The sequence below is a fragment of the Ostrea edulis genome, chromosome 9 (genome assembly GCF_947568905.1).
Source record: "Ostrea edulis chromosome 9, xbOstEdul1.1, whole genome shotgun sequence".
Taxonomy (NCBI): Eukaryota; Metazoa; Mollusca; class Bivalvia; order Ostreida; family Ostreidae; genus Ostrea; species Ostrea edulis.
The window spans coordinates 52,621,851-52,693,939 of NC_079172.1; the positions used below are offsets into that span (position 1 = coordinate 52,621,851).

The window sequence follows — 72,089 nt, forward strand, 5'->3', positions numbered from 1 at the left end:
AATGGCAAGACATTTCTTATTCAAATACAACAATCTCACAACTGTGAGATCCATCACGAGCAAAGAGAGAGGTTGCTGCAACAGCGCCTCCTTTAATACCCAAGTTAGATGACTTGTACTTAAGCTGCTTGTATCAATCACCAAGGGAGATAACTCTATGAAAATTGCGTTTCCTCGATAAGAGCATCTTATTCTCAAGGTGCGAAATAGATGCCCTATTATTTTTCACAAACATTTTGTATATTTAAGAAACAGTTTCATGAATACTATTATATCGTTACAACCAGTTTTTGTGAAATTTTGTTAACGTTGTTTAAAGAAAATTGCAATTTTCTGATGTTGATAACAGGTGTGTTGTGCTAATTGATGACAATCTTATTGTTACCGCATCATACTTATTTTATCATTCTTATTTGTTACTAAAATATATACATGTATTATTTGAAAAATCAACAATCAAATATAAGATTGAACCTATAATTCTAGAGGGGTGGAATTACCTTAAATTACACCCCCTGCAAGTGGTATCATATCGATATGATACTACTTGCAGGGGGTGTAATTTAAACGATACATTAATTGCTGAAACGTGTCGGCATCTTTATAAAAACGACTTCAGAGGGGATTTTCAAGAGGATTCATATCATCATTTTCCCCCCCACAACCTGGAAGACAAGCCGGTGGTTCGAACGACTTGCACTGTAATATTTAGTCATGGAATTGTATAAGATTTCAATGGTTTTGAATAGTTCAGAGAAAACACCCCCTCAGACACACTCAAGGGTAGAAGTACACATGTTACATTGCTTAAAGCGAGAGCCATGGAACGTCGTAAACATGTAAATATTCAAGAGGAAATCCCATTTAGGGAATTATCGCTATTTTGTGCAGCATCCTTTTTAATTCATCAAGGCATTGAAAATTGTCTTATTGCATTTATTATGTTACAGAACCAAGGCTGGAATATGAAATCGTTGGTTATTCTGGCAGTGTGCGCTGTGACACTATGTGAGTATCTCATTAAGGTGGCCAGTCGTCATTCGATCAGCTTTTAAATGCTATTTTTGATGACTGAAATATAGAAGGTATTTCCAAGATGAGAATTGAACACCGTCTTACTGGGGCAATATGACACCATCGTCGTGAAGCGTACGCTCCCTTGAAAGGGAAGAGGAACGTACGTTTCAGCGGTGGCGTGCGACGATATACGACACAGACTAGATTGTATTGCGTTATAACACACCAGCATAATCTTCTCCAGTTACGTGTGTATTATAACCCAATAACATAATCTGCAATCAAATCCATTCCTTATTAGGATGTAATTTGATTATTATTAGGATGTAATTTGATTATTATTAGGATATAATTTGATTATTATTAGGATGTAATTTGATTTATCACTTGACGAATACGCCTTTGAATGAGATGGATTCAAACAAAAATGCCAAGCGTTGATGACGTCGCAAGGCTTTACGAAGAAAGTTATGTTTGTGAAAATTCAAGTATATGTATGTTGCTTTGCCAACCAAACAGCATGTCAAACAGGAAATAAAATCAAAAATAGTACAGAAAATTTTTTACCAACTTACAGTTTCTATTTCTGAGTGTGTTTCTGTACATTTCTAACACTGCATGCAGATTTATATTTTCCTCTGCAATTTTTAAATGAATCTAATATAAGGAATGAACACTTAGTGGAAATACAAGGGATAAAACTTGGAATGCCCATAAGATTTGAGTTATCGAATATTTTGAAATACTGACCTGCAAGTCATTTTCCGATGCCCATCATAATAGATTTCAATGTAATTTTTCTTCCTTCTCAGGTCTTCATAGCGTCCAGGCTTTGTCTTACGGGGGTGGAACCTGCAACTTTGGCACTAGCGGTGTTGCTGCATGTACGTCAACGTCCGCAGGTTTCTGCTCGCTCGATACCGTAACAGTCACTGGTAGTCCGGCTACTGCTGTAGTCTTTGCTGGAAAATGTATCTGTTACCCTAACTACAGTGGCACTGTCTGTGGAAGTAAGTTTGGCGTCTGCTTTCTAAGGTCACGTGAGTCACTTAAAGCGATTAGTATTGTCCGTCATCGCCCGTCGTGCGTTACCATTTGAACATAATCACCATTTTCTCTGAATTTAAATGACCATTTTTTCATTGAATATGGAATATCTTTGGGGTATGGGGAACAAAACTTGTCTATCCCTCCATCAGGGGGTTCAGACTCTAGGGCATACATGTAGTTAAAAAGGAAAACGAATTTTGGTCCATTTTGCATGTACTTGTATATAGTACAATAATCCTTTGCAGCTTTAAATCTCAACAGTATTACTAAATATTAATCCTTTGTTTTCAGCCCAGACCGTGACATCCACCACTACCTCCACCACCAACAACGCTCTCGGAGTTCTGGCCATCGGAGCTCTGGCTGCTTATTTTCTCTCCGGAGCTGGAAACGTAGGAACCGGAATTGGAGCCGGCGCAGCAGCTGGTAACCCCTTCCTCATGGGTTAAGGTCACATGTCTCACAGCTGTAATACAATGTGAATTAATTTTAAAGGATTCTGAAGTTTTTATTTAAAATCAGCCGCAGTGCATTTTAGGGACTTTCTCTTTGTCATATTATCCATTTTAATTTTTGCTAAAAAAAGAAGTATGCAAAAATCGACCCCCATTCCCACCCTTTATTTCACTGGCCAGAGTCAGTTTGCATATAATGTTGTCACATTCATTTCTAATTTAAGGTTTTGAATTTGAACTTTTGTCACCAAAGGTATATTAAGATGATCTTAATTTTTCTTCCCACTTTTGGTAAAGTGGAAGCAGTATATCCGATGTCAGGAATACAACCTCCAACTCCTCCATACTAAATGTCTCATTGTTTAAAATTCTTAATATCAATTATAACACGCAAGTGACCTTTGGCTTATATTTAAAGGGGAAATTAGAAGTTAAATAACACGATATAAATCCAGAAGTCTAGATTGTAATATGGGGACATGAGAAAAAGTCGAAGCATTTGGGTAATTTCTGCAAAGATTTGAATTTGACCTGTTTAAATCAATTGAGCTACAGCGGTTCATTTCATTGTTTCAGTGTTGTCTGTTTTCAATAGATCATGTATCAATGAATGCTGTTATTCTCATATTTCATAATGTTGAGGAGTAATGCTATTTTTAAAACATTAACGTAGATCGACGAATGATAGAAAATGGTTTCATGTTTTTGAAGAGAGGACCATAGGCCATAACGCAAGCAACTATGCGACGTTCTGAAAGACAAACTGCCCGAAGAGTCGTCGAAAGTACTCGCAGGAACTGGTCGTTGGTTATTATGTGATATATATATATATGTGTGTGTGTGTGTATGTATGTGTGTGTGTGTTTGTGGCCAATATCAACAGAGAATAATAACAAAAACTACATATAAATACATCTAGCACTACAACTGCACTAATCTACAAACGTATTTACAACGCAGACTACACGTTTTTTTGGTCTTTACTTAGGCTTGCCAATCAATGTTAAAAGTGGAGCGAATTAGGACAGTACATGCCTTATTCGTCCAAAGAGCTGATCCAAAATGTACGAAGTGATAAAAATAGACTTAATTAATCTCAAGTGGAACGAGTTAACCCAATTACGTTGACAAATTAGAAAAAGTAAAGCTAACTCGTACCCAGAGAGATTCTATTTTAACTATGCATTAAGAATAAATAATTTATAAAAGATAATAATAAGGAAAAAATATCGACAAAAAATAAATAAATAAAAAATAGATAAAAATAAACTATGTAAATGAATGAACACTATAAAAATGAAATAAAAAATGAACAAAATCTGAGAAAAAATTAATGTAAATAACAAGTTTGAATAAGTAAACAAAGTGTACCAACTCCAAACAAAGAATAAGCAGCCTAGGAAATTGAATCAACATCAGACATTCCCGTACTGATCATTTCAAGGGTAGACGTGCAAAAAACAGAGAATCACAGAATCGGATAAATGGGTTTTACAATCGGTTATGAAAGTCAAAGTAATTAGGGGGGGTGGGGGGTGATTGTAAACAGAATTGAAAAGAAAAAAATGTGTTAAAAAATGGTCATACAAAAAAATGTAGTACCACTGTTAGGGACGTGATCAGACGAGTAGGTCTAGATGAAGCTTAAAATCTTGTAAGGGTTTAGCCCGAATTCATCCTGGTGAAGTCGGTAGGTTTGTTGATACCATGCGGTTCAAATGACTTCAACCTGTGCATCCAGAATTTTTCCTTCTGCTTTTTTTCGGTATCTGACCAACTTGGGTCATGATCAATAACCACTACTGCCATGTCCTCCCATCGGTGGTTATTGCCATTGAAATGTGTTGCTACTGGCAAATCTTTTTTGGTTCTGATGGAGGACTGGTGGTTGTTGACCCGTCTGCGAAGGTCTGTTGTTTCTCCTATGTACTGCTTTTGGCAGACATCGCAACTGATGAGATAGATGCAGTTATTGGTTTTGCAGGAAAAGTTTCCCAATATTTTATAATTGCGACCTGTGACAGGACTGCTAAAACCCTCAGTGTCCGAGATATATTTGCATAATTGACATCTGAGGTCTAAGCATGTTTTGAAACCTCCATTGGGTAAACCGTTATTCAGTTTGGTTCTTACTATCACGTCCTTCAGGTTTCTGGGGTGTCTGAAGGATGCCATCGGTGGTTCCTTAAAAACACCAGCCATTCGTTTGTTGACATGCAGAATGGGCAGGTGTTTTTTCAGAATACCGTTGATGTTCTTGAGGGCGGGATGATATGTAGTGACCAATGGAACCCTGTCATTCTGAGGTTTTTCTTTATACTGGAGGAGGGACTGTCGGTCCTGTCGTGACATCTCATCAATCGCGGACTGTACCTTGCAAGGATCATATCCTCTGTTAGTGAGGTGAGTTTTGTTCCTTGTTCTTGGAAAATAGTAGGAGTAGAGCAGATGCGGCGGATTCGGGTAGCTAAACCCTTAGGCACACCTCTGAAAGTGTGGGGTGGATGACAACTAGATGACATAAGGTACAAATGAGAGTCAGTGGGTTTAGTGAGGAGATTAAACTCAGTTTGCCCGTTTCTAAATGTGGCTGTGGTATCCAAAAAAGTGTTATTTAAGGTGGAAATTTCCACAGTAAACTTGATGGAATTATGGAGAGTTTGCCATCTCGATAAAATCGTCCAGGCTTTCACGACCGTCAACCCACTTCATCTCAATGCGTAGCCAACTAAGGGGTTTAACTGGTGAATAATGTAGAACTCTACGTTCCAGTCTCCCCATAAATATGTTGGCATACGATGGTGCCATTTTTGTTCCCATAGCTGTGGCACTTATTTGCAGGTAGTGTTCACCATTGAACATGAAGTTTTTGAACTATATATATATTTATATATATATGTGTGTGTGTGTGTGTGTGTGTCCAATAATAAAAGTCAAGAAACACAAAACTCGAATTACATTTCACTGTTAGCGCTTTCGGCTTTAATGCCTCTTCAGACAGTTATAAAATGACATATTTAATTTTATAACTGTATGAAGAGGCATTAAAGCCAAAAGCGCTAACAGTGAAATTTTATGTAATTCGAGTTTTGTGTTTCTTGACTTTTATTATGGGATGTATTTACTGTATCAAATACTGAATTCTTTTTACAAACTCTATATACAAACTCTCTCTCTCTCTCTCTCTCTCTCTCTCTATATATATATATATATATAACACATACAAGTGTATATGTATCAGTCAACATTATTTGAACCAATCCAGGATCCTCATCAATATTCTTGTTTGTCCTCTGATGAAAAATCATTCATGTAGCTGGCATTTGCATTACTTATTGCTAAGTAACGTGAACATATCACAACGTAAGTAATTGTCCTTTGTGACGTCATAAATTACACTGGTAGCGATATAATGCACACTTAGACAACACTTGGAAGTTCGGTTAAATGTAAAATTCAATTCTAAACAGTTGGGATTAAACTTGGGGTCCAAGTATAAGAAATTCGTCATGTTCCAAACATTTTGCCAATTGTGGTCATGGAGATTTCAACATGTATTTCCATTTTATAAAATGTATAATGGCTGCGAAATTTTCAGAGTTACAAAGGAGGACTACTTTATAAAATTGTTTAATCACAAACTTAATACAAAATAACTTTTTGATTTGATTTACACCACTTCTGGCATATGTAGTCGCACAGTAAGTTTGAAGTTTCTCTTTCACAGCTGTTTATATTTTCGTGAGGAGCAAAGAGAGGGGCTTGGTAGAACACGTACTAGATCCAGAGATGTAAGGGTTTTTATGTAGTTTAGGAATCCAGTATAGGTACAGTAACTCATATTCATTCGACTCATTGACTGGGATATTAAATGTGTCTAAACCTGAAGCATGGAAGGACAGTTGGAGTTCGATTATCAGAAGTGAAGTTAATGTCAGGTTTCTTTAAAAATACTGTTGTAATAATGAGTCTTACAAACAAAGTCAATGTTGTTACAAGTTTTGTCAGCTGGAACCAAAACATATTCCTCTTGTAACCTATACAATTCTTTTATCTCTTTTGGTTTACTAAACACAGAAGGGTAGATGGTACGTACTTTTGTTTTAACGTGTCTAATGCGGGATTTAATATTCCTCTTATACTTTTAATCCATTCTGACAATGTATCAAGTTCTTCTTTTTCCTATTTAGCCCATCGTCTGACATAATCTTCGGTAGAATTCATAATAGAGATGAAGTTCTGTCGCACAATTGAAAGACCGAGGTTCTCTGTATTTAGGACCCTTTTGAATAAGTGATAAGTAATGGGCGGGTTGGCCCCACTCTTTTGGTGGTAGTAATGAATGGTAAAAATGTAATAATGAATGAATTGAAGAACGGAGCACCCTCCCTCCTATTTAGGAGCATGAAGTTTGGGAAAAAGAGAAATGTTTGGTTCCTTTTCTACTTGTCAACAACTGTAGAAGACAATTTCTCCCCTGGTCGTCTCTACACTTCGAAAAACTATGCTACGTGTCTGCGTACTATTCCAAATCATTCAAAAATAAATACTCAGAAGTATGAACTAAATTGTTTTTAGCTCATCTGAGCTGAAAACTCAAGTGAGCTTTTCTGCTCGCCTGTTGTCCGTCGTCTGTCTGTCCGTTACATTTTCGACTTCTTCTCCAGAACTACTGGGCCAATTGAACCAAACTTGGTCAAAAGCATCCTTGGGTGAAGGGCTTTCAAGTTTGTTCAAATGAAGGGTCATGCCCCTTTCGAAGGGGAGATAATCACAAAAATAGGAGGGGTCATTTAAAAATCTTCTCAAGAACCACTGGACCTGAAAAGCTTAAATTTACATGAAAGCTTCCTGACATAGTGCAGATTCAAGTTTGTTCATATCATGGCCCCCGGGGATATGATGGGGCCACAATAGGGGATCAAAGTTAGACATACAAACATATAGGGAAAATCTTTGAAAATCTTCTTCTCAAGAACCACTGAGCCAGAAAAGCTGAAATTTACATGAAAGCTTTCTGACATAATGCAGATTCAAGTTTGTTAAAATCATGGCCCCCGGGGGTATGGTGGGGTCACAATAGGGATCAAAGTTTTACATACATATATATAGGGAAAATCTTTAAAAATATTCTTCTCAAAAACTACTGGGCCAGGAAAGTGGAAATTTACATGAAAGCTTCCTGGCATAGTGCAGATTCAAGTTTGTAAAAATCATGCCCCCCCCCCCCCCCCCGGGCCACAAGGGGGGATCAAAGTTTTACATACAAATTGATAGGGAAAATCTTTAAAATTATTCCTTTCAAAAACTTCTGGGCCAGGAAATTTGAAATTTACATGAAAGCTTCCTCACATAGTGCAGATTCACGTTTGTTAAAATCATGGCCCGAGGGGGTTAGATGAGGCGACAATGGGGAATCAATTTTTACATACAAATATATAGGAAAAATCATTAAAAATCTTCTGAGAAATCACTGGGCCAGAAAAGTTTACATTCACATGAAAGCTTCCTGACCTAGTCCAGATTCAATTTTGAAAAAATCAATATATGCACCCAGGGGTGCATGAGCCGAGTTGCATGGGATACATTGTAAAGTCAGGAATGATGTGGCATATTTACAATTGTGAAGAACTAATTTCAGTTTTAAACTTTTCGAGTTACTGTCCAGAAACCATATTTGTCTGAAGTTTCTATTTTCGGTCACTGTGACCTTGACCTTTTTTCTCCAAAATCAATAGGGGCCTTGCTTTGCTGGTATCCAACAATATATCCAAGTTTCATTTGATTCAAATTAAAAATTTTCGAGATATCCTCTGGAAACCAAAATTTATTGGAATTTTAAATCTATTTTCGGTCACTGTGACCTTGACCTTTGACCTATTTTCTCCAAAATCAATAGGGGTCTTCCTTACCTGGTATATAACAATATCTTTAAGTATCATTTGATTCGAATTTAAACTTTCTGAGTTATCATCCGGAAACCAAATATTTCTGAAATTTTCATTCTATATTCGGTCACTGTGACCTTGACATTTGACCTTTTTCTCCAAAATTAATAGGGGTTTTCCTTACCTGGTACCCAACAATATATCAAAGTTTCATTTTATTCGGATTTAAACTTTCTGAGTTATCATCCGGCAACCAAATTTTTCTGAAATTTGCATTCTATATTTGGTCATTGTGACCTTTTTTCTCCAAAATCAATAGGGATCTTCCTTACCTGGTACCCAACAATATATCAAAGTTTCATTTGATTCGGATTTAAACTTTCTGAGTTATCATCCGGAAACCAAATTTTGCTTGAATTATTTATTCAATGGTAAAATCATACTTCACGAGTTGCTCATTAAATTAGATTTTTGAAGAATCTTCATACTTTGTTCGAACCTCTAATGTGACCCCAGGAACTACTGAGCATTTTGAATCTAAAATACACTAAGATTTTTGCATACATATCCTTGATGTCTTTGATTTTCCTTTAAATTTGCACCCTTACTCTGGTTGCAAGATCATAATGTATATACACTATACTTGCAGATGCTTGGATATTGATTTAACAAATTATACCCTTGTTGCTCTTAAGAAGATTTTAACAGAATTTTCCTATATATTCCTGTGTAAAAATTTGAACCCTGGTCTTGGGCTCGCTGTTTGAACACACTCAACAACTTTTATTATACAAGAAAGCTTTTAAGGGAGATAATGGCCGATTTGCTTTTAATGGGGCATGGCTATGATTTGAGCTGAAAATGCTAAAATTTTATTCCCCCACTTTTAGGTCACCTGAGTAAACTTAGGTGACCTATTGCAATTGGTTGTTGCCCATCGTCAATTGAACATTTTTAACTTCTTGATAACTACCAGTCCAATTCTTTTCAAATTTGGTATGAAGCATCTTTGGGACAAGGGGGCCATAAATTGTAAATTTCAATAAACTAAATGCATAGTGATATAGAGCAGGAAGGCCTCTAACAAATTTGTAAATTTCATGATCCCTGGGGTAGGGGTTCTGAACCTAGGGCAGGGCCAAACTTACTATATAGTATTTTTTGTGTAAAACACTTAAATAACATCTTCTTACGTACTATTGATACTAAATTGAAACTAAATGGATATTAGAAAGAGCAGGTATAGTCCTTTATCAAAATTGTAAGTTTGATGATCCAAGGGGTAGGGGTTTTGGTATCAGGGTGGGACCAAAATGGTCAGTTATTAAATGTGTGAACAATAGACACTTTTAACTTCTTCTTGTTAACTACTATACCAATTTTTTTCTTTGGTATGAAACATCTTTGGGACAAGGGGGATATAAATTGAAAATTTCAGGATTCCTGCACCCCTGGGACCTTAGAGGCGGGGCAAAATTGACCAATTTTCAAAAAATATTCTTCTCTAGAACTGCACATGTTTAAGAAAAACTAAATGCTTTAAGATGTAAAGCAGGAAGGCTTCTACCAAAATTGTAAATTTCATGATCCCCTAGGTAGGGGTTCTGACCCCAGGGTTGGACCAAACTTAGTGTATAGTGTTTATGTGTAAGTTTGCTGATACTGCATAGAATCTAAATGCATGCTAAGGAATAGCAGAAAAAGATGTACAAAAAAATGGTGAATTTCACAACCCAGGGTTTTGACTCTAGGATGGGTCCAAATTAGTCATATCTTTTAATGTTAATACACCTATTGTATAATATGAAGCCTTTCATCAGTCTATGCACTTATGAGGGCATTGAAGTTGTAAGAACACATCTTGTTTTTATACTTTCACTGAATGTTAAAATTTAGCTTAGATATTCAGAACAGAATTTTTTTTTTTATAGATTTCATAGTCCTTGGGAGTAGTGATAATTTTTCACTAGTACTCAGGTGACTGATAAGGCCTGTGGGCCTCATGTTATTGTTTACAATGCTTAACTAAAGTATTTCTAATGGTCAACCAAAATTTGAATATCAGTTGTTGAGTTAAAGTGAGATACAGCACTCGAAATTTTTTGTTATGTAAACAAGGTTCGTGCCATGTTTTTGTTTACATTAGACTGTTTAATTAATAGAAAATAGCGTATTTAATACAAAATGACGTGTGCAAAACACTACAAACTATTTAATTGTGTTAAAAATTCACTTATAAATTGAAAAAATTCTGGTTTATATGAAACTTTTACAAGTTTATCTAACCTATGTAGACAAAACATGGTACGAGCTTTATTTACATAACAAGGACTCGTGACCTCTGTATTTCCCATGTACTTTGACTACTGACACTAAAATTTTTGCTGATCATTAGTAATACCTTAGTTAAGCATTCTAAAGATTAACAAGAGGCCCATGGGCCTAGAATCGCTCTTCTGATACATTGTAGAACAGGCAAAAATTCTCACTAACCAAGATTCATCAATTAACAAAGTTTGATGATGTTAAGTCAAATAGTACCTAAAAATTTAAATGTAACTGTCCAAAAGTAAGTCACGGTGACCTACTTTTGGTCGACCCACTGAAGACTCAAGATGCATCAACTGACAAGTCAAATAGTATTCAAATATAGCTGTCAAATTCCAAAAGAAGGCCACAGTGACCTACTTTTTGGTCGACACACTCCAAAGACTCAAGATGCATCAACTGACAAAGTTTGATAATTGAAGTCAAATAGTATCTGAAATATTCAGATATAAACGTCAAATTCCAAAAGTAGGTCACAGTGACCTACTTTTTGGTCGACACACTCTGAAGACTCAAGATCCATCAAATGACAAAGTTTGATGATTGTAAGTCAAATAGTATCTGAAATATTCAAATATAGCCATCAAAATCCAAAAATAAGTCACGGTGATCTACTTTTTAGTCAAAACACTCTGAAGACTCAACATTCATCAACTGACAAAGTTTGATGATCCTAGCTTTTATAGTGTCCAAAATATGCATCTAAAATTGAAAATGTGAAATTTGATCGTCTGCAAAATTCAAAAAGTAGGTCACTGTGACCTACTTTTTAAAAAAATAAATATGTTTCGAGGCCTCTAGATGCATCAACTTAAAAGGTTTGATTATTCTAAACCTCTCTGTATCTGAAATAACAACCTAAAATGTATTCATAAATGATTGGCCATAAAATTCAGAAAGTAGGTCATGGTGACATACTTTTCACATGACGTAATTCAAGATCCCATGATCCATCAACTGACAACTTTTGATTATCATAGGCTCAAAAGTATCCAAGATATGCATAAAAATCCATTTAATAATAATTACCTGCGAAATTAAAAAAGTAGGTCACCATGACCTACTTTTGAGACAACATGATATTAGGTTCTAAGATGCATCAACTGACAAAATTTGATGATCCTAGTCCTTATACTAAGCAAAATATCAAAGTTTTAACAAAACAAAATTTAAGGTCAACTTTGAAGTGACCTTCAGAACACACCCTTTGCCCCAGGATGATGACTCGAACATTTTTTTTTTATCTACAACCTATCCTCATCCTTATACATAAGTTTGGTGATAATTTGCCCAATGGTTCTTGAGAAGAAGATTTTTTAGCAACCACTACTTTTGTTTGCATTTTTATAATTATCTCCCCTTGTTAAAGGGTAACAACCCTAGTTTTAGTACAAATGAAAGCCCTTGGGCCAATGATACCCTGTGACAAATTTGACAAAAATTGGCCAAGGGGTTCTTGAGATATAGCCCTTTCCCCAAAAAGTTGACGCACACCGCACGCCAGACATATGGCCATATGATTAGGTCTTTGAGCCTTTTTTTTTTATCAAAAAATAAATTTTTCAAATTTTCAGCTCAAATAGCGTCCATGTCCCTTTGAAATCTGAGGACTAGTAGGAAAGTAAACCTAGCCATGTACATAAACAAGAGGCCCAGGGGCCTTATAGGTCACCTGAGTATCATGTAACAACCTTCCAATGTTTGAATTAGGTTTGTGTTTAAATATAAGAATTTTACTTTTGGATGGAAGAAACATTGAATAGCTAAGTGGTAAGCCCCGCCTTTGCACCAGAACCCCTGACCCAGGGGACATAAATTTCAGTTTTGAAAGAAGATTCCTTGATCATCATTATCATACTATTAGTTTGTCTACTTAATACCCAGCAGCAGAGGAGAAGATTTTCAAAGAAATAAAATGCATTTTCACTATATGATCAATAGGGCCCCACCCTAATACCAGAACCCCTGACCCAGGGGCCATGAATTTCACAATTTTGAAAGAGGCATCCTTGCTCATCATAACCATGCTATTGGTTTGTCTACTTAATACCCAAGGACAGAGAAGATTTTCAAAGAAATAATGCATTTTCACTATATGACTTATAGAGCCCCACCCTAGCACCAGGTCCCCTGATCCAGGGGCCATGAATTTCACAATTTTTAACAAGAGGTACTGTGAGCAATGTTCACTAAGAATACCCCCCGCTTACTCCAATCTCCCAAAGGGTGTTGGTAATAGGTATAAACTACCTCTTTTCTGAGTGTTGCTACTTCGATGTCCAGTGCGCATGATCTTTGACCTTTTGACCCCAAAATCGATAGGGAACATCTTCATCCCATGGGTAGTCCATATGTATGATATGGTGACTGTAGGTGGAAAGGATAACGCTTTAGAGCCCGGAAACCATATTGCTACTTCAATGTCCAGTGCGCGTGACCTTTGACCTTTTGACCCCAAAATCGATAGGGAACATCTTCATCCCATGGGTAGTCCATATATATGATATGGTGACTGTAGGTGGAAAGGATAACGCTTTAGAGCCCGGAAACCATATTGCTACTTCAATGTCCAGTGCACTTGACCTTTGACCTTTTGACCCCAAAATCGATAGGGAACATTTTCATCCCATGGGTAGTCCATATGTTTGATATGGTGACTGTAGGTGGAAAGGATAACACTTTAGAGCCCGGAAACCATATTGCTACTTCGATGTCCAGTGTGCTTGACCTTTGACCTTTTGACCCCAAAATCAATAGGGAACATCTTCATCCCATGGGTAGTCCATATACATGTATATGATATGGTGACGGTAGGTGGAAAGGATAATGCTTTAGAGCCCGGAAACCATTGCGTCCACAGACGGACGGACGGACGGACAACCCGATTCCAGTATACCCCCCCACAACTTGTTGCGGGGGGTATAAAGAGGCATCCTTGCTCATCATTACCATGCTATTAGTTTGTCTACTTAATACCCAGAGACAGAGAAGAAGATTTTCAAAGAATTTCTACACTTTCACTATATGACCAATAGAGCCCCATCCTAACACAAGAACCCCTGCCCCAGGGGCCATGAATTTCACAATTTTGGTAGAGGGCTCAACACTCATTATAATTATGCCCACAGTTTGGCTTCTTGATGTCCAGGAGTAAAGAAGAAGATTTTTTAAAATTACACTCATTTTGATGGTTTTTGCCCCACCCCTCAGGCCCCAGGGGGGCAGGGACCACGAATTTCACAATTTTTCTTCCCCTCCACCCACTGATGCTATATGCCAAAATTGGTTGAAATTGGTTCAGGGGTTTCAGAGAAGAAGCTGAAAATGTTCAAATGTTAACGCACGACGACGGACAAAAACAGATAGCAATAGGTCACCTGAATGAATTCAGGTGACTTAAAAAAGCTATAAAACACTCCTCTTGATCTGCTGTAAATTGTAGGAAAATGTTATCCTGGGTCAGAACAATAACATCATAAAATGATAATAAAGTATTGAACAAAATTTCTAGGCTATCTGATAAGCCATATAGGAGAAGTGTTCACAAGCTATTTTACATCCTCCACCCTTGGATAAGCCATATAAGAGAAGTGTTCACAAGCTATTTTACATCCTCCACCCTTGGATAAGCCATATAGGAGAAGTGTTCACAAGCTATTTTACATCCTCCACCCCTCTTAGATCCACTATAACTTTAACGAATATAATTGGATCCTCCTCTCCCTACAATATGCATATCTACACATGACAATGAAGCATTGTACATAGTTTCAAGTGTATCCGATAAGCCACGATAAAGGAGAAGTGTTCACATGCTATTTTACATCCTCTTAGATCCACTATAACTCTAAGGAAAATAATTGGATCCTCACATCCTGACAACATGCACATCTACAAGTGGCAATGAAGCATTGTACATAGTCTATTCAATAAGCCATACAGGAGAAGTGTTCACAGTATTTTGTGACAGACAGACTTGACAGAAAGTATAAAAACAAGATGTCTCCTCCTGGAAGAAGGGAGACATAATTACACATGATTCTATAAGGTTTAGTTTGAGATAGTAATCCCATTGTTTCCAGCACTTTCTGTATAACATGAAATAACCCTGATTGACAGAGATACTCTCCCACAGCAACACAATTTCTAGCTCACTAATGAGACAGAACATATTGACTTTAAAAATACATTTTTTCATAAATATCAAAAATAATGGTTTGTAAATGAATGGTCTTTGTTAAACATTTACATTGTAACAGAAATTTTAATTTTTATTCATTATTAAATGTTTTCACATTTTATACTTGTTACAATATATAATATACCGATACATTTAAAGGGAAAGGCAACCCAAACATTTTTTTACATGATAAATGATAAGATTAATTATATGATAAAGATTTGTCATACTATTCTTTTGATATACAGCCTAGATAAGCTTCAGTACTAATTCTAAAACATTAAAAATTGAAATTCTCACCATCTATAGAGGCTGCCATGATGCAGAACTCTTTTGTATTGAAGACCACAAAAATTTTGACATCACCATCTATTTCGGTTTTGATGAGATCAAAGATGTGCATGTGGTAGATTTTACAAATACATTGTAAATAGGTGGATGTTTTCCTGTCAAGCAGTTAATTACACTAATGCGAAGGGGAGATGTGAAAAAAGTCCCCCCCCCCCCCCCCAAATTCCTGACCCAACAAAGTTATTTAAAAAGAAAATACTATGTAAACTGTGGATCCATCATTTGCGTACTGACAAGTTGAGGTTTGAGACATTTACATGTATGAAGAAATGAGTACCATCTGACTGGTCTGCGACTCGACTGAATGTCTTCTTTTCTTAAATTCTTCTTGCAAAAGAACAGGCTCAAATCTATACAGCTCCAAACTTAACTGTTCGTGACGTGTCATGTTTATAGTACAGCTGATGAAATAAATCGGAACATACGGTGTGATGTAATAAATTAAAATTCAATGGCCGCTCTCTTAGTGGTGGGTAATTTGAAATATAAGATAGATGAATATTGATTTAATTGTTAAGCAAGGATTTTTGTTCTTAAAGACTGTCATTTACGATATCAGTATGTAATACTTTATTCATAAAGGCAACAATGTGGTTAGGGTTGCCTTTCCCTTTAATATACACTGTATGTTCATGCATTCTGCATTAATCTTTCTTTGAACTCAGTTGCCTGTAGAAGACTTGGTTCACCCATTTTCACCTTCCTTTTTGATGTTGTTTAATTGTTCATTGAACACACTTCTCACCCCAAAGTCCTGACTACTTCCCCCGGACTGACCCCCAAGAGAAGAATTCCCCTGTGCCATGGACATAACCACAATTTTTGGTGCAGTAGGTGTTCTTGGTACAGCTGTTGGCATTTGACTCTGAGTGTTCCCTGACATGACCTTGACCACAGTTGGTGTACCTGAACTTATAGAAAGTGGTTTATCTGACTGTCCATTGTTGGTTGGCCTGGCTTGTGATGTCATGACTATGAACTTTTGTTGTCCTGGAGTACTGGGTGTTTTTGGTTGTCCTCCTTGAATTATAGAGGGTGTTCCAGGTGTACGGATGGCCCCTTGTGGTTGTTTAGGTGTTCCTGGCAGACTTCCAATGGATGGAGATTGCTGAATGACAAACTGTGAGCGAGGCTGTGAAAAAAAAAAAAATCAAAGCAAAATTAATTATCAAGAGATCCTTCTACCTCAATACTTCTGAACATCATTTCAAATTATTTGAAATTTTTACTACAAAATATTGAATAATTCAATTTTGTGATAATTTTGTTGTTAGAATAATTCATGTTACAACTGTGAAAAATGCAGCTTGAAAAATTGGCCAAATACCTATCTGTTTACCTAGTGATATATGCATGCAAAGCTTAACTAACGTTCATTATAAACAATTCAAAAATATATGGAATTTCAATGCATTGTGAACTAGAACTGTCCTGTATGGACTACAGGCCCCCCTTGAGCACAACCGTAATGGAACAAAGAGAAAGATATTGGATAGAAGATTTTTTATGCTTCTTTGACAGTTATGTATTGTGAAACCAGAGACTAATTTCCTACCTCAGAGTTCAGTTTGCATGACCCCAAAGTCTATTGATCCCATACCTAATCTGTGTGTGAAGTTTGATGATTTCATGTAAAAAGAAAACCATTTAAGGCCCTGCAACCATTTTCATATATCACTGCTTCACCTTTGACCTTTTGATCCCAAAATTACAGTGAGTCTCTGTGTAAAAAGGGTAAAAAGGGAAAAGGTTTTGCTCTATCAATTCTCTTGACCTTTCAATTTTTTACCCCGAAATCAATAGGGATTATCCTCATTTCATGGTTTGGTGAAAAGAAATCATTGAAGGCCCAGAAACCATTTCCCCAAATTTGGCCTTAAGTCATTTGTCTTTTCACTAGGAGTAAAATGTGTCAGGAATTCAACACTTAATCAAACAAATTCAAATACAACAGGAAACATTTTCAGGATTTTACAAAAAATATAAAGATCACAAAAAAATAAGAGAGAGAGAGGGGGAGGTGGAGAGAGAGAGAGAGGGAAGGAGAGAGCAAGAGAGAATTTGATCCATTAAAATTCGACCTACAGTTGGGATGGTGACCGTTGGTCTAGATCTTTCCTGTGAGGGGTTTACTGCCCCGGCGGCCTTGGCCAGCTGATTTCCTTGATTTCCCGATGATTTCCTTTCCCTCCCCACAGCTGCATGGAGCATGCTTCCCAAGGACCCAAACTCCGCAGTGTAATCCTCCACTGATGCACCAGCTCCTTTGAGGGCCTTCAGCACAGGGGACAGGTATTTCTGGGGAGGAAAAATCCACTTTAATATGCCTTATATGTCTTCATACATGTATAACAAAGACATGTTTAGTCACTGACCGAACAAGAGGTACTGTGAGCAATGCTCACTAAGAATACCCCCCGCTTACCCCAATCTCCCAAAGGGTGTTGGTAATAGGTATAAACTACCTCTTTTCTGAGTGTAAAAAACAAATGGCATGACAAACCGAACCATATTGATACTTCGATGTCCAGTGCGCGTGACCTTTGACCTTTTGACCCCAAAATCGATAGGGAACATCTTCATCCCATGGGTAGTCCATATGTATGATATGGTGACTGTAGGTGGAAAGGATAACGCTTTAGAGCCCGGAAACCATATTGCTACTTCGATGACCAGTGCGCTTGACCTTTGACCTTTTGACCCCAAAATCGATAGGGAACATCTTCATCCCATGGGTAGTCCATATGTATGATATGGTGACTGTAGGTGGAAAGGCTAACGCTTTAGAGCCCGGAAACCATATTGCTACTTCGATGTCCAGTGCACTTGACCTTCGATCTTTTGACCCCAAAATCGATAGGGAACATCTTCATCCCATGGGTAGTCCATATGTATGATATGGTGACTGTAGGTGGAAAGGATAACGCTTTAGAGCCCGGAAACCATATTGCTACTTCGATGTCCAGTGCGCTTGACCTTTGACCTTTTGACCCCAAAATCGATAGGGAACATCTTCATCTCATGGGTAGTCCATATGTATGATATGGTGACTGTAGGTGGAAAGGATAATGCTTTAGAGTCCAGAAACCATTGCGTCTACAGACGGACGGACGGACGGACGGACAGATGGACAACCTGATTCCAGTATACCCCCCCCACAACTTGTTGCGGGGGGTATAAAGATTACATTTTCAAAGAAATTGTGAGGAATTACTGAGGATTAATAGAAGGTACCTGATAAATGCTAAATGGAAAGAAAACCAACTAGGAAGAATTGTTTTAGCACATTAAAACTAATAAAGCAGAAAAAAGAAACTGCAATATTTAATATATGAAAAAATAATAAAAAATAACAATGATCAAATTTTATTTTTTGTAATACTGTTAACAAATGTATTTGTTACAACATTTCATAATCCATTATTGTTAACGTTGAATAACGTCAATTTCAGCACACTCGAAAGACACTGGTATTCGAACTTGAATTAACAAAGTTAATAACGCGTGTGACCACCATTTTCATTCACGCATGCTTGACAACGGCGCCTCATTGACGCCACTAAAGTGTGTTCAGAGATGCTTGAGGGATGTTGTTCCAGATTTGGTTAAAGCCTGGCCTAAATCAGCCAATGTCACTGGCTGATTTGGTAAACGGCGTAGACATTGTTCCATTTCATCCCAGACGTGTTCGATTGGCAATAAATCGGGGGAAATAGCTGGCCAAGGCAAGACATCGACATTCTGTTGAACAAAAAAGTCCCTGACTACACGTGCAACATGTGGCCTTGCGTTGTCTTGCTGCAGAATGATGTGATTTTGCTGTCTCTGTAAGAAGGGTATCACTTGGCACTGAATAATTTCGTCTCGATAGCGTATGCCGGTGAGATTTCCATTGACAATTTGTAGAGGGGTCCTTCCACGTGCTGTTATTCCACCCCACACCATAACGCTACCTCCACCAAATTGTCGACGTTGCACAACACAAGTGCCCTGGTACTGCTCCCCAACGCGACGATACACTCTACAACGGCCATCACTGCTATCCAAATGAAATCTGGATTCATCAGTGAACAGAATATTGGCCCAGTCCTGTATTCTGAATCGCAGATGTTGTCTGCACCACGCTAGTCTAGCGATACGATGACGATGAAACGGTATTGGGCGCACCACTGGACGTCTTGGTCTGAAGTTGTGCTCGTGCAGACGATTACACACAGTTCTTGGACTGATTGGTCAAAGTCCAGTAATGTTACGAGCAGTCAAACTTGCTGTCTGGAAACGATTTCTCAGATGCACAAGTCTAATGTGGTTGTCCAGTCGACATGACATCACACGAGGACACCCAGAACATGGTTGATCCCGAGTGTTACCAGATTGTTGGAAACGTCTCCATAATGACTGGATGGTGTTCCGATGAACTCCAAAGTGTCTTGCTACAATATTTTGTGCCATTCCAGCTTGAAGCATCCCAACAGCACGATTACGTTGGTTTTCGCTGAGTCGTGGCATGACAGAAGTGTAAATTTTGTCAAAACTAAAGTGCTTTCCTTAACGAAGAGTGTCCAAACAAACCTTTTACACTTCTTACTCCAAACAGTATTGGCCAGTAAAACTTGTGCGTACGAACACTTCAGTAAACAACATGTGTTTACTAACCATGAAAAAGTCCGTGCATCTGAGTCGGGTACTATCCGATATTGTTAAAAAACATCACCTTTATCGATTGTTTAGATTTTAAATATATAAACAATAAATATAGAAAAATTATACTAAATTTTATAATGCAGTTTCTTTTTTCCGCTAGTATATATGTGCTTCAACCAATTTAAAGTGTTGTGAACATATGATAGCAAATTAAACTTACCAACATACCAAATATCATAGGCCTATTTCAAAAGACAAACAAGAGGCCCATGGGCCACATCACTCACCTGAAACACCCAGGCCCATATTTAAAGATTTTCCCTACATATTCACATGTAAAACTTTGATCCCTATTGTGGACCCAACCTACCCCACGGTGCCATGATTTTTACAAACTTGAATCTGCACTATCTCAGGAAGCTTTCATGTAAATGTAAACTTTTCTGGCCCAGTGGTTCTTGAGAAAAAGATTTTTAAATATTTTCCCTATATATTTGCATTGTAGCGGTGGATATGTTATTTATTACTATCAATTACTAATTAAGTCACTGTTGTATTTACTTTGTATTCATTATGTATTGTTATGCTGTTGTTATTGGTTGACGTTATTAACGTTGGGACGTTTAACACCGGGTACGTTGCTGACAACGCACGTGTGTTGGGCCAATCTTGACAATGTCTGAATGCCTGCTTACGGCCTGACACATCGTTCAGTTGGAGACTCAATGCACTGAATACAAGACGTGTTTCTCAGGTATCCACTCTCCACTCTAATAACATTTTCTAAATTGTATACTGAAAGAGCCAGAGCCACGAATAGCCAAAAATGGCCCTTAGTCAGAACTTGATATTATTCTCAGGGACAGAAGCCAAGAACATCTATTTTTCAAATATGTTATTCTTTTTCCGATATCTTTTAATTTTTTTTAGTTATTGACGTTCAAAGTACCCTTTGTTTTTGGCCAGATTTTTATTGATGTCACAATTTTGCAACGTAACGTCACAATTTTACAACGTTTCATGTACTTTTACGTGAAAGTTCTCTATTTAAAGTATCAAAGTGAAATGAAAATACTATTCAGTACAATTTAATTATAATATTGTACATATTTAAATCTGTTTATGTTAATTCCTTAAAGAACCACACATACACACATATAGTATACTCGTACATCTCTTTCTCCTCTCTCTGTTTGCCTCCTTCCCTCTCTTTATATTCTTTAATCATATGCAACCATTCAACAGTTTTAAAGCAATATCAATTCTGAGTACCTCTTTGCTTAGCTTTGTTATTTAAGTATGACATGAAGATAAATCCAATCCCGATATTTTAACTGAATAACCATTTATTGCACAGAGCGATGAATGGGGGGGGGGGGGGGGGGGGGGGGGTGTATCAAAATCCTGCTCATGGGATGTACACGAAGAAAACACAGTGGATCCAACCGTTGACTTACGAATAAGATATATTAGCCTATGTATGTGGGTTTCAATATTACATGTAGTTATGTTGCATATTGATCACTTCATTCAACAATCTTTTATAAGTTTGCAGATTTTTTGGGGGTGGGTGTTTTTTAAAATTATTATGGGGGGGGGGGGGGGGGGGGGGCATATGTACATGTAAACACGCCGAAAACAATGACAGCCAGGCTTCGGACAGCATTGTTATTATTTCAGACAAATGTTGCTACATGTACAACTTTGGACAGCAAGTAAACATTTTAATTCTATGTTTCACACTTTTATTTTTGCACATCAATTGTAATTGCTGCATAAAATTTTGTGTTTTTGCTATAGGGAATTACATTTATGGGGGGGGGGGGGGGGTAAATAGGGAAACTGTTACAAAAGTAGCCGTACATGTATACAGAATAACATATGAACATTTCGTTTAGTAATATGGAGATAATTTATTTCACATTAGGCTAAGAAAAATTTTAACGCGATCTCATCATCAGGTAAAATATGTTCCCATTATTTAATTTCATTAGTTTCCTGTCCAGATCATATATTACAATAATATATAGACCTGTGTGTATTTCAAAATGCCTTATCATTAATTCATACATGTATACATACATGTAACTCTGTAACATTTATGAAATGAATTCATTTAGGCCAATTCAACTTAATTGATAGATTATCATCCCCGCCCGCCCCTCAAAAATTGGCCCGCCCCGAATATTTTTATTTTGCGAAACTTGCGATTTCCGTAATATTTTCATGTCCGACTCCGGTATTTACACTTCTTGTTTACATTTCCGGTATAGGAATGTGAAAAGTCACGTGAAGAAAGTAGATTTATAAGGTTTTCTTAATTTCTTGCGTTTTTACAGACGTAAATCTTGAAGAAGTTAGGTATATTTCTGTTATATCCTTAAATTAAAGCTTGACCTGGAATTAGTGTATGAAAATAGCATAGAATGATATCCATCTGCCATTAAATGATGCGGATCTGTTGGGGGAAAAAACTCGTTTGTCTTTAATATTTTTCTCAGAAAATAAAAAATAAAATCCTCCCACCCGCCCCATACTTTTTGCTGACCCTGGATGATAATCTACTAATTAAGTTGAATTGGCCTTATTAAAAAATCTTATTTTGATAGTGCTACATAATAGAACCAAACTCCCTGATCGAATATATTTGGGTTGTGTGCAAACGAAATTAAGCGGAGGTTACCAGTAGAACCTAATTTTCACATATTAAATAGAAATAAGAATTTTATCAATCAAGAGGTTAACTTCATGGTGAATTAACACATCTGTAGTTTGGAATTCACCATAAAAAAAATGCTTATTTTGCTTCCTGTCATTAGGTTTAGTTCTTTTCTTACATAAAATGCATGAGGGAAACCTTTTTCCGTTATCAGACACTTCCTCCATATTACAAACACTCAAACTAAATTAAGTAGGACAGTGTGGTATCTGGTTTAATGTGTTCGATTCTTCCTTTTATAATGCTTAGTAATATTTTACTTAATTATATAGGATAATAATATTTTTAAAAAATGCATCAACTTTTACTTCAGGAACGATCGAGTGTCATTCATATGTTCACTTCTATTTTAATCGGTATTAATAATATCCTCCTTTTTTCTCCATTTGTCATTTTTTATTTTGTTATAAGAGTTATGGTTTTGCATATTTGCTGATGAGACTGAATTTTAAATGATAAACATAATTGAAACAATGAAATATACACTATTTTCTATAACATTCTTTTTACTTTTTTTTCCATTTTCGAATTATTTATATTATTATCCTTTTTTATCAACTGCCTTGTATTTTAGCTAATACGCAAGATTGTAAATACTGAGTTAGCGGAACTCTCTTGTAAAGAAGTCCAGAAAAGCGTGTCGATCTTGGGCATTTTTTGTTTATTCAAAACATGGCATCGGAAGACGATTTAACCTCCATGTGCTTTCCACAATTAAAAGCACTTTTAAATGAAAGGTGTGTAAAAACGTCTGGATACAGGAAAAATGAACTTCTGAATTTAGCTCGTGAAGCTATATATTTTGATGCAAGCTCTTCTCAGCTTTGGGAATTTCCTGGCTGACAGCAGTGGGAAAAAATCCACCACATTTCCATTAAAATCTATCAGTTGTGGATATTTCTGCATATTGTGTTTCTTTCTTGAATCATTACTACAGTCTACTGCAATGCAATGATAGTACACCATTGTTAAAATCGGGGGAATCGATCACGACAAAAGTTGCAGAACTGGTATTATTTACCAACATGCCCAAATTCTCGCATACTCTGGGTCTCGCAAGATTTTGAAAGGGGGAAGTAAAATTTAAAACCAAGACGGAAAAAGTAGTCGCGATCTTGCGTATTAGATCTAATGTAATTCTTTTTGTCAATGAATTTCATTTACAAGCAAAACAAGGATTGCTAGATATATTTTTCGTATTCATATTTATATGCATGAATTTCTATATATTGATTTCTGCTGGATGAAACATACTGTATAGAAGTTAAGAGGTTTTTTGGATCGAGGCCTGGGGGATATGTGAATCACTATTTCAGTGATGCTTGGTATCAAATAAATCCCATTTATATTCAGACTATTTAGTTCCTAGTTCTCTCTCTGTAAATCATCGAATCGGGGGCTCGTCTGAGATTCAAAATTGAGCAAAACATTCTTTAGGCAAAATAAATCGATAAATAATTTAAGAATTATTCAAAGCTTTTCAATAATCTATCCCAAAACGTTCGGCAATGGTTTACTTTTAGTGAACCGAAAGCTAGGACTTTTAAAAAAAGAAGCGGATCCAACAGAAATAAAAACATTTCCAACCAGAATGGTTTACTTTTAGTGAACCGGAAGCTAGGACTTTTAAAAAAAGAAGCGGATCCAACAGAAATAAAAACATTTCCAACCAGAATGGTTTACTTTTAGTGAACCGGAAGCTAGGACTTTTAAAAAAAGAAGCGGATCCAACAGAAATAAAAACATTTCCAACCAGAATGGTTTACTTTTAGTGAACCGGAAGCTAGGACTTTTAAAAAAAGAAGCGGATCCAACAGAAATAAAAACATTTCCAACCAGAATGCTCAGGGCAATTTTATTAATGCAGACAGACGAAGTGCAATCCAAAGATCATTTCTTCACACAGACATACCTGCTATGTATTTTATGATGAAGTAGATGCATCATGTATACACAGTCCTCGTACTAGCAGACCTATTGGATCTCGCCAATGTGAAAACAATTGGGTTTTCCACACAAGTGTTGAAATGATGCAAATGTAGAGTTTGAACATGATGTTCAGAAACAAATGAGTTCACATCTGAATGACGAAGTGCTTAATCCACTTGAAAAACTACATGTGCATGACCCAGCTTCACATGTTTACATCCAGAGTACGGTAACCGTATAACATCTGATGCTGGGTCAAGGGGCACGATTAGGAGAGTTAACCCCGACTCATGTTATCCTACTCAAAGTCAGGCAACTCATTTTGCGCATAGTACTCCGTATATTTGAAAACAAAACGAAATGCCAATAAATGAATTTTTGCAGGAGGTACAGACTGGCAAAATGAAATATTTTGAATCCGAATCACAATCAGAAAGAGAAAATAACTTTTTCTCAAACTATTCGAGATGGTTTGACAAGGTTGAAAATGCGGGAAATTATCAAATCTCCCTCAGAATTGTGAAATAACATTTTCAGGACCGAGAAAGGCAAACATTAATTTTATTGAAATTAATCATTGTGCCGAATCAGTCTACCCGCCAGAAATGCAAACACATAGTGACCAGAATTGTTTTGATAAATATCAAAAACCTACCGCTCTAAGTACCCTAAATATGTCAAATAATGCGAATGAAAATTCTTATATGACAAATGCCAGAAATCTCACAGGTCCAAGTCGTGTAAATGGCCGTAGATCAAATCATTTACCAGATAGGCAACAGCGAAAAGAAAAAGAGCCTGATCTTTTTACCAGAGAAAACATAGAATGGGCAGATTATATTTGCCACTTTGAGCAAGTGTCCATGTGGAATAATTGGTCAGAAAACGAAAAAGCGGCACAATTCACAATGAGTTTGCGTGGACTCGCTCAAAGAATACTTGGTGATCTGACTCATGATCAACTGACCAATTATAAAGCATTAGTATCAGTATTAACTCAGAGATTCAATACAGCAGAACATGAGACTGCCTATCGCTCTGAGTTTGACTATCAGGAGAGACAGCAGTCGACTACCCGTGCATATCCTGGTTCACTTCGCATGAATATTGTTGTTGAACAATACATTAATGGGCTAGGTAGCTCAGAAATTAGACCACATGTGCAATTTGCACATCCAGCGTTTTAAGACAGGGCTACATCTCTTGCCCTAGAATTTGAGGCTTTTGAAGGAGTTCAAAACCCTGCTCCTCGCAAACCAAGAGATATAGCAATGAAGTCTGTCCAAACCAAGAGATATAGCAATGTAGTCAGTCACAAACCAAGAGATATAGCAATGTAGTCTGTCCAAACCAAGAGATATAGCAATGTAGTCTGTCACAAACCAAGAGATATAGCAATGTAGTCTGTCACAAACCAAGAGATATAGCAATGTAGTCTGTCACAAACCAAGAGATATAGCAATGTAGTCTGTCACAACCAAGAGATATAGCAATGTAGTCAGTCACAAACCAAGAGATATAGCAATGTAGTCAGTCACAAACCAAGAGATATAGCAATGTAGTCAGTCACAAACCAAGAGATATAGCAATGTAGTCAGTCACAAACCAAGAGATATAGCAATGTAGTCTGTCACAAACCAAGAGATATAGCAATGTAGTCTGTCACAAACCAAGAGATATAGCAATGTAGTCTGTCCACACCAAGAGATATAGCAATGTAGTCTGTCCACACCAAGAGATATAGCAATGTAGTCTGTCCACACCAAGAGATATAGCAATGTAGTCTGTCGCAACCAAGAGATATAGCAATGTAGTCTGTCCACACCAAGAGATATAGCAATGTAGTCTGTCACAAACCAAGAGATATAGCAATGTAGTCTGTCACAAACCAAGAGATATAGCAATGTAGTCAGTCCAAACACTGAAAACAACAGATTCTAGCTTTCATAACTCAAAACTTTCAGACGTGGATAGATCTATTGTTCTGTTACAAAGCTCAGTGGAGAAATTGGCTAAAGGAGACAAACCAAACACTGGATCTTCTCATTGCGCGCATGATGATATATACTTGTAAGAAAGCAGTCAAGTGCTATATCTGTACACACAAGTAAATCCTGTCCCAAATTACAAAAATATAAACTCAAGTTGAGTCCCAAAGGAGTGACAGTGTCTGACTCTGTTTCAAAATCTGGTGATTTAAACTAAAAGGGGCTGAGCTTGGGGCCAAAAGCCCAGACCAATCAAACTTAACTGATAGAATTTTGACAAGGCCATCTTTTGTGAGGTTGTCGGCAATTTTTAAGAGATGTTGGTTTGCAAGTGTTGAGATTGGGGGTGTGAACTCAAATAAGCTCATTGATACCCGCTCATCGGTGTCTCTGTTCTCAAAGGAGATATATGAGACATTGAGTTTTAGACCAGTCTTAACCGAAGTCGCAGACACATTAACAATAGCTGATGGTGAACCCCTATGTGTTTATGGGAAATCTGGTTTCCCACTTCAGATAAATGAAATTGATTTTGATCACCCAATTATTATTGCGGAATAGGGGGGCCTTTCTGGCTTATTGGGGTTAGATTTCTTGTGTGACAACAAAATCATAGTGGACAATTGTAGAGGAATATTGATGTCCTCGAAATTTCAATTTCAGTTATATAAGGAAAACAGTTTAGATCACACATGTGCTTGAGTACAAGTCTCTGAAAATGTGCGAGTACCCTCCCAAGTCTGAAATGTTTATTACGGGAAAAATAAAAGGTAAATTTTCAAATGACAAGACTTGTATTTTAGAACCCGAACAGGATAAAAAAAGGGGCAGGATGTCCTCACACCATGGTCACTTGTCAAAATATCAAATTCATCTGTGGAGTTTTCTGTCCCAATACGCCGGTTTCGAGATACGTCAGAGTTATTTCCCTTTGGAGAACTCTCGTACATAGTAAGGCGCGAAAGAATTTGTTTACACGCGGGGGTGGGACAGATTTTCATCACAGCGTAAGTGAATGTACTCAGTAAGTTTCTCATATGCTGTTTGATAACCCGAATTCGATTGATACACAAACAAAGTAAGTGATAAGTATTTAGGGAGTAATTAAATACATAGAATTATTAGCCCATCACGTTATTTCGCTATTCATAAGTACCATATCCAAGATATTTCTTGCAAATATGACATTGTTTGTAAGTTTCCACTTCGGTAAAACATTTCTTTCGATAGTATTTAGTATTTCCCACATTTACATATTTAAAGAGAAGCCGCTTTTGATACATTTCATCGTCTTCCTCGTTGATTGTATATCCACTCTGTCCCACTTAGGCATTCAAAGTTCCACTAAATGCACCTCCTATACAGAAGAGTTCGTATCTCGAAACTGGCGTATTCCTATTGACAATTATACATTTAAGAAAAAATAAAAAATAAGACAGATTATTTTATTATCATATTAAATAATCTCATTTAATTGATTAAACGTCTCAGTGTGGTATGTGTGGTTAAATTTCTTAAACAATGGTACACGTTAACATTACTTCTCATCATTTGGTACATCTTAGCTAAGGCGTCATGAGACTTTCGTTTCCGTTTTACGTCAAAGTGGCAGCATCACTATCTACAGTCTTTCCCACCTTTCCTCATATATCAACAGCCATCAACATTTTTCTTATACGACAAGATGCCACTCGTGCATACTAGAGTTCCCAACCTCCGTAAGAGAAGAGGAAGTGGTTATATTACAACGTCTAGAGGACGAGGGAGAAGGCGTGGCCAGATGCAGAGTCGTACCAAGCACATGACTAAAGTCAGCAGCCCACAGCGACAGCAACTAGGGCCATCATCAATGTGGCCACAGACAAAGCCGGACCCCCTGACGTTGAAAACTCAGGATTCTTCATCGGAAAACGGCGAGTCCAACATCATAATGCCGAATATTCAGCCTGTATAAACAATTAATTTCGATGGCCCCAATTTCAATTTTCAAGATTATCAAAATCATATGATCCGATTAGCTCATATGTCCCCCAGTCACTTAAAAAATAAAATTTGGGAGGACCAGTTCATCGATTTATTTCTCCTCTTAAAATCCGCCAGGGAATTAGTTGATCATGCTGATACCCAAGGCCAAATTCAAATACACAATGGCTCTATGTGCTTGGTCAAGTGAAAGACGAACACTTTTTTTAACTATACACGAATGGATACACAAATCATATTCACTAGCAGTATGCTGGAGAAATTTAGTACGAGATCACAGGAATTGTTAAAATACCCGAGGGATGACCATATAGCGGCCTCTTGATCTCCGGGCTGGTTCCGGTATGAACAATTTCGCCTACTTAAAGCAGCAAACCCTCATTCTTCTTGGGGTCAGATTAACAGTGAGCTGTGGTTGCTTTATATTACCAGCAGCTATGTAGCCCAGCCTCCAGATAAGTTTAACCCACAGGGTAAAGCAATTTCAAATACATGTACTAGCCAAGTACCAGCCACACAAAACAATGTAACACCCAATACTTCTACTCAGTATTGTTATTACTTTAATGCAGGTAAAGCATGCAGGTTTTACCCAGCTTGTAGGTTCAACTATACATGCTGCTGAAGTGCATGTGGCAGAAGACGCCCAACATCCAAGTGCAAGACTAGACTATGAAACAGTACTACCCTAATCACAGCTACTTCTACACTCAGTCAATGTCAACATTCTGTCCCAAGTATTTACATATTACAAGGAAAAAACAGCAATCATTAATGGCTTTACCTATGGTTCAACTTGCATTACAATGGTCCTGGCAAAAAATCTAAAAGTATTTATGAACATCCTCAGGTTGCAGCAAAAATCTAGACAATGAAGTGTCATTTGAGGGTTGAGGGCCCCTTCATATCCTACCCAGAATTGAATCCCATAACCCATTACATTGACCCAACAGCTTGTTCTGACCTTTATGCCTCAGTTGATGATGCCACAGCCATAGTGGTTACCTTAGGTCCAGGAATGCTATTAGCCAAGTCGGACATTAAATCTGCTTTGCGTCTCCTTCCAGTGACAGACAAAATGATGTCATTTGGGGCATCGATAAGTTGTGCAACTGGGAAAAGTATGTAACAGCCTTGTACTGGATTATTCAGAACAAGTCTTGCAATCCTCACATTTTGCACTACCTTGATGATTTTCTTTTTGCTGGCAATGGCAACTCCCAACTATGCAAATCGACACTTACACTGTTTAGGCAAATTTGCCATGATATAGGAGTCCCACTAGCCCCTTCTATCACAAACTTAATGGGTTTAAAGCCCCAACAAAGTTCTGAACATTATATTGTATAAATGTGTGGTGGGTCTGAGGGGATATATTGGGAAGTTTTCAACTTGTCTGGCCTAATCGTTTCCCCCCACCTAAGGCAGACTGTGTTGGTTGGTAAAAAAAGAAAATCATACACATATACGTTTGGAAATTATGTTGTTCTTATTGGGGTCACTCAAGTCGGTCAACCTTTGTGCCCACTTCACCTCTTCACACAGGAGGGGAGGCTTAGTCCTGGAGTACATGGAAATGTACTAACAACCAGGTGCAATCTCTGGGAAATGGGGTATACAGATGACTTGAAAACTCTTACTATCTCAAATAGGTGGTAAGTTTTAGTTTGGAATTTTTGGAGCGTCAGTGGTTTGCCCATTTTACCAATGAGGTTTGTATGCCGGATATTCCCTTGGACCCTTGGAATGCGGCCATTCATATTCCACTCACCCTTCGTGTAATTGGAGACCAAAGATGACCTGGAAAGCACAGCTAGAAAAAGACCAGCTTGAGTGGGGACTTGGTGATGTTAACCCATTGGACAGAGATGACTGGAAGTCAAATGTTAGGTCTGCCATGCGTGCAGCAAGCCAGTTACCTGGAAGGGAGCCCACTGCTGTGGAAGATGCACCTAATCCTGCACGTTAATCAAAATGCCGATGATGATGATTAAAATAATGTTATAGTACACTAAGATCAGCCAGTGGTATACTGTCTGTAAAGTCATTGTTGTTGTGTATGTCAGATGTTGTAGTGACTTTATTTTGAGATATTAATGTGAATTCAGTCTTGCAAAACAATTTTCAATGCTCTGTGATAGCAGCAAGCTGTTTGAAAATCATGGATTAAATTCCTGGGGTTAATAACAAAAAACCCTTTGCCATTTCAGATTGTTATCTATTGAAGTACATAATAGATCACGGTTATTTGCTCGGCCTGGTTGTTGTACTTAATAAATCATGGTTATTTGCTCGGACTGGTTGTTGTACTTAAGGTTAGACTTTAGTAGATGTCATTCTAGAGATAGAGGGAAATTAATGGACTGGTTCTGAAATTCTGATGACTATACAAATGTTGACACTGCGATCGCCTCCAGGGAGGAACTTACTACTGACATTGTGATACAAAGATAAGGCAAGAAAAATATTGGCAACGAGTGAGAACAAAATTTAGAAATTCCGGATGAAAATGTGATCAACAATCAAGCTCAAGATTGTATTTGTAAATTGAAAACATATGTACAGACGCTACCTAAAGTCGATGACAAAATTTTTGTACACCTAAATTGAAATATTCTTTGTTATAAATCAGTTCAATATAAAACAAAACTAACAGATTTTAAAAATAAATACTAATAACACTTATTCTATTATTCAAATGTTGTAAATTTTGAAATGTGATGAATTGATAACATATTCTGCCTTCGTAATTGAGATGCAAAATAAAGCTTCTAATATGGTTGACTTTTCCGATTTCACCTACTTTGAACTTTGCTATTGAAAGAGAAAGGTTGGGCCCCTGAATTTCAATATGTCTGGAGTAAACTGTATAAAAGTAACAAATGAAGATTACTAGAAAAATAACCTTGGGTAAGAATGCTTTTAAACTTATGCCACACTAAGAATCATTCCAGACTGATGACAAATGTAACTTACAACTGCATCAAGGTATCATACAGACAATACAATACATCATACAGACAATACAATACATCATACAGACAATACAATACATCAAACAGACAATACAATACATCATACAGACAATACAACACATCATACAGACAATACAATACAACACATCATACAGACAATACAACACATCATACAGACAATACAACACATCATACAGACAATACAACACATCATACAGACAATACAACACATCATACAGACAATACAACACATCATACAGACAATACAACACATCATACAGACAATACAACACATCATACAGACAATACAATACATCATACAGACAATACAATACATCATACAGACAATACAACACATCATACAGACAATACAACACATCATACAGACAATACAACACATCATACAGACAATACAACACATCATACAGACAATACAACACATCATACAGACAATACAATACAACATACAGACAATACAACACATCATACAGACAATACAACACATCATACAGACAATACAATACATCATACAGACAATACAACACATCATACAGACAATACAATACATCATACAGACAATACAACACATCAAGGTATCATACAGACAACACAATACACCGATAAGGAAACTTCAATATATGTTACAGGTTTTTTTTTTGGTCCAGTGAGGCCCATGGGCCACATCGCTCACCTGAGTCACCTTGGTCCATATCAGAAGACTTTCTATATATATTTGCATGTAAAACCGTAGTCCTTATTATGGCCCCAACCTACCCCTGGAGGCCATAGTTTTTGCAAACTTGAATCTACACTATGTCAGAAAGCTTTCATGTAAATGTGAACTTCTTTGGCCCAATGGTTCACGAGAAGAAGATACATGTATATGAAGATTTTTCCTATATATTTGTATGTAAAACTTTGATCCCCATTGTGGCCCTATCTTACCCCCAAGGGCCATGATTTGAACAAACTTGAATCTGCACTATATCAGAAAGCTTTCATGTAAATATCAGCTTTTCTGGATCAGTGGTTCTTGAGAAGAAATTTTTTTTTTAAAAATTGCTATATATTTGTATGTAAAACTTTGATCCCCTATTGTGGCCCCATCCTACAACAGGGGGCCATGATTTGAACAAACTTAACTCTGCTCTATGTTAGGAAGCTGTTCATGTGAATATCAGCTTTTCAGGCTCAGTGGTTCTTGAGAAGAAGATTCTTAAAGAATGTCCCTATATATTTGTATATAAAACTTTGATCCCCCTTGTAGCCCCATCCAACCCCCAGGGGCCATGATTTGAACAAACTTGAATCTGCACTATGTCAGAAAGCTTTCATGTAAATATCAGCTTTTCTGGCTCAGTGGTTCTTGAGAAGAAGATTTTTCCTATATATTTGTATATAAAACTTTGATCCCCTATTGTGGCCCCATCCGATCCCCGGGGGCCAGGATTTTAACAATTTAGAATCTGTACTATATCAGGAAGCTCTCATATAAATCTCAGCTTTTCTAGCTCAGTGGTTCTTGAGAAGAAGATTCTTAAAGAATGTCCCTATATATTTGTATGTAAAACTTTGATCCCCTATTGTGGCCCCATCCGATCCCCGGGGGCCAGGATTTTAACAATTTAGAATCTGTACTATATCAGGAAGCTTTCATATAAATCTCAGCTTTTCTGGCTCAGTGGTTCTTGAGAAGAAGATTTTTCCTATAAATTTGTATATAAAACTTTGATCCCCTATTGTGGCCCCATCCGACCCCCGGGGACCAGGATTTTAACAATTTAGAATCTGCACTATATCAGGAAGCTTTCATATAAATCTCAGCTTTTCTGGCACAGTGGTTCTTGAGAAGAAGATTTTTAAAGATTTTTCCTATATATTTGTATATAAAACTTTGATCCCCTATTGTGGCCCCATCCGACCCCCGGGGGCCATGATTTTAATAATTTAGAATCTGCACTACCTAATAAAGCTTATCTATAAATTTCAACTTTTCTAGCCCGGTGGTTCTTGAGAAGAAGATTTTTTAATTACCCTACCCTATTTTTACCTTTTCTTGATTATCTCCCCTTGGAAGGTGACCTGACCCTTTATTTTAACAATTTAGAATTCCCTTTACCTAAGGATGCTTTGTGCCAACTTTGGTTGAAATTGGCCCAGTGGTTGTTGAGAAGAAGTTAAAAAATGTTAAAAGTTTACAGACGGAGGGACAGACGGACGGACGCCGGAATACGGGTGATCAGAAAAGCTTAGCTCAGGTGAGCTAAAAACCCCATTCTATTTTTATGATATCTTGATTATATCCTCCTTCATTTGTACAAACTTAATCCCTTTCTTACAAAGATGCCTTTTGTCCTGTTTGGTTGAAAATGGTTTTGTGCTTCTTGAACAGAAGTCAAAAATGTATTTTTAAAAAGTTTACAGACAGACAGACTGACAAATGATGGACAAACTCACTTGAGCTTTCAGTTCAGCTGAGCTAAAAATGATAACATTCCATCCCTCTGATAGAATTGTAATCATAATGTCTCTAAACATGTCAATACTTGTAAAACAAAAGCATTTCTATAAATCCTTAAAGCTGATGTAAATGGTAACTCACAGCCAGTGACTTCTTGATGTTTTCTGCAGCTATTTTGTCAGCTGCATTGAGGATAGGCCCCTCCAGCACACTCTTAACTTTCTCCCCAATGTCCTTCACATGGGGAAGTAAAAATGACTTGATGACCTACAACATGATAATAAGTATTATGGTTTTTGAAATACATGTGCCAGATCTTTAAGTGGTATTTCTGTAAATTCACTGACCAATTTTGTGTTTGGCACATGACTGTATGGACAGTGCCTAAAGATGTATTTGGTTACAAACAAAGCCGTGTACAGTAAGAGCCTAACTTGACACCCCCCCCCCCCCCTCCCCAGGTTCATAAAAATTTAATATTGATATTTTTTCTTAATTAACTTGTATCAGAGAGTTCTCAGTACTGGTTTTCAAGACAAGTATTACTTCAAAAGCATACTTTTCACATTTTAGGGCCCAAAAGACTTTAATACTCTGCATAAAATGTATAATAAAGCTCATTATTCTTTGTTTTAACATTACTGCTTAATACAATATCACAACCTGCATAAATTAAAGATTAACTGGATATTTTATTTGTACTAAAATAAATTCCCTGGAGGTGAAATTTTGCAAATATAACGTAAACTTCCTTCACTTAGAATATGCTTTAGTGTTCAGACAGTGATGTAGACATCTGTTGATAGTGTTCAGTGATGTAGATATCTGTTGATAGTGTTCAGACAGTGATGTAGATATCTGTTGATAGTGTTCACACAGTGATGTAGACATCTGTTGATAGTGTTCAGTGATGTAGATATCTGTTGATAGTGTTCAGTGATGTAGATATCTGTTGATAGTGTTCACACAGTGATGTAGATATCTGTTGATAGTGTTCACACAGTGATGTAGATATCTGTTGATAGTGTTCACACAGTGATGTAGATATCTGTTGATAGTGTTCAGTGATGTAGATATCTGTTGATAGTGTTCACACAGTGATGTAGACATCTGTTGATAGTGTTCAGTGATGTAGATATCTGTTGATAGTGTTCACACAGTGATGTAGATATCTGTTGATAGTGTTCACACAGTGATGTAGACATCTGTTGATAGTGTTCACACAGTGATGTAGACATCTGTTGATAGTGTTCAGTGATGTAGACATCTGTTGATAGTGTTCACACAGTGATGTAGACATCTGTTGATAGTGTTCAGTGATGTAGATATCTGTTGATAGTGTTCACACAGTGATGTAGACATCTGTTGATAGTGTTCAGTGATGTAGATATCTGTTGATAGTGTTCACACAGTGATGTAGATATCTGTTGATAGTGTTCAGTGATGTAGACATCTGTTGATAGTGTTCACACAGTGATGTAGACATCTGTTGATAGTGTTCACACAGTGATGTAGATATCTGTTGATAGTGTTCACACAGTGATGTAGATATCTGTTGATAGTGTTCACACAGTGATGTAGACATCTGTTGATAGTATTCAGTGATGTAGATATCTGTTGATAGTGTTCAGACAGTGATGTAGATATCTGTTGATAGTGTTCACACAGTGATGTAGATATCTGTTGATAGTGTTCAGTGATGTAGATATCTGTTGATAGTGTTCAGACAGTGATGTAGATATCTGTTGATAGTGTTCACACAGTGATGTAGATATCTGTTGATAGTGTTCAGTGATGTAGATATCTGTTGATAGTGTTCACACAGTGATGTAGATATCTGTTGATAGTGTTCACACAGTGATGTAGATATCTGTTGATAGTGTTCACACAGTGATGTAGATATCTGTTGATAGTGTTCAGACAGTGATGTAGACATCTGTTGATAGTGTTCAGTGATGTAGAAATCTGTTGATAGTGTTCAGACAGTGATGTAGACATCTGTTGATAGTGTTCAGTGATGTAGACATCTGTTGATAGTGTTCAGTGATGTAGATATCTGTTGATAGTGTTCACACAGTGATGTAGACATCTGTTGATAGTGTTCAGTGATGTAGACATCTGTTGATAGTGTTCACACAGTGATGTAGATATCTGTTGATAGTGTTCAGTGATGTAGACATCTGTTGATAGTGTTCACACAGTGATGTAGATATCTGTTGATAGTGTTCAGTGATGTAGATATCTGTTGATAGTGTTCACACAGTGATGTAGATATCTGTTGATAGTGTTCACACAGTGATGTAGATATCTGTTGATAGTGTTCACACAGTGATGTAGATATCTGTTGATAGTGTTCAGTGATGTAGATATCTGTTGATAGTGTTCACACAGTGATGTAGACATCTGTTGATAGTGTTCACACAGTGATGTAGACATCTGTTGATAGTGTTCAGTGATGTAGACATCTGTTGATAGTGTTCACACAGTGATGTAGACATCTGTTGATAGTGTTCAGTGATGTAGACATCTGTTGATAGTGTTCACACAGTGATGTAGATATCTGTTGATAGTGTTCAGTGATGTAGATATCTGTTGATAGTGTTCACACAGTGATGTAGATAGCTGTTGATAGTGTTCACACAGTGATGTAAGTATCTGTTGATAGTGTTCAGTGATGTAGACATCTGTTGATAGTGTTCACACAGTGATGTAGATATCTGTTGATAGTGTTCACACAGTGATGGAGATATCTGTTGATAGTGTTCACACAGTGATGTAGATATCTGTTGATAGTGTTCAGTGATGTAGATATCTGTTGATTGCTGGTGAAGCATGTTTGCTGGATGTTAGTATGTATATTGAGTAGCTCAGTGGGTAGTTTTCTGGATATCCTGAGTTGAAGTTCCAGTCTAGGCAGCCATCTCTCTTTCTACAATCTAAATTTTTACCTCTGATCCCATCTCCCCCAGACCAGCAACAGCTCCGTATTGTGTGGCTAGTGCTGCCTTGTCACTCTGCACGGCTTGCGTAAATGTTTTGGTGATACGTGCCTGGATATTGTTAGTACTTGTACTAAAATTCCTGTAATATATAAGCCAATCACCTCAAGTACTATGTAGCTTTAAAACTATTTTCCCTAAAATATGTCATTGTACTTTCCTTGATACTAACTTTAAATATATATTTCTGTACATGTTCATGTAGATATATATGTTCATATTTATTTCACGGAGGCAGTCATTTGATGCATTATCATAAATTGAATGTTTGCCCATGTGTTTGTTTGCTCATAGTTTCAGCCCCTTGTACATGATTTAAGCCACACCTGAAATTTGACACACGAGTGGTATCTAGATTCATACTGATTTTCAAAATTAAGGAACAATCTTGCTATCTTTCACAAAGACCTAGACTCCTGTTGGGTTTCAAGTGTATTTGGTATCCATTTTCAACAGTACATGCAGGAATGCTATCTTTCATAAAGATCTGAATTTTTTGTTTTTGAACAATATGGCATTTTATGAAGGGATGCACCACTTTGCAGAGATATATTCTATCAGCGAATTCATTTTAAAATTTTGCAGAATATCATCAATCTTTTTTCGAATTGTAATATCTGTATTTGAAAGACGTGGAAATATGTGAACTTCCTACTTGCACATTTGTCCCATAAGGCGGGCTGCAAAGTCTCGTAACGCCCAATGGTTGTCCACTTCTGGTCGCATACACAGCTGTTTACTCACAATACACGTACACACAGCCGGAATGAATTCATGTAACTACAACAGAAGTCAAATCTATACATGTGTTTCATACACATACACCAGAAGTTCAGCTTATTGCTGCAATCAAAAAGTGTCAAATGAATAAAGAGAAAATGAAAGACTTTTATAACACACATCTTTGTCATAGATATTTACTTTTATAATACACAGATTTTGTCTTACATATTTTTCCAGATAGAGAGTCTGATTGTCCATGATTGATTTCACCATCCTCATTAAGTAAATCAGAAGAGCCAGGTTGTTCTGTACCACATTTATTTTCACCTGAAATAAAGCAAAAATTCCAAATTACTTCTACAACCTCATACAATGACAGTGGACCCTCAGATATGTCAGTTTTCAAACAATATTTTCAGGGAATGGATTTTAAATGAAATTTTGTTTCATTCATCCAGAATTCTGTGTTCTGGATCCAGATTTTCTTTTAATTCATGAACTTGTTTTCCATTATAATTTGGTTCATTTATCCGGATGAGAGTTTTTAAATGGTCTTTCAACAGTGGTTAGCCCCTAGCTGGGTGTTAAAAACACTGGCCTGGCTGTCTCCTTTTAAAAGAAGATCACCTGTAACTTGTTATCAAATACTTTCTGTGAGGTTAATCATAGGTTGTACACAAGAGATTCTCACTTCTCGGATAAGTTTTGAATTGTATTACTATATTGCTGAGGTAAAATAATTTTCCATATCAATAAGTTTAATGATATCTGCAAAATATATAGGTCAGAGTAGTAACATTGATTATATTGGTTTACATAGTGCTATTTATAGACAGAATGCCAGAGTTTCATACATGTAGCAGTCATTCCCTATACAGTTGAACTCGAACATCAATGTCTCAAATACTATGGATATGTCCAAGTGAGTTAAAAGTCCCTATTACATCTTCTTCATGTATTTAAACCCCAATATCTCGAACCCTCGGATATCTCAAAGTTTTTTCTCAGTCCCATCAAGATCGAGATAATGAGGTTTGACTGTATTTATGAACAGTATTAATTTTTAACTTATGGATCAGTATTTCATCATCTTGAATCTGTAATTTGATGAATTCAATCAATAACTTGAATCAAATTTACACATGCACTAACGTTATCACACTTGGGATAGTAAATGTTTGTGCAGTTAATGTCAGATTTAGTGTAGATGAGTGTTCAGATTAAAAGGAGACTTTACTGATAGCTCGCCCATGACCGATGGTGTGTGTGAGAGTGTGTGTTTCAGTCATTAGAAATTAATTAGGGAAATTATCACCATGGCTATATAAACAGCACTGCATCCATCACATGCTCTTAAGCTGCAATCACACCTACTCCACCTAAATATCTGAACAGGTGTTAATATAGCATCATAGTATTCAATATAAAACATATCAATATAACAAAGCCGCCTTCTTTATATTAGACCAGGTATGAAAGTCAATTCAGATATCCAGACGCTTCACTTATCTGGATGATTTGATTGGAAATCAAAGGGTTTGGATAAATAAGGCTCCACTGTATATACAAAAACTAGCACTGCTTGATATTGTCAGTGTGTGATCATCAAAATTTTCACAAGAACTAGTAAAATACCTAAGAGAGTTTTAATTTTCCTCACCTCTTTACATTCATTTTATGAAAAGCATTCAATACTGATGTCACTGGGACTCTAATCTGTGAAGTGTTTCTGACTATACGTTCCACTACTCACCCCTTCTGGGGCCCTAAACAGTGAAGTGTTTCTGACTATACATTCCACTACTCACCCCTTCTGGGGCCCTAAACAGTGAAGTGTTTCTGATTATAGTTTCCACTACTTACCCCTTCTGATATGAAGGTACTAAATCTAGGAAGCATCTGATGAAGTCCAGGATCACTGGCCAAGCTCTGTAGAGCCTCCTGTCAAGAGAAAATCAATGCAATGGTCATTAATCAATTAACCTGTAGCTGGTAATAGCAAACAAAGTGCTGGCTCACACTGTGAGCTCTAATGATTAAAGCACAGTGCTGACTGTGAGCTCTAAGGATTAAAGCACAGTGCTGACTGTGAGCTCTAAGAATTAAAGCACAGTGCTGACTGTGAGCTCTAATGATTAAAGTGAAGTGCTGACTGTGAGCTCTAATGATTAAAGCACAGTGCTGACTGTGAGCTCTAATGATTAAAGCACAGTGCTGACTCACACTGTGAGCTCTAGTGATTAAAGTGCATCAAAAATTCTGAGCTAAAGCTGCACATTCATCTAGAATTTTCTTTGTCAAAATCCCATAAGTTCCCAGCAAAAATGGCAGAGATCTTGCAAAGTCACATCTCTATGATCTAAGAATACAAATTTACATAGATTATCCTAATCTTGTGCCCCCCCCCCCCCCAAATGCAGCAGCATTACGTCTAATGTATTTACAAAATGTAATATCAATGATATGCAGGGTAAGACAATATATGACAATAAGGTCTACCTCTTGATGTCATAATCTATAAATAGCAACTGCTCATGTCAAGTTTCCAGTTTCATTTTCTTAGTTTAGCACAGCATGCATGAACAAAGTGAGAGAAAAAAATCAACCATTAAACTTTACTCACTGTGTTTGATGTAACTGTAAGCTTTACATTAACTGGTTATGATTAACTTCATTAATCATCCCTGGTACCTGAACTGGTTATGATTATGAGTCATGATCAGGAGTCATCAATTTCACAGTCTTGGTAAAAGTCTCATTACTTATTATAATCATGCCAATAGTTTGACTGCTTGATGTTCAGGAGTAAAGTCTGTGGTAGATTTTTTAACATTACATTAATTGTGATGGTTATGGACACACCCTAAGGCCCCAGGCAGACAGAGAGCATGAAACTCATAATTTTACACCTCATGACCCATAGATGTTATATACTAAAATTGTGTCAGCTGTTCCAGAGAAAGAGCTGAACATTGTTTAAAAGATTAGACCAACGTACGACAACGATAAACAAACATGAATGAAAACAGATAGCAATAGGCCACCTGAGTGACTCAGGTGACCTAAAAATATCTGTAACCTAATTTTTCTACACTTCCACATGTAGTTAAATATCAATACATGCAAGAAGTCATTAAACTTATTTTAAAAACCAAGATGGACTTACAGATCGTCTGCCCTCATCTGGTCCCACACAAGCTTCAGTTATCTCTTTATAATACAGTTGTTGTTCCTGTCAATGAATTCCATATAATTATAACGATCATGAATACATCTCAGTATTTTGACTTCTTCACAAATGAAAAAAATCAGGAAAAGGAGACAAATCAAACCAATGTGTTGTGAATTTCCCCATTAAGAACTCTTGATGATTTTTTTTTAACATAATTGTGTTATGATTGTCCAAACAGTACAGGCAACACAGATCCACTGATTACTGTTAATATGTGACAGGAAAAATCCAAACAGTACAGGCAAAACAGATCCACCGATTACTGTTAATATGCGACAGGAAAAATTCGATATGGTATTTTATATGTATCTCAGGTACAATGTGTTTCCATCATAGGATGATGTTCCTGTAGCAGTAACACCTGGTGAAAAATTGGATCAGCTTTTTTTGTACCATAAACAAATGCAGGTTATCTCCCTCAATCTTATTACCAAAGGCTTTAAAAAATAGACTTCTCTATTAAGATTCATTGAATCAAATTTCCATTTATTTATAAATTCATTCATTTTGTTCCTGTTAGTTCACTTTGCTAAAAATTATATTCTTATTTTAAGGAAAATTGTGATGATTACTTTAAAATTGCATCGGGGTAAGGTTTTCTTACAAACACATCTCTAACATGAGTTGGCTTCCAGAAACAATTGAAAGAGGTAACTTTAGCATGATTAGTGATCTTGTGGTAGTAGATGGTGTGCGTGTGTGTTGGCTGTCTTCCGGTTGTAGCTCTTCCTTTTGTCTAAGGGTAATATTAAGTATCGTATAGCAGTTTTTTTCCAGTGGGTCGAAAATTTGGCGATCTGATGGCTCAAAGGTATGCTAATAATTTTATATTTAGGTGGACAAGGAATTTCATCTCTCTTGCAAATACTGAAGTCGCAGTTGGGTGCATATTTCGCAAGTGAAATTTTGGTGGAAAGTTATCTAACCGCTAAAATAAGCCCAATTTATCACACCATGAAAAAAAAACCCGCTATACGGTATAATGAAGAGTGATGGACTGTTTTCTACAATAACAACAAATAGCCAGGTAGACTGATCACATTTCCATTGCTCTCATTTTGTATTCACATTTTAATTACCTGTTCACTACCAGTTAATATACCGTAAGTATCCTCTCAATTCACGAACAAGCTTGTCAAACCAAACATAGATATCACAACTACATGCATTAGGTGGTACATTAATCATGTTAATTGGTCTAATTGTTTAGATAAGATAGTCTCTGTTTCGTCGGAGGCATGTTTCCCAAGATGACAGTGCCATAAAAGAATCAAGGCACATAATAAAATACATCCTTATGTAAAAACTGCATAAATCAACAAATAAATTGAAATAAATAGACAAGCAGCCATACAGAAGAAACATGAAATTGTCCAACTTCATCAGTCCTTTAACTATCATTTTCAAGTATTAACACATCTTCTAATAATTCTAGTACTTAAAGATTTTCTAATAATTCTAATACTTACAGATTTTCTGATAATTCTAGTACTTTGCAGCAATTGATCGCCCTGAGTTTTTTGTTGTTTACAGTGGGTTTTTTTTTTTTGAAAAGTCACTGCCCATATGCAATGTCAATTTTTATTGCTGAATTTGACTTCTGTTAAGTTTGAAAACAGTCCGCTACACTGACAATAAGACAGAGCAGGTCACAAACAAAACTTCTTACATTTAATTACATTTATCACTGAAACAAGCATTTCTATTGAATAAATTGATATGCACCATGAATGTGTAAAAACAAACACAAATAGATTATATAGATCATGTTTAACTGAAAATGACAATTCTTAGTATTTTACAGAATAGTTCAAGGACTGTCGGACTTTTACTGGCACATGATAATACTTTAATGCTGGACATTTTTTTTTATATTTATAACTATTTTTAGTGTGAAGTGCTTTAAAGATTTTAAATTCATTTAGTTTCAAGCATTGTATTGTATCATATAATATATTAGAATTTATTTCTACAAATTTCTAACCATGGTAAGGAAGTGCTATTGGAGATAAAATACAGAATTTAGAACAGTTATCAACTGTACATTAAATCTACCCCATCAAAGCATGAACCTGGCCCCGTGAAGCCCCTCTATGAAAAACCATGACTGTATAAGACAGGAAGGTCTAACTTTCTACTGCAGGAAAGCAGTAAATAATGGATTTATGTTGCCTGTACTGTAAAAATTTAAAGAAACAAGCACTCTTCTATAACTCACCACAGACAGCTCATGCGTAGAAAGATCCTTGACCTTGGCAAGGTCAGTGATTCCTTTATGTTTGTGTTTCACTTTGCTGGGTTCTACTATAGTGGGTGTTTTCAGTTGTTTGTCAATCACTGTCTTTACTGTTGTGTCCAGAATCTCTTTTTGCTGTTGATCTTTAGAAGCCGGAGGTGGATTCTCCGAGGTTGAGGGCTGGACTCCATCAATACAGAGCCAGTGCGCTGGAGAACACAAGACCATTTTAATGTAGGTCCATGTATATTAATGAAGCATATCAAATGTTGCTTCTTAAACTATCTCAAAGTGGGTTCTGCTGAGTTTTGTCATTTTCTGTGATGGTGACTATGCAAAAGTAAAAAGTTGACATCTTATTTTCGAATGGGGGAATGAGATGGTAATTATGCTCTATGAAAATACAATAAAAATTGAATTTCGGTAAAAAAAAAAAAAAAAAAAAAAAAGAAAAGGCAATATAAATTTTGAATTCCTCTTTAATTCAGTATTTTGTGGCCTTTGAAATTTGGGACAAATAGCAACAAAATAGGGGATTTTCCAGTTCTTCCATGTTCATTCAGTATTTAGGCACTACTACATCATATTTTTAAGGCATAGTCAATTCTGGTTTATCAATGTTAATGTAGACACACAAGTGTATAACCTATTAAAATAGATGTTGATTCAGTTTTCCCGTAAGAGTAACCTACAAAGGCTATGTAAGTTTATGATTGCTTTGACTTTGGAGATTCTTTTTAAAAATGTTGGTGTAGTCTATACATACAAAAATTATTATCTCAAGCTCTTGAAAGTCCAATCATCGATCAGTAAAGAAAAATTATTGAATTGTTGGAAATCATCGACAAAAATGTGGAAAAAAATCAAGATATACCAGGTATTGAAAATAATGATGTCAAGATTTATCTTTACAAATATTGGGCACCAATGGAAGGAACAGTCACTTTGGCATTACAAATCCAATGATGTATCGGTACATCCAAGGCATGCACGTAGAATCTGGGATGGGAAGGAATGGTCCCCCTTATAACAACCATCATTTTCTATTACTTATATATACAAAGTAATATACAACTACCCATTCCCCCTCACTTTTAATGGGGCCAGAAGTGAATGGTACGAATGCAATTTCAAAGTTATGAAGTGAATCCATGTGTTCTACCTTCGAATCAAATAATCAGAGCTTGAAAAAAAATTCTGAGGCAATATATATGATATGCTACTACCACCAAAACCCCCCCCCACCCCACCCAACCCCCTCGAATTTTATAAGGTGTGAAAAAATATATATATTGAGATAAAATGAATTGAATGTCACTTCTTACCCCTCCTCCATGTATTTGGAACTTAAAAGATCTTGAATATCTGTCAAAAGAACATGTCAGGTATTGTTTGTTTTGATATATTTATTTATTCTTGTCAAGAATTTTATATTGGGAAGACAACACCGGCTACCCCCCCCCCCCCCCCCCCCCCCCCCATCAAAACGATGCTACGTGCATGTTTTCCCCTCTTCTGTAAATCCCTAATACATCCCTCTGCCACACACCAATAACACTGGTTCTTAAATTCCATATCAAAACCAGTAAGAAAAAAAATGAACGAAACCATCTGATTAATAGCTAACCCGAAGAAAGCATGCCAAAAAATTGCCAAATCATGTGACTTGGTAGATTCTAAAGCAAAAAAATATGCACGAAACTGAATAACACGAAAATCCCCTATTGAGGGAATTCCCTATTGAGGGAATTCCTCAGACAATTTCTCTCATTATACAACATCACTAAGCTGGATCTCTGATTTTTAGTGATTTAGTGATTTTGTTTTAATAGCAAATTTTGCTAATTCTCAAGTTATGCGTGATAAGCTGGATCTCTGATTTTTTATCTCTGTACAAAAAGAAAATGACCAATCCCTAGGAAAGATGTTCTGATATAAAACACAGTAAAACCTTTTAAGGAAATATCAACAGGTATTTTTGGTAATGTTGAGTTCACAACTTCCTGTAGATCAAACTCCTTCTCTTCAATGAAATGCAGTTCCCTCCCTCCACCAGTGGCAAATCGGAAGGGGATGTTGTCCCCAGTTTGGAAACCATAAAGAGGCTACAATCCAGAAAAAATGTATCAAATAAAGCTCTTGTTCATTTTTCAACATTGTAAACGATTTACTACAATGTGGTATGTACATGGATCATGTTAAGTCATTTCATGCCAATTAACATTGAATTAAGTATATAATTCTATCATGCATATTATAAAGGTGAACATGGTATACTAGTACAGTACAATGCTTAACATTAATTATATACAATGCTTAACATAAGTATGTACATCGCATACTATTAATTATGCATAAATCATTTATGCATACTGGTTGAAAGAACAGTTTGTCCCGTAAAATATTAATGAAAAATGAAACATTTTTAAAACAGTTATGCCCCCTCTCCCAAAATCTGCTACACAGCTCTGCACACTAAAGAATGAAATCTGCATGGTAGTCTTCTTCAAAGAAATACTATTGCTCAGTGTTGTGCAGATGGTTGAATATTACATAAAATATGCCTTTTGGCCAGTACTTTGTAAAAACCATGTGTCCCCATGGCCAGTTATTTCAGGTGTTTATAAATATTCATCACATTTGGGATAGAAAAATTTAAAAGTCTGCATGTTGTTTCATTATTCAAAGAACTCAAAAAGTTTTATTTCCCTTAGTTGATTAAGGCCAGTCTATTTGTGACTCTATTGACCTGGTCAGTATTGGTTGACCGAGGTTTGTCTACTTGTGACTGTAAAGACCTGGTCAGTATCGGTTGACCTAGGCCGCATCAAAAGTCAATAATTGTACAATGATACACTGTATATTATGTAACCTTATAATTATATCTATACGTTTACTTTCATTTGTCATTTAAATAATGGATCTTTGATAATTATTGCAATAATGTGTTTGTTGAAATAAAATATTACTATAATAAATTCATCATTATTGTAACTTATACAATTACACACTGGAAAACAGATTTAAAAGTGCAATATGAAAATTACAGGAAAACACTGCTCTACAGCACTCCAGGTATATCTATATTGTCAAAATGCCCTCTTATAAAACTTAAATCTACAACCATACCTCAATGTTTTTGGCTCTAAGTGCATGATCTATGTCAGCTGTTGATAATTTTAATCGCTTCCCATGATGCATAAACTTAACAGCCTCCTGCAAACAAAAAATATAAATGTACATGTATGCATTTTGCCATTTGAAAAATTTCCAGCAACATTTGCAAATTAATTGCAAATACACTCAAATATTCACATTCAATAATGTTTTGTCTAATTATAAATAAATCTATGCTGTTGAATTGTTTTCATTCCTCAATATAGGCACTGTAATGTGCAAGTGACTAATAAGTATGTAAAAGTGTATGTATAAATCAACTTCACTGGTAATACAAATTGTACAAGAAGAACTTGTATGTTGTTAAGAATTTGTATCAGTTCCTTTTATGTATTTATACATAGTGAATTATGTTTAAACAAACAAATTACCCAATCAGAATGCTTCTATTATCTCCACAATACACAGGCATTAATTCTCTTAAAAAATTATATCATTATACCTCATGCATAAAATTTTCACGGAGGAACTAATCCTATTGGTTTATTTGATCATGTGACTTGGGAGGGAAAATGTATCCCACTTAATGGCACCCATCTAATATTTCCCTTCCGACTCTTCAATGTTGAACACAATGTCAGAGGTACTGTTAGTGTTGGGAATCAGATGAAAAATGAAAATCAATTAATCGAAATAATGGGAGAAGCCTTTTGATGCAATTATCAATTATAACCAGTTTCTCAATATATATTTATTAAAAGTAAATAAATTAACTTTCTTATTCAAATTAACTTGTATACATTTGTTTATATATTTATCTGATAAGAAATTGTTTGTTTACTACACTTTATTAGGTGTAACACATCAAAGAAATATCATATCAAAGACTACTAAAACAAAAGAAATCTTCAGACTTGTATTTGTCTTTTTTGGGTAATATTTATGTAAGTGTATTGATTTAACATAACAAATATAAATGAAAACAAAGAATCATAAAATAACAAACAAATAATTCAGACTTCCCGTCAGTGATTAGACTAAATTCAATGTCTAAAACTTTTGTCCTACATTTAGCACCTTGTGCTTAGCTTTGTTTGGTAAGATTTCCTGCATAGTTTGCTATGTCGAGACTATGTTGTGCTTAGCTTTGTTTGGTAAGATTTCCTGCATAGTTTGCTATGTCAAGACTATGTTGTGCTTAGCTTTGTTTGGTAAGATTTCCTGCATAGTTTGCGATGTCGAGACTATGTTGTGCTTAGCTTTGTTTGGTAAGATTTCCTGCATAGTTTGCTATGTCGAGACCATGTTTTCATGGTGCCCCACCTCTTAGATTTTTTTAAATCCAAAACATTTCCAAACTTTTTGCTTACTGGATGATTAAAGAGAAAATTCACACTGGAATTGAAAAATCTCCAGAACACACACACATTAACACATTTTGAAAAACCAATCATTGAAAATAAGAATTGATTATCGGTATTAAGAAAAAATAATCGATCGATTTTCGATAATAATCGATCATCAGAACAACACTAGGTACAGTAGTGACTAGAAATAAGCCTTGGGAGATCAATTAAAGTAATACTGAGAATTATAAACATTGTATGAATAAACCTTTACTTAGCCAAGAAAAATAAAATTCTTTGAGGACAACATCCAACAATATAAATATGCTAGTCTGTCAAGCACTTTTTAGCATTAAAAAATTAGGAAATCAGGAGGATTTTTGGTTAAAAATCAGGAGTTATATTAAAAAAATAGGGAGAAAATAAGGAAAAGAGAAAGATAAAAACAAATTAAATGGCCATCTACTATCCCTCTAAGTAAGACATTCTGTAATAATAACTTATAAATGCTGGTACAGAATAGAATGTCAAAGGCAAGAATTTGAAAAAGAATTGGAATGGTTACAGTTTTCAAGAAGAAGTTAAAAGTTTTTATTTTTCACACATTTAATACCTGACTATTTTGGCCCCACCCTGATACCAAAACCCATACCCCTGGGATCATCAAATTTACAATTTGGTAAAGGACTACCTGCTCTTTCTAAATATCCATTTAATTTCAATTTAGTATCAATAGCACTAAAGAAGATGTCATTTACCGGTAAGCATGTTGAGTGTTTTACACATGAACACCATGTAGTAAGTTTGGCTTCGCCCTGGGGTCAGAACCCCTACCCTGGGGATCATGAAATTTACCATTTTGGTAGAGGCCTTCCTGCTCTACATCACTTATATGCATTTAGTTTTTCTTAAACATGTGCATTTGTAGAGAAGATTTTTGAAAATTGGTCAATTTTGGGCAGTTTTTGTACTGCACCTAGGGCCCCAGGGGTGCAGGAGTCCTGAAATTTACAATTTATGTCCCAAAGATGCTTCATACCAAATTTGAAAAGAATTTGAAAACTAGTTATGAAGAAGAAGTTAAAAATGTTCAATTGTTAACACATGACACATGTTGACGGATGACAACCAATTGCAATAGGTCACCTGAGTAAACTCACTAATTTTGTCTCCAAGTTGATGATGAATCTAACCACTTTGATGTTACAATAGCACAGTATTATCATTTCCACCTATTACTTTGAAGGAAATTTGATTAAATATATTCTTAATGTGAAATTTGTACAATATTTGAGAAAAAATTTTTTTATGTCATCTACAAACCTGAGCGATTTGCTTAAGTCTGTAACTGCTATCTTCAGCCAGAACACTAGCAGCATCATCAGGGATCCCACTGATACCAACGGACTCAGCGATGACCTTAATGGACTCTCCCGGCAGCTGGCTGCCTATCTTCTGCTCTTTATGCTCCTTCTCTGCCATATTAGTATTTACATCACTAGTTTTCTGGACTCATATTTACATCTCTAGTTTTCTGGACTCATATTTTCATCACAAGCTCTCTGGACTCTGTCTTTTCCTCCACATTGTTATGGACTGTTTACACCTTAAACTGGAGGTACACCTCAAACTGTTCAACACTAACACCTTGAAATGCTGGTTATCTCAAAATGCTGGACACCTTAAAATACATAAAAGTATATCCTTGATAATGAGAATGGAAATAAAACTGTAATTGATGTTTTCATTATGTTGCATATAACATGGAATTCAGACACATCACTTTCCCATGAAAACTTACATATATTTACATGTATATTTTTTCTATTTAAGTTGCATCATATGAAATATTTCATTTACACAGCAAGACTGCCAGAACCGTCTTTTTATTCCAAACTATGAGAACTAAAAAAAAACCTACACCACCTCTTGAGTAAGAACAGAAGAATACACATGTATATCAAAAGGAATAGTGTTCTTTTACAAAAAAATTTATAAAATAATTTTTCAAATTTAAACAAATCATTTTCCACAGATCTCTTTTTGCATATTATCATTATAAGTATATAATGACATGTACATGTCATTATAATTGAAAAACCCCAGACTATAAGAACTCTTCAATACCAGATCAACCATTACTTCATGTCAGCCATCATTTGAAAAGCAAAAGTTAGTGAATTTGTTGATTTGGAATTTTCATACCTATACCATAAACAATGCAGCATCACTTATTGGAAGCAAAGAGCAGTGTCATCTAAGTGCAAATTAATTGCTAAGTAGAACTGGTCAAGGTAAAGACAGTGAGATTCATCAAAGATCTATGTCAATCCAAATATCTAGCCAAGCCAAATGTCAGCCGAAATTAAGGACTCTTTAGTTTGGTGTGACATTAATATACTTACAGATATTACACAAAAATTTAATGAAAACAGAAAATCCATTGTCTTAGGTGACAGTTAAAAGGTGTTTATTTAGAAATAAATTTCACAGATGTGTTGTGAGAAAAAATATCCTGATCCAAGAAGTGAATATAAGAAACAGAATTGCCTGAGCTAGAGGTAAGAGAAATTGGAGATTAGAAGGTGAATGTGTAACAGGAAGGGAGAAAATGCAATGAACCAGACCGGGATTTGAACCTGGGCCCTCTGAATCTCTATTTAGGTGGTCTTCCAAATGATCTATCTGGCCACCAACGAATGAACCCAGCTCACCACTACATTCCTCCCTCCTTAAATGTCTTCACACTTGAAGATATTAACTCAGGATCTTAATCCCCTTGCAGGCATTTTCACCTGTCTTTCCAGGGGCTGGTCAACTCACTAAATATTACAGGAAGGGAGAAAATGCAGTGGACCAAACCAGAATTCAAACCCAGGCCCCATGCTGACTGAATCTCTAGCCAGGTGCTCTACCAACTGAGCTATCCGGCCACCAGCAATCAAACCTGACTGACTGCTACAAATGGAATAGGGTCATATTTTCTGTTGAGTGCAAGGCTGTAATAGGTGAAAATAATCATGTGCACATGAGGTGAAGACCAGGAGAAGAGCATGTACCACAGTGCATAAGCCCCAATCATGGTGCCAAATTCAGCCTCATAAAATTTGGGTGTGCGCGTATGCTGGAATGGTCCAGGAACACTAGCGGTGGTAAATGGAAATTTAAATGCAGAGAAGTATGTTGAAATTACTGACAATGAGTTATGTCCAGTTGTCGTCCACCATTTCCCCCTGAAATTATTTTATTTTTCAGGATGACAATGGCCCTGTGCATTACGCACGTATCCTCCAGCAGTTTAAAGTGGACCTATACACGGCCTATGTCACAATCAAATGTAAATGCAGAACCACGCGTCCGTTTTCCGAAATGTGGTATTTTAAAGATATCAGTTTGATTTTTACATGGCGATATGATTGTCCAATATTGATTCCTTCCAAGGCGTTCTTATCAGCTGTGGTCAAATTTTGTATTTTAAAAAAAGGGGGGAGGGGGGGGACTAAAGATGACTCAAGCTTTAGATAAAAATCGGTTGGAGAACAGACAACATTTTGGCCGATGAGGGCGTCTGTGAGATACATTGACTATTCATGTATGTAAAGTTTTACAATGATCCATGTTCAACATATGGAATTATGCGGGCATCAGATAGTTGGAGAGACGGATGGGAAAGGGGGCCAATTCATATTTCCACCAGCATCATATTAATAATATTATTTCTTTTGTGAGGATCCGAGTTAAAGTAGGTCCTCAGTACCCCATGCTTGTCGCAAGAGGCGATTAAATGGGACGGTCCTTCGGATGAGACAACAAAAACAGAGGCCCCGTGTTACAGTAGGTATGGCACGCTAAAAATCCCTACTAAAAAATCATCGGCGTCGAGCATAGGCCTAAGTTTTGCAGCCCTTCACCAGCAATGGTGATGTCTCCATAGGAGTAAAAAATTCTCAAGCATTATAATTGCTAATTCAAAACTACGCAGCTGTTGAATCCAAATTATCATGAACAAATACATGGTAAGCTTGTGCAAAAATAAAAGTTCACACGTCGCTGCTCCAGTGACCACAGATATCGTAGTTGTGTTCGCTGCTCCAATGTTGCAGATATTGACGCAAGCTTCAAAGAACGGCTGTAAATAATTTGTTTTATTTCACCGACCATCTGTCACGTTTTCCTCATCCCCTCTCCTTTTTTTCAAAATTATTGGGGCGGCATCTGTATAACGCTATTACAACTGTAGTTCCTTATTGAGATTGCATCTACATAGATCGGCGTAAGTGGTGTACATGTACGTATATCCAATTGATGTACAGCAAATGATTCCATGATAAAAGATATAACACACAATACACACATGCATTAATCATAATAGCAAACCTATCAAAATTTAGTTTGTTGCTTTCGTTTTACATTGACATTGTGAATACCCGCTTCTAGAATGATTTGTTTTCAGATAAAATGTTAAATCTAAGTGCAAACAACATGTATCTATAATACTTACAGTTTAACATAGCTCAAATTATTACATGTATCCAAGGTTGTAAATATACTCAAATTTCACGTCGTATGAAAATATGATAATGTATAATTCAAGATTTTTTGGGGGGGTGGGGTGTACTTGTTATAGAGCTTATAGCTTTTAAAATGATACGTCAACATATGATCTTCTTACGCAAATCCTTTTTCTGAGATAATAATCTGTAAATTAGAAACAATTTATTCAAGGTTTAGTCCATAAAAATTAGAGGAAAAGACCGATATTGACATCAAATGGCATTTTCAACAGTATTTCTTTTAAAATGTGTGGGCTAACAAAGTGTACATTATGAAAATAGTTATTCAAATTTATTAAAATAGATGATTACATATCATTAAATAATGGGTATATAGTCTATGTTGCTTATTACAGCCCATTTGTTTTGGAAAAAGAATAATTATTAAGAAAAAATAAGAAGGAGGAATACATTTTCATTAATGCTGATTATAATATATGTTGATGGGGTGCTTACTTTTGAGAAGCAATAACAATGAAATTAGCATGTTGACATATATTTTTCAATGTTTATCTATTACTGGAATATATATCTATCTTATAAAGGCAATTTTTTCATGATTGAGTCCATTTTAGGCCAAGTATAGGTCTATACCTTAAAACAGAAAACAACACTCATGGAATTTCATTATGGCCAGCATTCACTGGATGCTAATAGAGGGCAAAGACCTCTAATGGCCCAGGAAAATATAGAAAACTGATGAAAAATTAACTACATCTATCGAACTTAAATATTTTGGTCAAAGTGGCGTAGATTAAAATGCAATTGTAAGGAGATGTATTTCTCCATTTTGAATCTCATGTACCCAAATTCACGTCATTCTGAGATGTTACATAATATCTGCAAAAGCATGTAAATCATATTTTCTTAATCATATATATATAATCACTCATAGATTAATGTGATTGTACCATGTCTCCTATGTTTGTAAATTTGCTTAACAAATGTCCAAAGTTAGCATGCTTTGATAGAGCTCTGTCCTCACACATTAGGTGTTAACTTCAGGATTAGCATGCTTTGATAGAGCTCTGTCCTCACACATTAGGTGTTAACTTCAGGATATTTTTTGTCCTGTTATGGATATAGATACTAATGCCAATACTTTTTGCTTTGCCCTCAAAGATGGTCATGCCGTAATTAAGACATATCATCATTGAGAATTGTTGGTTGTTACTGAAAAATCAGCTTAAAAAATGAACAGGTCCAATAAATATTGCAGCTAATCTTGAAAAAGAATTCTGGGAGTATCTGGAGCAACACATCTTTGCTAACCAAGGATTTATGATCGGCTCTGCTACTCTACAACCCTTGGCTGCATTAGCACGATTTTCCTGTCAACAATTTCCTGCACATGACTGGATGCAGGCTAAGTCCCCTGCATCTAATAAGATTGTGTGTTACTTTACACCACGTGCAAGATGAAGGAATGTGTAAACAATTAGTCATCGTCTTCAAAATGCTTCCATTCAATCAGATTCATACAACATGGTGGTGCGTAGACTTTACAATGAGGCTTTGTCTGTGACAAAAAGTTCATCGCTAGAGGACGCCACTCAAAGCTATGAAAATCGTGCGAATGCAGCCAAGGGTTGTAGAGAAGCAGAGCGGATCGTAAATCCTTGGCTAGCAAAGATGGGAGCAACATAACATTAACAATCATCTACATTCAAAACCTATACAACTCGCAATCACGACGAATATGAAAGACAATTAGGGCGAAAGGACATGCAACAAAATATCAACTTTAACAGGTAAGTTTTGTTCAATTTTATCTTTTTTCTATAACCATTTCACACTTTCTTTTTCCATTGACCGCCAATACAACTAATGACACAGTGTCACCATTTTGTTTGCATTTTGATCGGCCGCTGTACCTGGCTCTGCCCTTTCTTACAGTTGTACCGTAAAAAAAGATTTTGCTCATGTTCTCTTAATCCGAGATTCCTCTGATTCTTACCCGCACTTTTATAATGTGACATGTGCGGGGGAGAGTCAGAGCGGACTTCATATTGAAAAGTGGGAATTCAGTGACACCAATTGGTGTTGCTGCTTTACCTATCTCTTACAACTTTATTTCACGGATCTATCTTCCAAGATGTGAGGATTCAGTAATTGGAAGATTATTCTACATATATATCATGATTGATACGCTGTTTAAACAATGGAATTTTGTGTGTTTATATGCTGACATCATGTGCAAATAAATCGAATGGCGAGGCGGCGACCTAATTCCAGTGATGCTTCATTTGTCAGTGTTAGGGCCGTTTAAACGGCGATAGCATCATATCAATCATGATCTATTTGTATAATAAACTTACGAAAACAGAATCCTCTTGTCTTGATAGATCCGCAAAATAAACAGGTGCAGTCCAATGACTATTTCTACCTACATAGCTACTTATTGCTACCTAGGTATTTAAATCTACTCCAGGTAGCTATTTTTACCTACTTTTTCCTTTACTTGCATTTCGTGACCAAATGCAGGAACGGAGCAATTTGGTGTGTACCAATTTTCTTAATTCACTTACACTGATGATGAATACCACAAAAATATTGGACAAAATATGATTACTTTATAACCTTTCAAATTTGCATCAATAACTACACCCAGTTCCATTTTCTAGGAGCTTAGGATCAAAGCTACGTGATAAGAAGTCTAGAATGTCTTACAAATCTGTATTAATGTTAAAGTTTACCGTTATGCATTTTTACAGTAAAGGTTTTTGTGGCGATTTTTCATGCTTTTCCTCTACATTCTCCACCCTCATAAAGTATTCAAATCTACACTATGAATTTCGCCATGCACATGCACAACAAAAATTGATACATAAAATGACTGACCTGTTTAAAAGATGCGCCTTAATTATTATTCATTTATATTTTTAAAAACAGGTAAAAGTAGGTATAAGTAACAACTTTAAGTAGGTTTAAATACCTAGGTAGCTATCAATAATAGGTAGAAATAGTCTCTGGACTGGACCTGATAAAGTTGTAAGAGGTAGGTAAAGCAGCGACACCAGCTTGTGTCACTGAATTCCCACTTTTCAATATGGAGTCCGCTCTGACTCTCCCCAGCACATGTCACAATATAAAAGCGGGGTAAGAGTCAGAGGAATCTCGGATTAATGTTCACTGAAACAAAAATTATTTTCATCTCAATGACATTCGACAATATACCGGTACATAGAATCACCGAAATTACCGACGCGACAATCACCGAAACTAATCTTCATGAAATTTGATGTGTGACTCGATGGTATATAGATGAACATATACTGAGGTAATTTCGGTCATTTCATTGGTAATTTCGGTGATTAGCGGTAATTTCGGTGATTCTATGCACCAACAATATACCTTGCGAGTTTAACATTGTGATTTTCCATGAAAATTACAGAGCTGGTCATAAGCCACAGGGCTTAAAGACTGACTTTGTTACAAAATACTATAGGCCTACTTAGATACTTACGATGACGGCAAAAATTTTATCAAAAGTAAAATTACCTTCAGATCAATTTGGTCAGCCTCAGGTCTACCAGACTCGGAAATGCTTAGACGTGTCTAAAAGGGAAAACCGGATAGTTGGTAAAATGGGTAGTAAAAACCGGGCCGGGCCGGGTCAGATCACCTTTGTAATCCGAATTATTTAGTTTTCTTCGTTGAAATGTCATTGTTTCTTTTGAAACTTACGGAATATATTCTCAATGATACATTTAGTCTTCGCCACAAATTTTAGCACATAATATTACCTATAGGTAAGGAATTCAATGATTGTATGAAATTTGGTTGGTAAAATGGGTAGCGAGACCAAAACACACATTATTGCATATTTTCTGTATAATATGCATCTGCTGCTGAAAACCTAGCATTTTTTCAATTCACATAGAGTTGAATTTGATACTTAATGCATTATTTGACCATTTAAATGCCTTTTATCTTAATTATCGGCGATTTTTCCAAACCCGGACCAAAAGGAAACCGGATGCGGTCGACCCGGGCCGGCGTTATTTATTCCGATATAATTGCTAGTTTTTTGATTAATTAACCAATAATAATGGTCCTAAAAAAATATCACCGACTGATAAATTATGTCTACTTTATGAATATTTATTAACCATACTAATTATGATCTGTATAACAATGACTTAAAATATTGTATTTATAGTGCTAGTATTCATTTCTTCATTAATAAAAGATATATAATTTAAAAACATCTTAAAACGTCAAAATATGAAGTGTGCATATTCATAATATAAAATGATGGAATTATATATCTAATTTTTAAATGAAACAATTAACAACACAGTATATGTACATAAATTTTATTTTCAAGATGGCACTCTTGAAAGTAAGTCTGCATATGCTTGTTAAATTTTAAGTTAAATTTGAGGATCATGAAAATTGCAATTTTGGTAGGCCTAGCTAGCTTCCTGCTCTACATCACTATGCATTAAGTTTTTCTTACATATATGTGGTGGTAGAGAAGAAGATTATTGAAAATTATTAAATTTTGTGGCAGTTTTTGCCCTGCCTTTAAAGCTCAAGGGATGTAGTCCTGAAATTTACCATTTAAATGTCCCCTTTGTCCCAAAGATGCTTCATACCAAATTTGAAAGGAATTGGAATTATCATACTTATCAAGAAGTTAAAAATGTCACCCGAGACCTAAAAATCGTAGAAACGAATCGTTTCTACGATTTCCTAAATCGTAGAAACGACTTTCCAAATCGTAGAAACAACTTTCTAAATCGTAGTTCTAAACGACTTTTTACATCGTTTCTACCATTTAATAAATCGTAGAAACGATTATTTTAATTTTTTCTGCTAGGTTAAATTGGCACGAATACGCCGTCAGGGCCGTAAGTAGGGTTCTAAATCAGGGGAGGCAGGGGATTGGGGGCCGCCGATTGACTTTACGACTGAAAATGACACTTTTTAAATCCCAATTTATCATGTTTGTGTTTCATTTGTACTATGTAAAGAATCGTAATATGGTGTCAAAGACAAAGGTGCTTGTCTTCATTTTAAACATATATCCTATAATATAACATTTATATAATTTTATTTTCTTTTTTGCCAAAAAATCAGACGAGGCAGTTGCCTCGTCTGCCTCATCGGCAGTTACGGCCCTGGCCGTCGTAAGTAACTTAATGATAGTTAGGTTTAAATTTGAATTAAAAAGATGGTTCTTATGAGGATACCTCCAAGTGGTAAGAACCGTGCAATGTCACATTTCATGAGATCGTGCACGTGATAGCTAACATCCTCATTTATTCGGAATTTTAATATCTGGCCCGGGTTACCGTATCCGGTTTCCTTTTGGCCAGGGTTTTAATAAATCGTGAATATTAAATTATTATAATATTTATCTAAATCATGTGTAGTTTCATTGTTGTGGCACATAGTTCAATCGTAATCGCAGAAAAATGTGTATCTTTCCTCGATACCCATTTTACCAACCTGAAATAAGCAAACGTTGATATTTTCACAGTGAAGCAAAATTATGCCGTAATTTTTGTAGTGAAGATCCAATGTATCATCTTCCAGATTATGATTAAGAAGTTTCACACCAAACGAAAATAAAATAACGAAGAAAACTAAAAAATTCGGATTACGAAGGTGATCTGACCCGGCCCGGCCCGGTTTTTACTACTCATATTTTACCAACTATCGGAAAACCGAGTTTGTGGAGGTGGGCGGTAAATCTAGTACTGCCGACTCCCGACTGTCCCGGATTGCGATGTTTTATAGATTATATTAAAACCGGCGAACAGAATAACTTCATATTTCTTGGGAACAATCTTTATGTCCAAATTGATTCATACAATTAAAAAAAACAACAATATTGATTGGTATAAATCCTTAAACTGGAGATGTAGCATACTCAAAAGCGGTAAATCTAGTACTGTGTTTTAAATGCCAAAACCGAAAACGGACATTCTTCATTCCATGCATGATTTTATAAAGAGAATGTTTTTTAAACGATATTAAACAAATCTGTGTATCATTGATTGGTTCAAGCTATATCATCCGACTCGAAATATTTTGCAAAGGTGACTTGAAAATACCAGGTATTTCCAAGTTCTTTGGTGTGCCTGGTTTGCGGGCAGACAATATACCTTGTTCAAAGGTATTGAAAATTGGACAATTCAGACCTGATATTGTCATTATTTTAGTTGGTGAAAATGACATTAGTGACAATTCCTCTCCGTGCGAAATATTTCGGAACATTGCAAACTTAGTTGACACGTTCAAGGAAGAAGTGCGATTTATTTATGTATGCGAAGTTCTCACAATAGTCCATAAAGAATAGTCCAGTCATTCTAGCCAAAAATATAGCGTAACCTCAAACTAACTGCAACAAACGTGCTTTAGTTTGCAAACGGTGAGTCAAGGGATGCTCTAGCGTATATAAATAAAGTGCATCGCCACAGCACATGATACGCCCATCAATCATTATTTAATTATCACAGCACATGATACGCCCGTCAATCATTATTTAATTATCACAGCACATGATACGCCCGTCAATCATTATTTAATTATCACAGCACATGATACGCCCGTCAATCATTATTTAATTATCACAACACATGATACGCCCGTCAATCATTATTTAATTATCACAGCACATGATACGCCCGTCAATCATTATTTAATTATCACTGCACATGATACGCCCGTCAATCATTATTTAATTATCACAGCACATGATACGCCCGTCAATCATTATTTAATTATCACAGCACATGATACGCCCGTCAATCATTATTTAATTATCACAGCACATGATACGCCCGTCAATCATTATTTAATTATCACAGCACATGATACGCCCGTCAATCATTATTTAATTATCACAGCACATGATACGCCCGTCAATCATTATTTAATTATCACAGCACATGATACGCCCGTCAATCATTATTTAATTATCACAGCACATGATACGCCCGTCAATCATTATTTAATTATCACAAAACAGAGAAGAGTGGATGAAAGAAAATCATGTCAAACTTTAATAGTAAAAAGATCTAAAATGATTTTTCCATTCATAATGCTATATGTACTTCTCTCTGCTGTAGTTTTTTAATGAAAACAAATAGTGCATTTTTATATTTTTTCAACTGGTAGTTTTGGATTTAAACAAATGCCAAATCTGCAGCTTTGCTCATTGTATATCTTTTTATTGCCACATCTTAATAAAACATCAAATTACTTATCATTAAAATATGCCTATATACATATTGCAACCATCTGTTCATCTTACTCAGAAATGACACTCTGCATGTTGGTTGCTAAGAAGAAAAAAATTTAAAAATTATATTGTACAATGTCAAATTAATTTTGATAACTTCATTTTGAAAATAAAGGCTAGCCACCAAGACAGATCACTACTAATTAAGAGGCTTAGATTCCTTCTGCCCAATTCCCTAGAGATATAGATAACACCTGATTGATCAGAGATGCTCTACCAGAAGTGATTAAGACAGTCTTCTTACACTAAACCCATTAATTAATCTTATCAAAATGCCCTTTGCATGCTACCCCCATGGGACAAGTGGAATTTCTCTTGTTACTGTTAGAAACAAAAGAAACATTATAAAGGCTTAAAAAACTGTACAGTATATCTTAAAAAATATGTATTTTCTTGATGTAACATTTTTTAATAAGGTTACTATAAAAACAATTAGATCAGAAGGGATTGTACCCATTAAAACATACACATTTTAAAAAAAAAAAATCACCTTAATTAAATGTCACAGTGACCCTAAAGTAGGGTGTGACACACCTTCTACCTAAGATGCATTATTTGACCAAGTTTGGTGATTCTAGGTTTCATAGTTTTCAAGTTATGAGTCGGACAGGGTTCTGCCATATTTGGTCATATCTTCTTAATTAAAAGTCACAGCGACCTGGTTTTAATGTGCGACACACCTTCTACCCAAGATGTATCATCTGACAAAGTTTGATTATTCTAGGCCTCATAGTATTTAAGTTATGAGCCGGACACGAAAAAGCTAACAGACGGACGGACATGAAGGCCATAACATAATACGTCCCGTCCTAAGACGGGCGTATAAAAAATCGAGAGCACAAAACAAAGCGGAAATATGTACATTGGGACAAAAACGTATATTTTGATTTTAAAAAAATCACCGAAAACTGGGAATTATCATTTATCTTAACACATGACAGAAATAAGTGAAATACGATTGCTATAGGAACGGTGTTAACATTCACAAACTACTTTATTCATACCAAAATTTCAAATTAATGTTTTTATGAGGCGTAATGCCTTATTTTGGACGAAAAATCTATGAAAATGAGAAGAGTTAATGTGAAACTCGTAAACATTGATTCTGGCACAAAATGAGACACTATTTATATGAGACAGTTAAAGAAGTGATAATTAATATTAAAAAAAATATTCAACAGTTTGATATTTTAAGATCACGAGTGTCTATCAGTATTTAAGGGGGCGCACCCTTCCCCCCCCCCCCCCCCCCCCATATTTCAATCCCTAAAAAATCTGTAAAATCCAGGAGCTCAAGGCCGCCCCCTGACCCCCTGCCTCATAAACTTGCCCCCCCCCCTTTCCCCGCAATTCCTGGATCTGCCCCCGTGTATGATCTCGTAACCGTGTTTGCTCTGTTCGTTTGTTTGTCAGTCCGAAAAATGTTTAACTTGGCTATAACATTTGAATGGTAAATGACAGATTTTCATATTTGTATTCTTTGTGACAAAACCTTTAGATGGTACCAAACATTTTGACCTTGATGATTGACCAATTTTTTGTGACCTTGGAAAAACTTAATTAGAGTGTTTGGATTTGCTTACCCGTTAGAAAATTCACGCTACATGTTCAGTGATAAATTGAATCGGATACATGCAAATCAGGCGGGGCTAGGTTATTGTATTTGACCATTCCTCATTTCTTTCTCTGCATATTTATAAGTTTCTTCGAGATCGGTAAGCCGGTAGGATCGGTAAGCCATTAACGCCACGTTTCCTATCAGAAAATTTGCACAAAATATACTGTTCTTGTCGAAGTAAAAAGTAGGTGTTGTTGAGCGAAGATCGCGACTTGATTCGTGATTATGACTTGTAGATTCAGACAACAAACTTTCATTTTTTAATCATCATTATTGTGTATTATTTACAAACATGTTATTGATCACTTTTCGTTACAGTATTACCTTTGTAAACCTATACCTAATATGTATAAAAGACACATTTGTCGAATTAGACTATCCTCTCATAATCTTGAAATTGAAACAGGCCGCCATAACAATATATACTTAGAGAAAATAGAGTATGTAAATGTTGTAAAAATGACATAGAGGACGAATACCACTTGATATTAATTTGCCCTCATTACGAGGAATTTCGACATAGATATATCAAAAAGTATTATTGTCAAAAACCATCTGTTTTCACATTTGTACAATTATTAAGTGTTCATAAAGTACACGAACTTTGTAATTTAGGGAAATATTTATGTCTTGCACTTAAGTTGCGAGAAAACCTTGTTTAAGTCATTCTCCGTTGCTTGCTTGAATTAGTACACTGCCATACAATGTCATTTTTATGTACATGTATTTATGAAATTGATGTGATAAGACATATGTCTTAAGCAATAAAGAATATATATATATATATATATATATATATATATATATATATATATATATATATATATCTCCACCAATCGTCGGTACATTGTTTCACCACCACTCGTCGGTACATTGTTTCACTGCCCGTGCAGCACAACTTTACCAAATAAAAGAAGTGTCATGAACAACAATCACATGCCAGTAATTTCAATTTGATAAATAGTCGTCAACAAATACCGGTAAAGGACTTTAAACGACACTAGTACCGGGCACTTGGCAAAGGAACAGTCACTACATATCATAGGTTTGACGCCAGATGCGGAGCTGGGAACGAGAACCGAACCATTACCTCATGATTACGACCTTTTGGATGATGCCCTAAGAAATGTTAAGGCATTAAGTGCTTTTCATAATTTTTTTTTTTTATTCAAGCTAAAGGACAGTCACACTGACTGACTCTGAGTCTCATTGAATTAAATGAACTTTCTGCTTAAAATAATTATACATTATACTATATGTGAATTAAAAATTACTTTATGATTTTTTTTTAAATATGGGGGGGGGCACCCCCCCCCCCCCCCCCCCGGTTCCTACGGTCATGCCTAATAAAAGACGATTCCGTTGAATGTCTAGGCCTATTTAAGAATGGTATATCCGTCACTCCGTGACATGTATCATACATGTATGTGTATGTATGTACACGATTAGTTTTAATGTTTTGTTTCTAGAGCTTGTCGTTACAGAAGTCCAGAAAATAGAGACAACAGCTAAATTAAAACAAAAAATAATAATAAATAAAAACTGAATCAAGGATCTTCTTATTCTCTTTAGAGAAGTCGACAGGCGCAGCTTACATCCTATAGTGGACAGGCTAGTGGATATAGGCAAAGACATGTAAATACAATGTATCTCTGATGTAGGCAAAGACATATAAATACAATGTATCTCTGATGTAGGCAAAGACACCTAAATACAATGTATCTCTGATGTAGGCAAAGACATATAAATACAATGTATCTCTGATGTAGGCAAAGACACCTAAATACAATGTATCTCTGATGTAGGCAAAGACATATAAATACAATGTATCTCTGATGTAGGCAAAGACATATAAATACAATGTATCTCTGATGTAGGCAAAGACATATAAATACAATGTATCTCTGATGTAGGCAAAGACATATAAATACAATGTATCTCTGATGTAAGCTACATGTATGTCTCCGTCCACTTCTCTTATAGAATAGAATCTTCAATTTGGCATACTAATTATTGGTATTGTAGTATAGCTAAATATATCGGGGGTTTTCAGAAACAGGCTATAACTTCAAATTACCTGTGTATTTTAATACTAAGCAGAGGTCAGGAATCTGACCTTGTGATCAATATATGAGTACTGGTCATCCCAGTATCCCAGGCACCCTTCAATCAGTTGTGACACGGACCCCGGCCAGAGACGACGTTCTCCGAGTCCTACAACTCTATACTACGTACGGTGAGTATCTTAGGATTATCCAAGCACCTAACTGCACCGTGCATGCATTTAAGACATTCTGCACTCCGCTACAGTATTTTTGACATGTTTGGTTTAAAAATTTCATCAGAATTTTATTTTAGATCATAGAGAAGATCTAAAGTAATAATACTAAAAAAAAACAAAAACCTGGTACATATGTATATCGCTAAATGGCGTGGCTTTTACAAATGCATTTTACACAATGAATACCAATGGAGCGCCAGATGAACACAAACTCAGATAACTGAACATATCCTTTTGTCAACACAGTGAGTGCTAGTTTGGTGGGTCTGAATGACAAAATCTTGTTGATGTGAAAAATGTCATTTATTAATGTAAATGACAGATAATATGCAATAGTAAATACAACCAATAATAAACAAGATATACATGATGAAACATCACAATCAACATATATTTAATATCCACAATTATATGGCCCACCAAAGATGGGGAACTTAACACCCCCTAAATTGTGACACTCCTTGGCACAATACCCCCCCCCCCCCCATCCACACCTGTGTTGACATAGACTTGATATTTTTTTTCCAAACTTGATCACCTAGGCATATATACATGTATGTACATCATTTACCGTATTCTGCAACTCATCTGATATGTAGTATATCTCTTGACTGTACCCATAACCGTACACTTTTTCAAAAATAAATTCTTTTACTACAATATGTTTGTAATACCTTTACAAGCATGCTCAACATAATTCAAATTCTAAAATGTTATAAAGTATATACACATATCTTATTCATTAACCTCTGTCTCGCCAACCGACATTGTTTAAACTATCTATGTGGTACCATGCAGACATTCAACAATCATGTCAAAACTATACTTGACTAATTGAGGCAACAGGGGCCCCTGTCCCCATGATGCCCCAAAAATTCAAGCATCACTTGTGACCCCTGATCACAAAGTTCTTAAGTACCTAGCATCCTACCCAGTGTTTGACTTATGGAGGCAACAGAAGCCCCTGTCTCCATGATGCCCCAAAAATCAAACAGCACCTATGACCCATTATCACAAGGTGTTAACTACAGTGGAGCCTCGTTAATCCGGACACTTTGGTTCCCAGCAAAATCGTCCGGATAAATGAAGCGTCCGGATAATTGAATCGCATATTTTCTAGCTTTGCATAAGTAGCCAATATGTGCCTATTTTATTGATGCATAGTGAATTAAACACATTCTATCATTGGATTTAACCATTTGCATTAGTAAATAAATTACGATAATGTTAACATTTACATGTATTTCAAAGTACTAAAATTTAATGTACGTGTTCAGTGTATTTGCCTGTGCTTACATTGTACATACATATGATCCCTAAAAAAATATACAAAACTGTGTACCGTATGCACTAAAACAAATAATTAAGCACTTTATGTAACTATAAGTTATTAAATCATTAGTAACTAACATAATCATTTACATTTCAAACATTTCACCACACTTTTACTTCTTAAAGAGGCCGGTAATTTCCATCTGTCACGGTTCACGGGTTCGGCGGTCTGTTAAAACAATCTTCATCGTCCAAAGTTGATATAAGAATTTCGTGATTATCATGTCAGTTGACAACATTCTTTAACCAAAATTCAATCTGCCAGACTTTATATTTCTTATTCTATAATTATCCAAGACAATACCAGGAAAACAAAATCATTTAAGCTCGTAATATCAAGACCTATTATTTTCATGATGCGATAATAACGGAACAAAACTCGGGTGAAATGAACATTACAGGTACATACAGAATTTAATTGTCATTTTCCTTAAAATGGTAATTTTCTCACTTCTACGCAGAGTTTAAAATTTCGAAAGCAATAAAGTTCTACAACATCGTAACAAGAATCAATCGTACACAGGTACATTCTACATGCGCGACATTCTAAACGTTAAAAAATCATACTATATATACATATGCATGAACATACATGTATATTTCACGCCAATCAACAGAATAAAATCCAGAATCTAGAAGTATAATCTACACTCTTTAGATTTGAATAAGCCGATATCAATTTACGAATCAGTACAACTGATACGTGTAGCAGTTAAAAAAATTATCATTACGGCATGATGTTTAATTTATTAATACTATTAGGGTATTGATCAAGACTATAAAATAATATGCTACAGATTTATTTACAAAATTCAACTCTACACGCAATAAAGATCTTATGTGCGAAAATTGGCAATACAATGTCTCGATCGGCACATGCTATCTAACGGACTTATCATCACACACCACCTAATTGGAAGGAGGTGTTGACAGGGTACAGGTAATCGCTTCAATTAGACAGTTTGGCTTGTTTTCTTTATAATTTACACCTTGCTAAAATTGTCCGACACAGACCTTCCCTAAACAAAATTACCGTCCGGATTAACGGTACAATTTTCAATGCATTATAACGTTTTGTAGTAAAAAGTGACCGTCCGGATCCGGAACGCAAATTTCCGGATTAATGATGCAAAATAATGTATAAAAATTCCGTTCCCTAGAAAAATCGTCCGGAAGGTGAAGCGTCCGGATTAATGGCGTCCGGATTACCGAGGCTCCACTGTACATTTTTAATAGAGGGATCCTGATATATTTTTTAAAAGAATCTGATTGCCACCTGCCCATGATTTGGATTTTGTCATCTGAGATGCCCATGTTTGCTGCCGTGCTAGCTGCACCTATCCTAAAGCTATGGGTTTTATATAAACTGGTATCATATCCTGCCCATAACAGAGAAAGCTGCCATTGTTGTGTAAAATATTGTCTTGTAACTGGTTTTCCATCAGAAAAACAGAATAAAGGCCCCCCATGAGCCCCCCTAAGTTCACAATACCTCGTTAATGCTTGAACTGGACACATTTCCGCATCCCGATTACTTTCAATATACAATACTTTACATGACTTTCCTTTATAACGCTTAAAGTGTTCCATACTTATTTCGGCTGCATGAATCTTACTTCGAGCATTTACCACAAACTGAATGAACTGCCTGGAGACTGTATTTGAACTAGCTCCTGTAATTTCCCCTACTCGCAAGAAGGCGTGAAATGCTAAGAGGTACATTGCCTCGAGTAAAACTATTTGAAGATATCATCAATTATATTGCACGCAGTAATTGAATTGTCGTATGCATGAAATCAACTACTGTACGCAATAATTGAATAAATATGCGCACATTGATTTATGTGGTAGAATTATTTTTTCAATTCTTTTAAAAAGAGCAATATTTCAGTTTTGCAGTATTTGTAAAGACTGCATGGCACACAAATATAATTAACACCGGGGAGCTGTAGCCATTTTAATGCATAGTCATGTAAAAATTATGTGAAGGAATGCCCCTGACCACTGATTGTGAACTCTGTCAACATATTTTTTTCTCATATCAGTCTTTAATTCCAAAATATATTAATATTTCGGGGTAAAGTCTCCGCAGGGACCCCCTTGTAATCTTTAACTAGGGTACCAGGGGCCCCCTGGATTAGATGTATATAGGCATAGGCATACATATACATATATATAAATTTTTACATATAGATATCTACATATACAAACACAAACATATATACATACTCATACTTATACAAATACACACACGTATAATATATGCATCTGTTATATAACAAAATTCATTAACATGTTATAGCAAAAAAGGTTGTTATTTTTACGGGAAAAAACCCAACAACAACACAACAGTATATGTACATAAAGAACCTGAAACTGCCATATGAGGGGTTAACCAATTCAAAAGTTCATATCACAACCCCCATGACAGCACTACAGGAAGACAGGACCGCTCCTCATAGTGGGAACTTCTTGCAAAGTACCAGTATATAAAAGGTTTATTACAAATTTTATTTGATATAGAATTATAGTTGTTTGTAATCAATTCAAATTGTTAAAAATAATTCACATCGAAGCATAATTAAAAATGTGCATATACAGATATTTTTTAGAGGTTTCATATCAGAAAAAATCATACGTGCAAAGGTGTATAAATAACAATTTGTCTTTAATTGCTTTCATAACCTTAGCATATTTTTCGTCCTGAATTTTTGTGTACACTTCTGTATAAAAATTCAATTTACTTTTTATGTGATTACATATTTCTTGAGGTTTTTCGTCTTTGTTATCTTATCTACAGTACATTTTATACTTGTATATCTTACAGGCAATAAGAGATATTATGCTATTCAAAAAGAGTGTCTTTTCATTGTTTTTATAGTAAAATCCTATCACAATTGTTTTCCATGATATATCAAATTTTAAAACTTGTTTAACAATGCCCCATATAAGATAAGATGTTCATTGTTTTCTTTAACATCTCTGCAAAAGACACAAAAATAATTTTCTACTATTTTCCATTTCTTCAGCAATTCTCTGTTATACAATAGGTTATTTAACAATTTATAATTAAATTCTGATATACTTCTGTCTCTTATGGATAAGATTTTTTGTTCCTAAATAGATTTCCGAGCCGTTTTTGGTATTTCAAAAGAGTTTCCGTAATATGCTTGGTGTAATGGAGGTATAAAGAGGTATAGCGCACTTGGTATGCAATTTCGCCTACATAAATACCTTTCTCTTGAACATCATTTTTACAAATATTCTACTATACAATGTCAGTTTATTCTTGTGTTTACCCAAATTACTTAATAAAGTTATCGATATGTTGATAGTATCTTTATTTGATAAGCATAAACATCACCGTGATTATACAGAGTATATAGTAGATGTAACGTAATGGGCCTAAAAAAATGCAAACTGTAGCAAAAGGCCATCTTAAATCAGAAATAAAACACTGAAATTATTTTACTTGATTATGACTGTATATAAGTCCGTTTGAGGAAATATGAATTAAGTTGGCCCTCTTGTTGAAAATGGATAAAATATGAAATAATCGTTCTCAAAATTTACCTTGAGATTTAGCAGCCTGTCAAACGTTAAACCTTTAAACTTATATGCCTGGGTGGCCTAGTGGTTTAGGTGCTCGGTAATCTTACACTTAAACCATACATTCCGAGTTCAAGTCCAATTTTTTTTTTTTTTTTTTTTTTTTTTTTTTGCTTTTCATTTGGGGGGGGGGGTCGTTTTCTTGAGGGAGGGGTGTTTTAAATGTGATACATATATATTATAACAAATATTAGTCATTTTCATCATAACTTCTAATATTTGCAAGTTACGACTTAAAGAAAGGGAATTTATTCCGAGATCATTGTAGTTCCGCTTCTTTACACTAACATGTTCCTGTGTGCACAGGAATTTCAAACCGTAATGTGGCTGACGAAAAGCTCAACAAATAACAAGAAAAAGGACACAAATGCACAACATGTAATAAGTAAGAATAGGTCAAGGGAGGAAAATAACTGTTATACAGTTTGACTTCTCAAAAGAAAATATAAAAACTCATGTAGCAACTGTCATATGATATTTAGGCAAAGCTAAACATTCGAATTATCAACCAAAGGCAAATGAACTGATGACATCTATTAAAGGTGCTGCAGTCATGTCAGAACAGTGAGTTAAAGGACACATCGCATGTTTTTAAACTTTTTTAGAATTTTTTTTTATAGCAAAATTAATTCATTTCATGCCTAAATCTACTTTACATGTGTTTTAAAAGAAACAGTTTGCGTAGTTTTCGAGTTTGATAGCGATGAAATTCAAATCTTGCGATATGCATATTTTCTTCGATATTTTACGCGCCATTATCTGTGACGTCATATGCGACCTCGAGCGAGAAGATTTGAAAACAGTTGTTAGCCATTTCATAAACAGATTAGATTTAATTGACAAACAAACAATTATCACATTAACGGCTTGTAAATAACACTGCATTGGGGTGTTTTGTGCCGTTTAAGATGATTTGAACTGTGTTTTTTTCAATTTTCGAAGGAAGGTATGAGGGACAAGACGTGAATATTTTTTGTCGGCACAACGACTTTGCCATAAAAAAAACCAGTAGAATTTGTCCCTGTACTTTTTCAAACAAGCACTTGGACAAAGACGTAGATAAACTGCGAGAAAATGGTTCTATCGAAGCTTCGCACTGTTACATATAGGCCTACCGCATATGCTTTCCGTTCTGCTCTCAAATTCAATACACATTCGCACCAACTGACCTTCCCCTTGTAACCACATATAGGAAGAACTTTGCTAGCGGTGTCTACAAACTGGTAGTTTTAAAAAAGAAATTTAAAGATAAATAATAATTTAACTTTCAATTGTAAATAATAAAATATGATATTTCCCAACTTTGAATTGAATTATAATGCTTAAGTTTCATTTTTTTTTTTAAGAAACGCGTACGTGTTTACAACAACAGCACGCCGCGCTCCATCTTCCTAAGTAACAATGTGTAGATAAAAAAAAATAATGATTAATAAAATTGCTTGAATAAAATAATTTAAAAGTATTGTGATTTTCACAATAAGTTTGATCATTATTATTATTTTTTTTTTCCGAAATGCATTCGTGACAGTAGGCCTAGGTGTCAATGATACATAATTGTATTATAATTTAGGTCTATCTAACTTCTCCAAAAATAAATTTAATGCCATATGGAAAAGGGTTAATTGTTGTGTAATATGAATGCACAGGTCTATGAAAATATTTTTCTGTTCATCATTCCAAATAGGAAAATGGTTTATTAAGTAAAGAACGACTCATATAAATGTCAGTAATGCTAAACTGCGGCAGTTATTTATCTTGGTTAACGAAACATCAAAAACGTTGGCCTTATATTTATATATAACACGCCAGTCTATTATTGGAAACCGGTGTTTTCCATTTAGATTTCTGAGTCGGCCGTATCGTCAGCAAATGCGCTATACCTCTTTCATGGCAAAGAATTTCGTAAATCAACTTTGAATTAATATTACAAACTTTAATTAACATATCCTTTACATAATAAATCGTATGATGTATTCCCATGAAAAATGTTTTCGAAATCAAAGTCTCTTTCTTTGCACAAACTATCTACAAAAAAGAATAGAGAGTTTCTCTCGCTTGAAATCCTGTTTATCCAAGATACATTTATGGATTTTAATTTCAAAAATACATCAGCAATTCCTATGCCTCCCTTTAGGACAATTCCAATCTGTGTATTTCTTTTAATTCTATCTCTTTTGTTCCATATAAAGTTATATAATAATAATTGAGAGAGAGAGAGAGAGAGAGAGAGAGAGAGAGAGAGAGAGTGCAAGAGCGCGCGCGAGAATGAGACCGCGAGAGAGAGAGAGAACGCGCGCGCGAGAGAGAGTGCAAGTGAGAGAGTGGGAGAGTGGGAGTGAGATAGAGAGAGTGCGAAAGAGAGAGAATGAGAGTGCGAGAGCGCGCGCGCGAGAGAGAGCGCGAGTGCGAGAGAGAGCGTGCGAGAGAGCGTGCGAGAGAGAGTGCGAGAGCGCGCACGAGAATGAGACCGCGCGAGAGAGAGAGAACGCGAGAGAGAGAGCGCGCGAGAGATTGCAAGAGAGCGTGTGTGAGAGAGAGAGAGAGCGCGAGTGAGAAAGAGTGCGAGTGAGAGCGCGAGTGAGAACGAGAGAGAGTGCGAGAGAGAGAGAGAGAGAGTGCGAGTGAGAACGAGTGCGAGAGAGAGTGCGAGAGAGAGTGCGAGAGAGAGAGCGAGAGAGAGTGCGAGAGAGAGTGTGCGAGAGAGAGAGTGCGAGAGAGTGCGAGACAGAGAGTGCGAGAGAGTGCGAGAGAGAGAATGCGAGAGAGAGAGAGTGAGAGAGAGTGAGAGAGAGTGAGAGAGAGTGAGAGAGTGAGAGAGAGTGCGAGCGAGTGCGAGAGTGCGAGCGAGTGCGAGAGTGCGAGCGAGTGCGAGAGTGCGAGCGAGTGCGAGAGTGCGAGCGAGTGCGAGAGAGAGAGTGCGAGAGAGAGAGTGCGAGAGAGAGAGTGCGAGAGAGAGAGCGAGAGAGAGAGCGAGAGAGAGTGCGAGAGAGAGTGCGAGAGAGAGTGCGAGAGAGAGTGCGAGAGGGAGAGCGAGAGAGAGTGCGAGAGAGAGAGAGAGTGCTAGCGAGAGAGAGAGAGTGCGCGAGAGAGTGCGAGAGAGAGAGCGAGAGAGAGAGAGAGAGAGAGAGAGAGAGAGAGAGAGAGAGCGCGCGAGAGCGAGAGAGAGTGGCGAGAGAGAGAGCGAGAGAGAGTGCGAGGAGAGAGTGCGAGAGAGAGTGCGAGAGAGAGAGCGAGAGAGAGAGAGAGTGCGAGAGAGAGAGAGAGTGCGAAGAGAGAGAGAGAGTGCGAGAGAGAGAGAGTGCGAGAGAGAGAGAGTGCGAGAGAGAGAGAGAGCGAGAGAGAGAGCGAGAGAGAGAGCGAGAGAGAGAGTGCGAGAGAGAGAGTGCGAGAGAGAGTGCGAGAGAGAGTGCGAGAGAGAGAGAGCGAGAGAGAGAGAGCGTGAGAGAGAGCGAGAGGAGAGAGAGACGAGAGAGAGAGAGCGAGAGAGAGAGAGCGAGAGAGAGAGCGTGAGAGAGAGAGTGAGAGAGAGTGCGAGAGGGAGAGCGAGAGAGAGTGCGAGAGAGAGAGAGTGCTAGCGAGAGAGAGAGAGTGCGCGAGAGAGTGCAAGAGAGAGAGAGAGAGGAGAGAGAGGAGAGAGAGCGGCGCGCGAGAGCGAGAGAGAGTGCGAGAGAGAGAGCGAGAGAGAGTGCGAGAGCGAGAGGTGCGAGAGCGAGAGTGCGAGAGAGAGAGCGAGAGAGAGTGCGAGAGCGAGAGTGCGAGAGCGAGAGTGCGAGAGCGAGAGTGCGAGAGAGAGAGTGCGAGAGAGAGAGTGCGAGAGAGA

General features: G+C 36.2%; 3 protein-coding genes across 4 annotated transcripts in view; 1 reads left to right on the forward strand and 2 right to left on the reverse strand.

Moving 5' to 3' along the window:
• Positions 1 to 1,868, reverse strand: part of LOC125659154 (uncharacterized) — an 11,489-nt gene extending 9,621 nt beyond the window's left edge. The window contains exon 1 of the mRNA XM_048890740.2: positions 1,768 to 1,868. Within this exon, the coding sequence (XP_048746697.1) occupies positions 1,768 to 1,778 (11 nt within the window). The 5' untranslated portion in view covers positions 1,779 to 1,868. The remainder of the gene's footprint in view (positions 1 to 1,767) is intronic.
• LOC125659155 (uncharacterized) overlaps positions 1 to 3,907 on the forward strand; it is a 13,144-nt gene extending 9,237 nt beyond the window's left edge. For both annotated transcript variants that reach the window (XM_048890745.2, XM_048890744.2), the window contains exons 2-4: positions 951 to 1,008; positions 1,830 to 2,027; positions 2,359 to 3,907. In XM_048890745.2, coding sequence (XP_048746702.1) covers positions 966 to 1,008; positions 1,830 to 2,027; positions 2,359 to 2,516 — 399 coding nt within the window. In that variant the 5' untranslated portion in view covers positions 951 to 965 and the 3' untranslated portion in view covers positions 2,517 to 3,907. The remainder of the gene's footprint in view (positions 1 to 950; positions 1,009 to 1,829; positions 2,028 to 2,358) is intronic.
• Positions 3,908 to 14,683: 10,776 nt separating this feature from the next.
• On the reverse strand, positions 14,684 to 55,762 carry LOC125659150 (transcription initiation factor TFIID subunit 6-like). Its single transcript, XM_048890710.2, has 13 exons — positions 55,676 to 55,762; positions 48,945 to 49,302; positions 46,288 to 46,374; positions 45,110 to 45,263; positions 43,141 to 43,367; positions 40,857 to 40,922; positions 39,554 to 39,631; positions 37,916 to 38,017; positions 37,623 to 37,747; positions 36,917 to 37,049; positions 34,110 to 34,235; positions 17,355 to 17,567; positions 14,684 to 16,401 (listed from the first exon to the last, which is right to left on the reverse strand). The coding sequence occupies exons 2-13, from the start codon at positions 49,101 to 49,103 to the stop codon at positions 15,955 to 15,957; spliced, it is 1,917 nt and encodes a 638-aa protein (XP_048746667.1). The 5' UTR covers positions 49,104 to 49,302; positions 55,676 to 55,762; the 3' UTR covers positions 14,684 to 15,954.
• Between the last annotated feature and the right edge of the window lie 16,327 nt (positions 55,763 to 72,089).

Excerpts from the sequence above, each read along its gene's own strand:
- LOC125659150 (XM_048890710.2), bottom strand. The coding sequence starts at position 49,103 with ATGGCAGAGAAGGAGCATAAAGAGCAGAAGATAGGCAGCCAGCTGCCG. Across the intron at positions 40,923-43,140 it reads CTACGCATGAGCTGTCTGTG|GAACAACAACTGTATTATAA; the intron begins GTGAGTTATAGA and ends ATTCATTGACAG. Across the intron at positions 38,018-39,553 it reads GTACCTTCATATCAGAAGGG|GTGAAAATAAATGTGGTACA; the intron begins GTAAGTAGTGGA and ends GCTTTATTTCAG.